The 69,969-nt window shown below is 52.8% G+C and overlaps 1 protein-coding gene across 1 annotated transcript; it reads right to left on the reverse strand.

Annotated features, from left to right (window-relative positions):
* Nucleotides 1-12,109: 12,109 nt before the first annotated feature.
* On the reverse strand, nt 12,110-53,650 carry LMNA (lamin A/C). The gene is made up of 12 exons (XM_026717641.2): nt 53,225-53,650; nt 24,653-24,809; nt 21,710-21,835; nt 20,354-20,524; nt 19,959-20,084; nt 18,957-19,177; nt 18,433-18,643; nt 16,615-16,722; nt 16,336-16,455; nt 15,502-15,594; nt 13,778-14,026; nt 12,110-12,433 (listed from the first exon to the last, which is right to left on the reverse strand). Exons 1-12 carry the CDS (start codon nt 53,575-53,577, stop codon nt 12,407-12,409), a joined length of 1,962 nt encoding a protein of 653 aa, XP_026573426.1. The 5' UTR covers nt 53,578-53,650; the 3' UTR covers nt 12,110-12,406.
* Between the last annotated feature and the right edge of the window lie 16,319 nt (nt 53,651-69,969).

Genomic DNA, 69,969 nt, shown 5'->3' on the forward strand with positions numbered 1-69,969 from the left:
AGGTCTCTGCTCTGCCAGTCAGTGCAGATCTTCTCCCGAGAAGCAGATGTGCCGATTCGGTCCCATCTCTAGGCTGGGACCGCTTCAACTTCTCCCTTTATTTGCACTGAGTTGGCCTTGCCTATTGCCCTGACTCTTATCCCTCCATCCCTCCCTCCTTCCACCTCTCTATCTCCGTTCTTTCACCTTCCACCGGTTCCTTTAAGCGCACCCGAGGGCAGGAAGACGTAGTAACGGATGGAAACCAACCAAAGAGAGAAGCAACCTTGAACCAAGAAGACATTTCCTGACAGGGAGAACTATGAAAAGCGGCGGAACCGCTTGACTCCAGGAGTTCTGGCTCTTCCAGCCCCGGAGAGGTTCAAGAAGAGGCTAGACTCATACCGTCTCCTGCTTGAGGAGGGGGTTGGTCTGGAGGACCTTCAAGGTCCCTTCCAACTCTTTCATTATTCTGCCATTCCTCATTTCCAGCCCTTAGAACGGGACCATTCTCGCATCTGAGAGCGTCGGTGTATTTCCCTGCAATTTTAAGTCCAATTTGCACTACTTCCAGTCTAGGATTTCTGATGATTCATTGGGCATATTATATCTAAAAAATCAGCAGATAAAATGCATCGCCGGGAATTCTCACCCCCCCCCCCCAGTTCGTTGTTTCCTCTTCCATTTTAATAGTTGCTTCCTACTCATCCCTGAAATCTAACGGGCAAAGCTTAAGGGGGGAAGCATTGCAAAATCTGTCACTTCTGGCCAAGTGCCCGTTTCCTGGGAAGCCCAAGAAGGAAAGGCTCGCGCCCCCCACCCCTGCAAGTCCTCCTGGGCCCCCTCGGGGTGCAGAAATCCTGGGGAGGGGGTCACGTTCTCTGCCTTGCTTGGCTGCAGCCTTTGAAGCTCTGTTTGAGGGGAAGAGGGAGGGGGGAGGGAGGGGGGGAGCAGATGTGGAGACGGGGCGTTGTGTGGGGGGAAGCAGCGGGAGGAGAGAAAACCCGGCTGCTCACACCAAGAACCCAGGCCAGGAGAGAACCAGGGCCCGGATGTCTCCGCTCCGTGTTTTACAAGGTCCCCCCACCAGCTCTTCCTTCCCAGACACGCTTTGGCCCCAGAATTTTTGCAAACCATGAAATGCACCCCCCTCCCCCCCCCCAGTTGAGGACGATGGGCTGGTCAGCACCTGGGCACAGTGGCGCGGGGGGGTTTCAACTTCTCTGTGACATGAGACGGAGGGCGGGAGGGGGAAAACGGCTGTCAGAACTTCAGAACCGGATCCTCAACACCTGGGGGAGGACCGTCCTTAACTCTGAATGGTTGCTAAGCAACTGGTCGCAAGTCCAGACCCTCCGTATTGCAAGATGAGGGCTTGGATGGCACCAAGACCTGGGAATTCAGAACCTCCACGGGGCCTGGGTTCAGATTGCCAGAGTGCCCACCGCCAGAGGGGGGAAGGGGGCAGCCCCACCAGCGGATCCACTTTCTTGGTCCGCAGAGGGGCCGGGCAATGCTCAAGGGGAAGGGCCCAGCCGTCCCGGAGGAACGACAGTCTACTGTGTGTCGAACCTAGGGAACGCCCTGCCACAAGATGGCTTTGCAACTGCGGCCGAGAAGGGGTCTGTAAGCAGAACCTTCCAGTGAAGCAGCAGTCTATCTCCGGACATCGAGAGCAGGGCATCTGGTTCTCTCCCCCTCCGCCCCCCGCCCGGCCCCCCATTGCAAGGAGGATTCTGGCTTCCACCAGCCTCGCCTCCGAGGCCCCAAGGCCGCTCCTGAAGGACTGAAGAGGCCTCTGGGAGGGAGGGAGGGACGCTCAAAACGAGAGAGTTTGAGAGCGGAGAACTAGGATGACTCCCCGGAGGAAAATCTGTGGCTTTGAGGCTTCTTGGTCAGGAAAGGAGAGGAGGGAGAGGGATATGACTGAGGTGTGTAAAATTATCTTACAATTATTAAGCTCTTCTCCCCTCCCCAAAATGCTAGAACCGGCGGGGATCTAACGGAACCGAATCCTGGAAGAATCAGGGGAGACGAAAAGGAAGTATCGAAGCAATGCAGTGCTGGACTTGGTTAGCACGAGAGGGGATGGTGGCTACTCCCAGCGAGGAGGCCGGCTTCAAAAACTGACCCGGCGGATTCATGGGGATCCATGGCTCTTGGCCTTGCGGGGTGAGTGGGGGGGCTGCCCGGAAGAGCCCCCACTGCTGGGAAAGCGGTGGGCTTCCGTGGGCAGCTGCTTATGGGAACCAGGCAGCCAGACGGAGGGTCCGGTCCCACGGGGCACCACTTGTATTCGTTCAATATGTAAATTTAACTCCAATCGTAATTAATACCTCCTCTGTATGTTTCCCTTTCATCGTTATTAAAAATCAGAGCGCAGCACAAACTCCCCGGGGCCCCGTAAGGACTGAGCAGTAGATAAATTCTACGCCTAAGTAAATAAAATGGACACTCTGGATTTCTGTCGAGCATGGCAAGAGGGCAGGGACGGCACGGTGGCTTAGAGGTGGAGCTCTGGCCTCAAGAATCAGGAGGCTGTGAGTTCGATCCTACGTAGAGCCAGATATTTCTCTCTCTGGGCACACTGGGAATATTATCTGCTGAACAAAACTCCGCATTGGCGACAGGAAGGGCATCCGGCCACTAAAACACTCTCTTAGCTTCATTCAGTGGCCCAGACTCCACCGCAATGCAAGGGACTCTGGGGTCTTTAAAAAAGGGTGGGTAGCAAGGGGGCTGTTGCTCAAATTTCTGCAAACTTGCTTTTTTTCCCCCTCTGCCAGCAAACCGTAAGGAACAAGGACTGACTTCTTGGCACAAGGCTGGTGGCAGATTCGGGTCAGGGTCAGACCAAAAACAGTAGAAAACCTCCTGAGAACCATCCATAAGACCCTCCCCCGCTTCAGGTTTACAACAGAGAATGGACATATTTGATTATTAATATTTTAACGGCAGCTAGAATTGTATTTGATCAAAAATGGAAAAATGAGAAAACTGCAATAGAGGAGGAGGTGATAAAGAAAATAATGGAATGGGTAGAAATGAGTAGATTAACATTAGCAATTAGAGAGCAAGCAAAAAAAAAGAATACTTTAAAATATGGGATTTATTTTACCAACGGTTAGATAGAAAAATAGGAAATTGAAGTGTAATAGGTTATAACTGATTGTTATGGAACGAATTATAATATGAATTATAATCAGTAAGAACCGAGATTTGCTCTAAGAATAGCGTGGATTTGAAACTAAAGTCTAATGATGATATAATCATAATATAATATGAAATGGAACGTTGATCAATGTAATATGAATGTCAACTTAAATCTAAGAGGAAAAAAAACCCATAGATATTGGGCACAAGAAATAGGTACCAACTGACACACTTGTATAATTGAAAGAAGGTTTTATCTGTTGTTGTTTTTTGCTTAGGTTTGTCTATGTTTGTTGCTGAAAAATAAAAAAAAACTTTTTATATATATAAAAAAGGACCCCCTTTCACAAACACCCCCCACCCCAAGGGATGCTTGTGCAACGCTGGTGAAGGGGCCGGCCTAGAAAGCGGGAGGTGCTGAGTTCTAGTCCTGCCTGAGGCACCCTCTCCCTCCCTCAGCCCAGCCCACCTCACAGGGCTGTTGTGATGGGGAGGTTCGCCCCCTTCAGTAAGTAACTGAAGTAATAAGGGGGGGGGGGTGTCAAGTAAATACAGGCCGTCCTTGACTTGTCCCCCACCGTTCGCTTAGTGACGGTTTGAAACGAGGAGCCTCGGCCCCGATTCTGGGCGGGGAAGATCCTCCATCCTCCCGTTGCCGAAGGGGCGAAAGGCGGACGGGCGAGGCTTTCCCGGGGAAGCCCCACCGCCCAAGCTGCCCTCCTTCTTTCTGGCTTGCCAGGCCGGGCCTCGGGGGGCGGCTTCCCCGCGCCAGAGGCTGCTCTTCGGGGGGCTTGGACGCGCCCACCTCGCCCGCCCGGCACCCGCCTGCCGTTGGGGAGCGTCGCTTCGGCCCCGGGAGCCCGCAGGAGCCGCTCCCGGCGGGGATCCCTTCAAGCGGGGCGACCCACCCACCCACCCACCCCCGGGGAGGGGGGGGGGAAGCTGCCGGTCCCCGGTGCGGCCGGCCTCGCGCCCCGCGCCCCGCGCCCTCCGCCTCCCCACCGACCTGGCGTCGCTCCGGGCTCCGGGCTCCGCTCTGGCCGGCCGCTCCTTCGCGCCCCGTCGCCGGCTGCCGTTGGCCCTTGGGCGGCCACTGTTCCTCCTCCTCCTCCTCCTCCAGGCGCCCCTTCCCGGCCGGGAGACCCTCCGGGGCAGCCCCGCCGCTCTGGCCGCGTCCGGGCGGGCGCTGGGTCGGTCCGCAGCCCGCGCGCCGCCGCCTCCGCCGCCGCCACGTGACCGCTCCGGCCAGGGCGGGGAGGGGAGGGGAGGGGAGGGAGGGGCGCCGGGCGGCCTGGCGGGCGGGCGGGGGCGCCACTTCCCCTCCAGGCCGCTCAGCTGCCCGCCGCTCAGCTCCCGGGGCCGCCGCGATGGGGCGCTGGGGCTTCTTCCCAGGGGCTCCGCCGATGCGTCCGCCTGCCCCGGCCCGGCCAGGCTTCAACCGGCGCTGGAGCCCCCTCGGAAGCCGCCTTCCCCGGCCCGGCCCTGGAGAGCTGCACCCCGCAAAGGCTGGAGCGGGAGGGTCCGGCCAGTCGCGCCCGCTGAGCCCCGGCCCGTCCAGCGCAGGAGCGGGGCTGCCCCCGACGGGACCCTCTGGCGGCCCCGGCGGCGTTGGGGAGCCCGGGGCTCTTGCAAAGGGCCGAGTCTGGCCGGGGCCCGGGGCCCTCCGAGGCGCCCCTCTCTCTCCGGAGGGCAGAGAAGCGCTTGGACAGGTGGGCCGAGGGTCGGGGTGCCAAGCGCGGGGCTCCCTTGGCATGCAACCCGCCTTTCCCAGCCTGCCCCCTCTTCGGGTAGCGGGGCTTCCCCCTCCCGGAATTGCCCCGGCAGCAGCTCCAAGATCTGGTCCCCCCAAAAAAACGGGGCTTTGCCCCCCTTCGGTTCCTCGCTCTTCCAAGCGGCTTTTTTTCCAGGCGAGCCTCCCGGATCCAGACCGGGCAGCGCCTGCCCTCTAGTGGCCACCGGCGGAAAGACCCGGGAGACCCTTTGGCCAGCCTTGCAACGGAGGGGCGACGGGCCGCCGGAGAGCCCGTTTTGCCTGCCCGAAAGTTTCGCCTTCCGGCGTTCACGGGACCTTTGGGCTTCTTTAGCAGCGGGGTTTTGTGTCCTGTACCGTTTGTGCAGACGTTACGCAATGCATTTTGTAACAGTGTATGAATCCCACGCCTTTGTGTAGAAGCAGGGTGTCCAACCGTGGCAACTTTAAGACTTGTGGACTTCAAGTCCCAGAATTCCTCAGCCGCTGAGGAATTCTGGGAGTTGAAGTCCACAAGTCTTAAAGTTGCCACGGTTGGACACCCCTGGTAGAGGGTTGTGTGTCGGGTGATGATGTGGGAAGGGCAAAACGGACTAGAGAATTGATCTAACTTTGTTTCAAGTTGGAAATCGCCACTGGACTTCTTTGCTCGGAGCTGGGGGGGAAAAAAGGAAAGTGATTTTATTTTTTCACGATTAGAATGGTTTTGTAAGTATAGAAATGACTTGAACTGTTGTCAAATCTTAAACAAAAGGCTGGGGTGTTCTGTGTAATCTACCGCACCAAAGAAAGTCAGAAGTCATTAAACTGGTTGCAAAGAGCCAAGAGCTGAACTGCTTTTACACAAGGCTCAGTGCCTCTCACGGTCCACGTGGATCCGCTGATAAATAGACGACTACCTGTAGTAATCTACCATCACCGCAGTTCATTGAGCGACCATGCAAAGTTACTGCAGCAGTGAAAAAGTGACTTATGGCCGTTTTCACACTTAGGACCACTGCAGCATCCCCATGGTTGCATGACCAAGATTCGGATGCTTGGCAAATGGTTCCTATTTATGATGGTTGCGTGTCCTGGGCTCACCTGAGCCGCTTTGGCGACGTTCCAACAAGCCAAATCAATGGGAAAGTCAGGTACACGGAACAACCATGTTGCTAAATAATGTCAATGATTCCCTTAACAACGGTGGCAAGAAAGGTTGTAAAATGGTGCAAAACTCACTTAACAAATATTTCACTGAATGACATACATTTTGGGCTCAATTGTCATCGTAAGTTGAGAACTACCTGTACTTTGGAACCTTTGACGTGTCACTGACTTGCTCATTCCTGGGGTTCTTTGATAAGGTTACTGGGGACCAGGTGAGAGAGAGAAAGGGAGAGAGAGGGAGGGAGAGAGGAAGAGAGGGAGGGAGAGAGAGGAAGAAAGAGAGGAACAGAGAGAGGGAGAGAGAAGGGAGAGGGAGAGAAGAAGAGAGAGGAGAGAGGAAGAGAGAGAGAGGAAGAAAGAGAGAGGGAGGGAGAGGAGAGAGAGAGGGGGAGAGGAAGAGAGAAGGGAGAGGGAGAGGAAGAGAGAGAGAGGAAGAAAGAGAGAGGGAGGGAGAGAGGAAGAGAGAGGAAGAGAGAGGGGGAGAGGAAGAGAGAAGGGAGAGGGGAGGAAGAGAGAGAGGAAGAAAGAGAGAGGGAGGGAGAGAGGAAGAGAGGGGGAGAGGAAGAGAGAAGGGAGAGGGAGAGGAAGAGAGAGAGAGGAAGAAAGAGAGAGAGGGAGGGAGAGAGGAGAGAGGAGAGAGAGAGGAAGAAGAAGGGAGAGGGAGAGAGGGAGAAAGAGAGGGAGAGAGGAAGAGAGAGAGAGAGAGGAAGAAAGAGAGAGGGAGAGAGAGGAAGAGAAAGAGAGGGAGAGAGGAAGAGAGAGAGGGAGGGAGAGAGGGGATGAAAATATCCCGGGTGTTGAAAACCTCCGAATGACACGTCATCCATCAGGCGTCTCCCAAGGGTCTCACAAGCTGATCAAAAAATGAGGGGCTTGCTTGTCTTCACCTGGTGTTTCATCTCTTCCCCCAAATTCCTCCAAGATAACATCCTCAATCTTGGATGCATTCACATCGCTTGTGAAGTGGCCTAGGTTGCGAGATTATTTATTTTTAAGCCACTTTATTATTTACAAATAACTCAAGGTGGGAAAGCAACGCACCTTCCTTCCCCTATTATATTCCCCACAACCACCCTGTGAGGTGGATTGGGCAGAGAGAGGGAGGGGGGAGGGAGGGAGAGAGGGAGGAGAGAGGGAGGGAGGGAGGGACCGGCCCACAGAAACATCCTCACAACTGCTTTTCTAGTTGAGATTAACTTTAATCCCATTTTTCAATTTCTTGGTGGAGTTTTTTTTTGTGGGTAAAACTGGACCAAAACAGGTGGTAGAATATCTCTGCATTTTTATATATTAACAACTTATCAACATTTTTGCTGTCTTCATTAAGCAACGATGTGTTGGTGATTTCTGTTTTCTTTTGAACACATCTAAATAATCCTTTAATTCTGAACATTTATGCTCAGCCACCCTCTGACACCGATTCAACAGCTCCAGCATATTGGTCTGGACTTCCCATTCCTGTTTTAATTTCCAGACCTTTCCTAAGATTTTAGGGGAGCCGTGCTGGCATTTAGTTTTGGGTTTAAATTATCTTTGCCTCTTCTGTAATTTTTATGAAGTTTTTAATGTTTTAATATTTCACCTGCACGCTGCCCAGAGTCCCTCAGTGAGCGAGAGAGGAGCAGATTCTACATTTGATCCAATAAAGCATCCCATCAACAGAACGGTCCGCATTTTCTTCTGGACGGAATCGTTGTGCAATTGTGCTGCTTAACGTACAAGGAACAGGAGCGCCTTTTGTCGGTGCTCTGGGTTGATTAAACTGCTTTTGAAGTCCACCACCTGGGTTCAATTACCCTTGGCTGCTAGACCAAGGTCTCCCGGCCACCTGGTTTACCTTATCGCTTCTGGGATCCAAGGTCAAAATCAAAAGGCCGCATGACAGGGGCCTCCGGTCCTCCCACTTCCTCTCAGCTGCTGCCTTTTCTACTTAAGGGACCGGCTTCAAAACTGCTCCCATCACATGATCCCAGCCGGGGCTCTCCTCCTCCCAAGGGGAGGGGAGGGGAGGGGAGGGAGCAGGGAGGGCTATCCACACAGAACAGCAGAATCGGAAGGGGCCTCGGAGGTCTTCTAGTCCAGCCCGCTGCTCAAGCAAACGACTACCGTTCCGGACCAATGGGTCTCCTTGACAACCTCCAGTGATGCAGCTCCCATCATTCTCCCACCAGGCAAGCTACTGGATGTGTTTCCGCTGTCAGGAAATGCCTCCGTTCCAGGCTGGGTCTCTCCATTTCTCTCTTCATTTCTTGTCCTGCCCTGCGGTGCTTTGGGGAGCAGGGCCTGCTTGTGAGGGGGGGGAGGACCCCGCAATGGGAAAGGCAGGGAAGGAGACCCCCCCCACCCACCGTGGGACCATCCCCATCCGAGGCTGACAGACCGAAAGGACCCTTCCTGCAGCCCAGCCCACCCCCCCAGTTGGAAGCAAGCAGGCCACCCGGGGCTCCTGCCCGCTGCCCACCTCCTCCAGGTGAGTCGCAGCATTGCGGATGGATTGGCAGGTCCTCCCGCCAATCGCCTTGACCCGGTCAGGGGCCTTGCGTGGGAGGGCTGAAAGAGCAGGCCCTGCCGGCCGTGGGGCTGGGGTGGGGGGTCCGAGGCCTGGCTCAGTTCCTGACGGACTCTCCCGTCCTCTGGAGCAGGGCGCTCCAACCGTAGCCGCTTGTAAGACTTTGGACTTCAACTCCCAGAATCCCAAAGCTGGCTGGGGAATTCTGGGAGCTGAAGTCCACAAGTCTTACAAGTGGCCAAGGTTGGAGAGGCCTGCTCTGGAGGGCAATGCCGGCCCCATTCCTCCCCCAAAGGTATCCTTCTATGGGTCGCCTCCTCCTCCATCCTCAGACAGTGTCCCAACAGGTGAGGTTAGGTGTGCGGACAGGCAGCGTGATGACTTTAAATGCCAGAGGGACCCTCCCTGGGGAGCCCCATGTGGAACCTCAAGCAAAGCAATGCCCCCTCCCCCACTGAGAACCCACCCACCCCCTTCCCGATGAAAGAAAGACAACAGCCGTTCTCTTTTTGGATAACTATATTGGTTTAAGAAAATACAGAAATACTGCACAGTCGCCATCAGAGCAGCCCTTGGCAGGCCCCTCCCCCGACAGCATCCCAAATTAACAGCACAAAGGAAAAAGGGAGGGGGGGGGGCCTTCTCTGCAGAGCCGCTCCAGGTGGTGCCCTTTCCTAGAAGGACAGAGAAAGAGTCTGGCAAGCGGAGGCCTGGGGGGCAGCCGGAGCAGAGAAGACATTCACCCCCCCACCTCAATCAGCAAGCATCTGCACCAGGCAGGAACCAGCAGTTGGCTGGCTTTAGTTGGTGCCCCCTTCCCCCCCCCCACATTAAAAGGCAGATTTGCCACCCCCTGTGAAGGGATCTGCACCCACCACCCACCACCGCCATGGGGGCTCGATCCTGCCAGGGTTCCTGAGGAAAGAGGCAGCGCTCAGAAGAGTTTTCAAAAGCCCCCCCCCGCCTCCCTCCAAGTGCAAAACAGATAAATGGCAGGGGAAAGAAAAGGGGGTGGGGGGCAGGGGAGACCCCCCCCCCAGGATCAGAAGTCAGAGAACCAGCGCCGCTTCCTACTCTGATCACCGCTGGAAGAACCGTCTACTCTGGGCCAACTGAACAGGACAGGCTGGGGGTGGTGGGTGGGGAGGGTTCAGGCTTGCCCCCCTCCCCAGACATCCACGGGCTGCCCCTCCAGAGCAGGGGGTCTCCAACCTCGCCCCCTTTTAAGACTCGCGGACTTCAACTCCCAGAATTCCTCAGCCAGCAAAGACTTGGAAGTCCGCGAGTCTTAAAGGGGGCCGAGGTTGGAGACCCCCTGCACCGCTTCCTCCTCCCCGGGAAGCCAAAGCAGCAGAGTTGGGGGGAAATCCTCCCCCCTCCCCTTGAGGAGAAGCCAAGCCCCTCCCCACAAGGGGGGTTTCCCCGTTTCCCAGCAAATCCTCCAAGCGGAAGAGGGGCTGTTCTGGGACCTGGGGGGGGCAGGGATCTGCCCCTTTGAAGTGGGATCCCATCATGGATCCTCTGGGGCGGAAGAGCTCCGGGGGTCAGGAGGCCAACTACCCATCATCCAAGGCTGAGGAGCATCAGGTTGAAGGACATCCCCTTAAGCCGGGGTTTCTCCACCCGGCCCACTTTAAGACAGGCGGACTTCCCCTCCCAGAATCCCCCCCAGCCAGCGCAGGCTCAAGGTCAGGGTCCCAAACCGCATACAAGAACTTAACCTGGACCTCCAGGGACCCAACGGGGCTGCTTGATTTTGGCTCCAAGCCCAGGAGAAGATGTGGGCCTCCCGGGGGAGCAGAGTGGGCCCCCCTGTTTTGGACAGCATAGCTGGCACCCCCCCCTCCCCCCACCTCCCCAACGGCCAAAAGGCCTCAGCTCTGCTTCAGAGGAGGAGCTGGAGGCCAAAGACCCCCATCTGCCCCCTGGACTTGGGACGCTTTGACTAGAAACCCAGCGAATCCCACCGCAGGGGACTTGAAGGCACTTTTTTTGTCTCCAGTCGTTTCCTTCACTGTTCTGCAGCCCCGGAAAGCAGTCTGAAGCCCAGACACAGGGAGCCCACTTCTACATCCCCCACCCCATGGCAAGGCACTCTAGACATGCTCAGGCACCGTGTGCCATTCGTAGGGTTGGGCAAAGGGGCCGGGCGCAGAGATCAGCATTGGCGCTGAAGCAAAGCATTGGCCAAGAAGCAACTAAGGCAGGGGACTCCAACTTTGGGCCCTTTAAGCCTGGCGGACTTCAACTCCCAGAATTCTTTGCTGGCTGGGGAATTCTGGGAGTTGAAGTCCTCCAGGCTTTAAAAGGGGCCAAGGTTGGAGACCCCTCATCTAAAGGCGGCTTCTCTTCTTACAAAGAGGACGTGGAAGGCCGCCTGCAAAAACAAAGAGGGGCTGTAAACTTACATTTCCCCCTTAAAACTGTGAAGTTTGGACAACGGAATAGTTTTTTTGGGAAGGGGGAGTGAAATCAAATTTTGTTTAAAAAGTACAAAGTCGTCCTGAATTGGAAGGGGGGGGGGGAGCTCCCTGAAACACCTGGCTTTTTTGGAAGAGAGAGCAATGCAGAGCAGATATTTTTAGAAGTTCTACATCAAGGGTCTTCCAACTTGGCAAGTTTTAAGACTTGTGGACTTCAACTCCCAGAATTCCTGAGCTAACCTGCCTGGAGGAAGAGGAGGAATTCTGGGAGTTGAAGTCCAAAGCCTTAAAGCTGTCAAGGTTGAAGATCCCTCCGATCTAAAGTAAGGGTAATTTGGATTTTAATTCAAGAATCCCTGAATTAGTGCCTCTTAAAGTGTTTTTAATGCAGGTATTAAACCACCTGATTTGGGCTGGAGTGGATTAAATTCACGGTTCTCAACCGTGGCGATTTTAAAGCCGGTGGACTTCAACTCCCAGGATGCCGCAGTCTTTCCCCCCCCCCCAATAACTGGCCTGGGGAATTCTGGGAGTTGAAGTTCATCCCTCTTAAACTTGCCAGAGTTGAGAACCCTAATAGGGGACATTCCCCAACCCCACGTATCACTGCAACCCCAAATGGGTTCGGCATGGAAGCCTTCCCTCCCTCCCATTCTTCAAAATGGAAACAAAACTCTTGGCTTTGTAGTGTCTTCAAAAGAGTTGGACTCTTTCGCTCAAGTGCATCATGGATCGCTGGGGAGCCAAGGCAGGAGTTAAGCCGAGTTAGTTAGTGGTCAACACCCCTCACAGGGAGATAGTTAAGTGCAACACGTTTAAGGAGTTTACCCTGGAGCAGCGTTTCACAACCTCTGCAACTTTAAGATGGGGGGCGGAGCTGGCTGGGGAATTCTGGGAGTTGAAGTCCACCCATCTTAAAGTTAATGAAGTTGACAAACTCTGGCCCAGACGGAAGAAAAAAACCTTTTGAGATATTTTTTTTTTCTCTTTCGTTTTTCAAAAAGAAAGCTTTGGTATTCAAGGACACACACACACACACACATGGACACACACACACGTACACACACACACACACGTACGCACGTACCATGCCTTTTTGCACGCTCCCCCCTTACCGGAAGGAAAACATTAAAATTCCAGGACTACTTTTCTCTTTTTGGCAGCCATACATCGCAACCTCTTTGGCAGGGCTCCTTTTAAACTTTCGCGGTAGAAAAAAAAAAAAAAGACCTCCCCAAACCCCCTTAAAAAACCCTGAAGCATCTTTAGCGTATTTATATAGAGAGAGATATATAGAGATATATATATATATAATAAAGTATAAATTCTTGCATAGAAAATAACTTTTTTTAAAAAAATGGTTTCCTCTTTTTTTTTTTCTGAGCGTGTTAAGGATAGAGAGCTTCATGAAGCGTTGAGTGCATGTCGGGGAACGTCGGACGGTTACATGATGCTGCAGTTGGAAGGAACCTAAGCGGGGTGGGGGGAGAGAGAGAGAGAGAGAAGACAGACTTACAGAGCTGGAAGGGACCCCCAGAGGTCATCTAGACCAACCCCCCCTGACCGAGCAGGAGATCCTCTACCATTCCACGCCAATGGCCGTCCGGGGCTTGATGGAGCACTGACTAATCGCTCTCCCGATCAGGGAATTTCTCCTTAATTCCAAATTCAGGGCCGATCTAGAATCGGGCCTCCCTCAAAATACCGGCCAGCGACTGGTGGCTGCCGGTCCAAATGCTTACGGGGCAGGGACACAGGGACCCGCCTGCCCCAGAGGAAAAACAGGGCCTCCCCTCCCAGCTAAGCCTCTCTTTGGGTGTGCTCGAATCTCACTCCGGCCCCATTTCTGCACCCCAATTGATCAGTGTGACCCAAAATGGGCACAAGTTCCCAAACGCCAGGGAGGAACAGGGGGAGGCAGCCATCGAAACGATTTTCCAAAGTGCAAAGTTTTCTGCACAAAAAGTGCCCCAGCTCAGGGGCATCTTTGACAGCCCCCCCCCACCCACTCCAGTGCAGCCACCGAGCAGGCCCTGCAAAGGGCCACTTACATTTGCGGGGGGGGGGGCAGGGATGGGGGTCCGTGGGCGATGTTCCACAGGGGGCGAGACACGATACCCAAACTGTTACCTCCCTTGTTCCAACCACCCCCAAGAGGGTTTCATACAAACACGGGGGGCTGGAAGGGCGCTCGGAGGTCTTCTAGTCCAACCCCTGTTCAAGCAGCAGGCCATATACCGTGCCAGACCGGACATGCCCCCCAGGGCACAAAGCCAACTGCAGCCGATTGCTCTCATGTGAACTTTGCAAAGCCAGAATAGCAATCGCCCTTAGACTTCTCATGGTGCTTTCCAGAGGTTTACAGAGTCAGCCTCTCGCCCTCCCGCAACAGTCTGGGTCCTCCTTTTACCCACCTCGGAAGGACGGAAGGCTGAGTCAACCTGGAGCCTGGTGGGATTTGACCTGCCAAGTTGCAGAGGCACCTGGCAGTCAGCAGAAGTAGCTTGCAGTACTGCACTCCCACCACCGCACCACCGAATGCAGCCTGTCAGGGTTTCAGTGGGGACCATCCCAGGCTTTCTTGCCCCCACCAATCCAAAATGCCCTGGCCGAGGAGCCCTGTGTGGCACAGGAAGCTCTGCCAACTCTCTGCCGGCCTGGAAGCGCCTTAAAGCCCCGACACACCGTCATAAGCGTCATGCCCTCCCCAGCAACGGGAGGAGGAGGAGGAAGGAGGGCCACTCCCAGTTGGAGGGCTCCCACCACAAAGCCGCCGCCTCCGGCCCAGGGTCCCACCTGCCCGCTGGCACTGACCTGCTGGCGTGGGGTGGAGCTGCCCAGGATGTAAGAGCGGGGCAGGAGGCTCTCCCCGAGGTTGGTGCCTCCGCTGCGGTAGCTGCGCGTGATGGTCAGGCTGGAGGAGGAGGAGCCGGTAGACATGGTGCTGGTGCCCACATTCGTGGCCCCGGAGGACTTCTCTGCCGGCTGCCCGCACGTCCCACACAACACCGTGCGGGAGCGCAGGTTGTACTCGCCCGGATCTCCGCTGCCGCTGCAGTGGCTCTGCAGAAGGAAGGAAGCAGGGAAGAAGCAACGCTTGGCACCATCCGGGCCGAGACCCCATCTGGGCTGGAGGTGCTGGATTCGTCCCTGTGGGGTCCTTGGCGCTCTGTGAACTTGGATGTTTTATTACCAAACTAGGCAACTTCGTCAGCACACTGAAGATGTTACCCAGTTGGGTTGTGAAACATCTGCCCCCAAGAGCTCCAAGGACCCCCACAGGTCAACCCTGAGCTAAAAATGCTCCTTCTATCAGATTCCTATCTTGCGACTCTTTTGACTCTGGCTTGTCTGGGACTCTGGAACCCACGATGACTTCTTTTAAAAAAATGGCCCAGGGTAGAATATACGTTACATTGATTTTATTCCAGGAATAAAAGATTACATCTGGATTGAAGCTAAACACATTTTTCTCTTTAACAGGCTTGTTCAATCCACAGGCCTGTTAAATGCAGCTGAATATTAAACTGGATTTCCAACGTGGTCTGAAGTGTCCGATACACACAAAGGCGACGCTTCTGTTATTCCGATTTCAGGTTCAGATTAAGAGATGTTTATTTTGTGTTTTTTTAAGCGGCTGTGGATGCTGGGAAGATTCCGTCCCGAGTTCCCCTAGTATCATTTCCACCCACGCTCCCTGCAAAGGGACAGCGACTGAGTCAGTGACACGGGTGGCATGTGCATTTAATGAATAAAACCAACGGTAAATAAATAAGTACTGGCTTTTACTAACATTCTCTGTCATTTTGTTAAAACAAGAAGGGGTATATAGATATTTCAGAAGAAATATCTGCAAGAAAGCCAGCAAGCTCAGAGAACACACCAAGGACCCTTCGCTTCAACTCTGAGCTACCAATATCCGCCTTTATTGGTATAAAGATTTCAATTTGTACACCTGAGAATAATTAATTTATAAACACTGAGGATTATTTCACATGCATGCTTGCTTTCATTGCTATTTTTTGGAGGGGGAAGTCTTTCTTTATCCTCCGAATGCAATCTTAATCTCAGTTGCAGACTAACGAAGACAACAAATTCTCTGCAGAGCCTGATTTTACAAAAAATCAGCTTCGGAGGAAGAATTTCTCCCGTGGGAGGTCTGTATCTAAGTAGTGGTTTTATCTACAACGAATATATACATACGCCCATACTTTAGTCAGACCTCAAACAAACCGCAATCAGCCATTGCAGCAGGGAAGCACACGGAGAGAGAAAGACACACCCCAACAGGGCATCTTATTATTATTACAGCTCTTAAAGTGATATCAACCCAAAAAACCTTCCTGTCTCGCATTCCATCATTGTAACAGCTGCTCAGCTCTTGAATCACCACCCTGACATCCTTGCCCCACAACCAAAGCCGTTTGCATTTTCGAAAACCCACCCCAAGTGCTGCTGAATTATGTTTGTTCCCCATTTGAACCCAGCCCTCAGGAGGTGGGCAGAGGCCTCCCCACCGCCCGCCCCAAATAACTCACATGGTGATGGTGGCCATGGATGCCGTCCTCATCATCCTCTTCCTCCTCATCATTGACAACAATTGTGCGCACCAACTTCCGCATGGCCACCTCCTGCAGGGAGGGAGGGGGGGGAGGGAGAAACGGGGGAGGGCTGATTCTGGTCCACCCCGGCTCAGGAGCATTTGGGAGGGAAACCGCCAGGAAAGCAAGCAGACAGGAAGAGGGGCTCGGCCTTGGCGCCCTCAACTGCGCTTCCCCGTACCAGGAGAGGAAAGCCCCTCCCCCACTGGCACCAAGAAAAGGGCCAGGATGTGTCCGCTGACAGCCCCCCCACCCCTTGTTCATCCAAGGGGTCCCATGTGCCGCCTCCCCCTTGCTGTGATTGTTTTGACGGGCTCTGAATTGTTTCAAAATTAAACGGGAATCGAAAGAGTCACAAAGGCATCATCTGGATTTCCAGAATTTATTTAGGGGGAAGGGGCATTTTTGGGGCAACAAAATTAGGGGGAGGTGGCCCCTCCTCTGATGAGGAAAAGAGGCAACTGAGGGGGTCAAAGGGGAGCTAGCCCCTCCCCAGCCATTTTACAATTATGCAGCCATAACCATCTATTTATTTTTGTAATTATAATTCCTCCTATATTTCTAATGGTTGTTCTAACTCTGTTTTGATTGCATTTTATTGCATTTGGAGGCTGTCCAGGGTCAGTCTGGACAGAGTGATTAATTGCACAATCCAGAGTTAAGTTAATTGAATTAGCTGAATAGGGTCTTGTCTCCTTTTCCAATGGCAAGTTCTACCCCTTTGCGGTGGGGTCTTCCCGCCCGCTCAGCCCTGAATCCCGCCCGCCTTACCTCTCCACTGGAGGTGAGCAGGGCCGTGCGCAGGCTGTCGCCGGAGCCCCAGGAGCTTTGGTTCTTCCAGACCATGTCCGTGGGGGGGTTGTGGGACACCCCCGCACCCGCAGCCCAGATCTTGCAGGAGAAGGAAGAGAAGAGGAGGCTGATCCCGCTTTCAGGGCACAGGCGCCAGAGGGGCGGGACGGGACGGGGCTCCTCCTGGCATCTCGCCTCCCCCATCCTGGGACCCCCAACTGCTCCTGCCCGCCAAGCCCACCCACCATTGCTGCTCACCGTGACCAGCTGGTTGGCCTTCAAGGTGAATTTAGGAGGGAACCTGTAGCTTATGGGGGCGTCTTCTCCATTCTGGCGCTTGATCTGCCAGTTTCCCAGCGACTGGTCCTGAGGCGGGCACAAAAAGAGGAGACGTGGTGCTGGCATCTACAGGGGCTTAGAGGGCCCAAGAGATGCCAGGTGGGCTGGGGGGGCGGGCAGGAAGGCGATTAAGGGGTTAGTAGAGGGAGTGAACGTTTAAGTGCACTAACATGCCTTTTGTCCCCAGCATTGCACTTTTATTCTTTTATTCTGTTCTCGTTTTTGTTTGACCAATTCAAACAGACAGACAGACAGACAGACGCAAAGATAATGGATGAGTAGATAGACAGATTAGATAGAAATCGATAGATAGGATTAAATAGGGTTAGGGGTTATATAAGGGGGATTTCACATGGGAATGCATACTGGCACTTAGTTTAAAATTGCTGGAAATTATTTTAGGATTATGTAACTATATACTGGATATATATAAAATTGTGTGTGAATTATGCTGTTCTGAACCCTTATATTGGAGGATTAAAAATGAGATATATTAAGAAGCTGTTTTAGCAACTTCACGGAGGATACCGTAAAATATATATGTTTTAAAATATACAGTTGATTATTTAATGTTAATATGTTTAAAGTTGGGGAATGAATTATTAAATCAGAGAGATTGAAGGGATATACCATGTGGATCCTAAACATATTGGTTTTTATTTTATTCTTTCTAGATTGTTGATTATATAATTGGCCTAGGAAAACTTTAGGATAACAACGATGTGTAATGTTGAATAAAATAGGCGGTAAGCTGAACATGGAAATAATAGGGGATAAAGAACTGGGAATCTTATATGTGGATGAAAAGATATTGATATTGAATGAATGAATTGAAATATGAAATGGAAACTTAAAGACGAGTGAAACGGACAATGATATGAGATGATAGTATATAAGATTGGTGGAAATGAAAGTATGATTATGTACAAGTGTTATAATCTGGAACCACATTGTCCATGTAAAGAGATTTGTAAAATTAAAAAATTAAAAACTTTTTTGAAAAAAAAGAGGTAAGATAGACAGATAGATGATAGATAACGATAGATAATGATAGATAGATAGATAGATAGATAGATAGATAGACAGACAGATAGATAGATAGATAGATGTATAGATAGATGATAGATAAATAGATAGATAGATAGATAGATAGATAGATAGATAGATAGATAGATAGATAGATAGATGACAGATCAGGAGTCTTCAAACTTGACAGCTTTAAGGCTGGTGGACTTCAACTCCCAGAATTCCTCCTCCTCCAGTCACCTTAGCTCAGGAATTCTGGGAGTTGAAGTCCACCAGCCTTAAAGCTGTCAAGTTTGAAGATCCTTTTATGTTGCTTCTCCAAACGTTCAATAAAGTTATAAATAAAAACGTTCTGCATCCCTGTTGACCAGATGCCAGAGAGACTCCATGGGGAGCCACCACAAAGCCAACGCCGGCGCTCGGAAGCAGGGAAGGCAGCCTGGATCCTGCCAGCGCCTTTGGCTACAGCCAAAATCCAGCCATCACACCCCCTCCGAGCTAGATTGGCATTGGCTGTTCTTAGCACAGCTGCCCTCCCCTCCCTCTCCCATCCCATCCTGCGTTTTGGGGGCCACCTTCAAAAGAGGCGGGGGCTGCACCCACAAAGGCACGGCGGCCGCCTCTTGCAGGCCCCCCGGGGCCCGGATCCTTTGGGGGCCCCCCACCCCCCCAGGGGCAAAGGGCTTCCTCCGCCCTCCTTGGCACACCCACCTCATTGGACTTATTCCTCAGCCGGACAAACTTGCCCTCCAGGTCCACCTCCTCCACGGCCACGCGGCCGCTGGTCCGGGCATGCTGGGAGAAGCTGGTTCGGCTCTCGCCGTCCTCCAGCTTCCTTTTCTTGGTGGAGCTTTGCCCGGAGGAAGAGACGCGGATGCGAGAGCCGCTCTTCTGGGAGGAGGGGCTGGGAGAGAGGCGCAACCTGGGGGGGAGAGACGGAAGGGATGCACCCGCGCTGTCCCCAGAGAGCCAGTGCCCCCGCCCCCGCCGTGCCCAGGAAGGGCCCAAGTCAAGCGGGGCTAAACGGGCCCCCGAAGCCTCACCCCCAAAGGAGGGGCAGCCGGGCAACACCCCCCCCCCGACCTGCCCAAGTCTGAACCGGATCGCGGTCTGTCTACTGATGCCCGAGGAGGGAGGGGACCTCTTCCCCGCAGACCCTCCGGGGCCGCCCCTGAAGGTCCCAGACTGGCCTGCCCAGCTTCGCCGGCCAAGCAGGGCCAGGCCGCCGCCCCCACCTCTCCTCCTCGCCCTCCAGGAGTTTGCGGTAGGCGTTGATCTCCATGTCCAGGGCCAACTTGATGTCCAGCAGCTCCTGGTACTCGTCCAGCTGCTGCTGCATGCGGGCCCGCATCTCGGCCATCTCCCGCTCCTTGTCCGCCAGGATGCGGCGGCTGGTATCCCGCTCCCTGGCCAGGGCGTCCTCCAGGTCCCGCAGCTTCGCCTCCTTGGCCGCCAACTGGGGTGCGGGGTGGGGTGGGGAAGGCAAGAGAGGGGCTGAGGGCCTGGATGGGGGGAGGGGCGAGAGGACCCCTCCCCCAGCTCACCCCAATCCCTTTTCACCCGATCCAAAAGGGCGGGGTCTCCTCCTACAGCAGGGCTGCCCAAAGATACATCCCGTCCTTGATCCCCCCCAAAAAAGATTGCAAGGGGGAAGTGCCCCCGCTTGCCAGCTTGCAAAGCTGCGACGTTCCTCCCTCAGGGAGGGGACAGCAGAGGGAGGGGGGGCCTGTAAGGCGGCCGACGGGATGTTGCTCCACTTACGACCGTTCTGTCTGTTGCCTGATTTTATCCAGCTTTTTGGTTAAAAAGGCAAATTGCCACGGTCGTTAAGTGAAGCGTGTAGTCATGAAGGGAAGCGGGACTTCCCCCATTGACTGCTTTGCTGGAAGCCAGCCAGGAAGGTTCCCCCAGGGTGATCGGGGACCCCAGGAAGCTGCCACCATGGTAGATCCACGCCGGTTGCCCAGCGCCCAATTTGGATCATGGGACGGCAGGGACACCTCAACCGTCGTAAGGGTGAGGACGGCTCCTCCGTCTTTTTTTATCCCAGGGCCACCCTAACATGGAACAGCCATGGCCTGGACCCCCAAATCTTCCCAGGGGGACCCACAAACAGGCACCCCAAAGCGAGTCGGAGCGCCTGGACCGGCCTTTTCCTGCTCACGGAGCCAAAGGGGCCGATTTCCCCACCTGGAGACCGTTGGCCCCTCCCCCCGCCCCTCCGCCGGGCCCCCTACCTGCTTCTGCAGCTGGCTGAGCTGGGCGGAGAGGCTGTCGATGCGGATCCGGGTCTGCTGAAGCTCCTCGTGAGCCGCCCCGGCCATGTTGCTGTTCCGCTCGGCCGACTGCTTGGCGTTCTCCAGCTGCAAAGGAGGAGAAGCCGCTCGGGAGGTTGGCGCATTGCTAAGGCGCTGGTCCTCAAGGCTGCCCCCAAGGCCAAGAGCTGGCAAGGCCCCCCTCTGCCCCAGCTCCCCCCACCTGAAGGGCCGACCTCCTCCGAAGGCTGCAATGAGGGAGAGCCGGCCGGCTTCTCTGCGCTCCAGAGCCCCCGGAAGGGAGGGGGCAGCAGAAGCGGGCCGGCTTTTGGGGATGGCGGGAGCGGGAGTCCACCCCCCCCGCCCAGGGGCGCTACCTTGGCCGCGTAGGTCTTCTCCAGCTCGTCCTTGTAGAGCTTGACCTGGGCCTCGTGCTGCCCACGGAGGTCCTGCAGCGCGTCGGCCAGCTTGTTCTCGAACTCGCGCTGGCGCCCGTTGTCGATCTCCACCAGGCGCGTCTCGTGGCGGCGCTTGGTCTCACGGAGCTCCTGCGGGGGGAGGGGGCAGCGGGTGAGCAGGGTGTCCCAGGACTGTCAAGAAGGCACGACAGCCCCCCTCCCGACTGTGACCCGTCGTGTCCCCCCCCCCAGCCCCAACCTGCAGCCCCCGCCATCCAGCGGCTCCTCTGGGGGGGCCGTTTCCAGACGTGGGGAGAAGAGGCTGCAAGAGGATGTCTTACACTGGGATTCCGGCCGTTACCCCCATTTAAATCCTGAGTCTCGAGCCAAACTTCCAAAACTTCCAAAGGATTTATTGGGAGTTAACATGCCAGCACTGCCTGGGTGGAGCTGACTCTGAGGCACGTCATTCATTGTCCCTCTTGACCCTGGTTTTCCCCCTCACCCCCTGGGTGTATTGTAATTCATATCCTCCAATGGGACACCTCCATAGCCCAGAGTCAACAATTCGATTATTGACTCCAGTTAGATTTTTGCTGGGCCGGCTGCCTGCCCCAAGTCAGGGTGGCGAGTTCAAGTTTCGCCATTTGGGCTTGGAAGATTAATTAGTAGTTATTGTTACTTGAAACATTGTGAAACGTAAAGCGGTGGGGGGGGCGGAGTTGCATGCCACTGTACAGACATTCCTCGACTTACGGCCAACAATTCAGCCCAAAATTTCTCTTGCTAAGGGAAACATTTGTGAAGTGAATTTGGCCCATTTTTGACCTTTCTTGCCATGGTCGTTAAGCGAATTCCCTTCACTATTTAACAACATGGTCGTTAAGTGAATCTGCCTTGGACTTTGCGCGTCAGAAGGGTTGCCAAAGTGGCGGCCCCGGGGATGCCGCAGCCACCGTACAGGGGAAGCACAGTCACAAACCACCTTTTTTCAGTGCCGTTGTAAATTTTGAACGGTCGCTAAATGAACCGCTGTAAATCTAGGACTGGCTGTATTGAAAGAAAAAAAAAGGTGTCGGTCTCCATCTTTTCCTTTTCTAACTTTTCCTTTTTCTCTCTATCTTTATTCTATGACGAAACTTCATAATTAAATTTATTTCAGAATTTGGGAGGGGGCTTTTACGGAGAGAGACCCCCAACTCCAAGTAAGGAGGAATTCCCGGCCCTCCGAGCCATGAAGCAGCAGAGTCCCTTCCCGAGCCGAGACGGAGCAGGATCCCTGCCCTAGACGGGGCTGGGCTGGATGGCCTCTAAGGGGCCCCTTCCGGGACTCACCTCGCTGTAGATGTTCTTCTGGAAGTCCAACTCCTCCTTCAGGGTCTGCAGCCTGTTCTCTGCATCCACCCGCCGCAGCATTTCGTCCTGCAGCTGCTTCTTGACGTCGGCCAAGGCCGTCTCCAACTGCAGGGGGACAAACGGGGGACCCCCGTCACGCCCTGGAAGGGACAGCGACTGGCCCCAGGCCCTCTGGCCGCCTGGCCGGGGGAGGGGCACGTTGCAGGAGGCGGCTCTGGCCAGGCCAGGCGCACGACGTCTGCCTCTCCCAGGCGCCTCTCTAGACCGGGGAGGGCGAACCTCTTCCACACTGCGTGCCAAAAGTGTGCGCGCATGCGCCTGTCTGCCTGACCCATGACGCCCTGAGCACGTGACTCCCCCTGCCCCCTGCGCACCGCGCGCCTCTGTGCTTCCATGCGTAACACCACCACCGCCGCCACACCCCTCTGTGCATGTGCACACAACCCCCTCCCAGCGTGGCGCGTGCCTCTGCTCATGCGTGCACGTCTACCCCCCCACGCATGCGCATCAGATAGCCGACAGCCGGCTGGTGGGCGCCGCGCACACATTCGCAGTGGGGGCTCTCTCGGGCCAGAGGTGGAAAGCAGAACCTTCTCCCTGGGCCAGCCTCTCTTCTGGCCTCTGACATGCACATGTGTGCCAGCCAGGGGGTCTCCAAAACCAGGCCGTTTTCCGGTCATTTCCAGGCCATTTCAGGGGGGGTTTTCTGGGGTGTTTTTTGGCCATCTTTGGGGCTGTTTTCAGCCTGAAAAACAGCCTCCAAATGGACAAAAACTGCCCCCCAAAATGCCATAAAAGCAGGCATGTGCAAACCGGCCAGCTGGGCTTCGGTTTTCTGGCCCTCCGGCACGCGGACATGCACACACATTCTGGTTTGGGCACTGGGTGCTGAAAAGGTTCGCCACCACTGCCGGGCCCTCCGATCGTGGCCCCTTTAAGACTGGTGGACTTCAACTCCCAGATCTGCTGGCTGAGGAATTCTGGGAGTTGAAGTCCAGCAGTCTTAAAGGGGCCACGGTCGGAGGCCCCTGCTCTAGACCCCTCGATGCCCAATGTGCCTGCCACACCCCCAGCTGCTCCATGCTCCCAGAAACATCAGGGGTGTGAGTGTGCATGTGTGTGGGTGTGTGGGTGTGAGCCCGATCCTCTTAAGCTACCTTCCCCCAAGTAAAGCCTGGAGTTCAGAAGCCAGAAACGTCAAGGGGTGTATGTGCGTGTGTGTGTGTGTGTGTGTGTGTGTGTGTGTGTGTGTGTGTGTGTGTGTGTGAGCCCGATCCTCTTAAACTACCTTCCCCCAAGTAAAGGCCTGGCGTTCAGAAGCCGTCAATCCTAATGGAAGCTCCTCCCCATCAAGGCCTGCCGTCCCCTTAGAGAAGGGGTGTCAAACTCGAGCTTAAATCTGGCCCACCTGGAAATACCAAAGGACCGGCCCGTGGTGCCTCTGCTGCCCCAAAAAGGCCCGTGCGAGGCTCCCCCACAACCCGTTTTCAGCTGGCAGAGCGCTGCAGGAGGCGTCCACCCTGTCTGACCCGCCTCCCCGCACCTGCCAGCCCGTAGAGGAGAACTACAGTGCTGATCCGGCCCTAAAGAAATCCACTTGGACACCCCTGTTCTTAGAGGCTGCAGGGAGTGAAAAAACCTCTGGACTTTAGAGGGTCTAAAGTAGAAGGAAAGCCAGCTTCATCAGGTGGTGAAGGCACCAGACTAGCAACCAGGAAGCTGGGAGTTCTAGTCCCGCCTTGGGCGTGAAAGCCGGCTGGGAACCTTTGGGCCAATCACCAGGAGACGGGGAGTTCTAGTCCCGCCTTAGGCACAAAAGCCCCTGGGAACCTTTGGGCCAATCACCAGGAGACGGGGAGTTCTAGTCCCGCCTTAGGCACAAAAGCCCCTGGGAACCTTTGGGCCAATCACCAGGAGACGGGGAGTTCTAGTCCCGCCTTAGGCACAAAAGCCCCTGGGAACCTTTGGGCCAATCACCAGGAGACTGGGAGTTCTAGTCCTGTCTTAAGCATGAAAGCTGATTGGGTGCCTGTGGTCCAATCACCAGGGAGACTGGGAATTCTAGTCTGACCTTCAGCATGAAAGTTGGCTGGGTGACTTTGGGGCTGGTCCTTCTCTCTCAGCCCAGCCCACCTTGCAGGGTTGTTGTGCTGGGAAAAATAGGAAGGAGGAGTAATTTGGTCTCTTGGCCAATTTGAGTTGTTTTATAATAACAACGAAGGCAGGATAGAAAGAAATAAAATTATAGAAGCAAACAGACAAACAGAGAATGGTCAGGGAGGCCTATCCATGGCTGGGGATGATGGGAGCAAGAGTCCCCACACCCAGTTCCTCTTAAAGGTCAGTGAACGGAGGGGTCAGTTTGCTTCCCAACTTCCATCCTGCAGAGATGAGCTTTGCCGACCCACAGAGGGTGCAGGGTGGACGTAAGTGGGAAAGGCAGGGAGAAGGGGGGACCCTGCACCTTCCTGCATCGAAAATGGGCCACGCAGAGACTCCGGGGGGGGGAGGGGAACCCAGCCAGTGGGTTCAAATACCGGTTCGGCAAACCAGGTGCAAATTTAACACCCGGTTCTGCCTCCAGTTTTGGAAGCCTAATAAGGGCCACCCGTTAACCCTGGCTCTGCCCCCTTTCTTGGCCTTGGTGGGCAGTGTGCAGGAACGGGAGCTGGCCCATGAAGGACGTGGTCAGTGAACGGAGGGGTGGTCGCCTAGCAGAAGGACCCCTCCCCTCCCGCACAAGGGGACATTGACAGGCACCGTCTACCTTACAAACGCAATCCTCCCGGTATCCTTTGGGACTGGTAGTCCAGAGATGGACCCGGGACGGAGGAGAAACAGGGCCCCTCCAAATCTCAAGGGCCCCCCAGGAGCAGAGCCGTTGGGGACTGTCGGGGACCCTCGCAGGGGTGCCCGGCCTACCTTGGCCAGCTGGCCTCTGAGGTCACGGACTTCGGCCTCCACGTTGCGCTTCTCGCCCAAGGCCGTGGTGAGCGCAGCCTCTTTGGAGTTGAGCAGAGCCTCCACATCCTTCAGGCGGGCCTGGGCGGCGAGCAGGTCTCCTTCCTTCTTGGCGTTCCTGGACCGAGAAGATGCAGCAATGGGGTCAGGAGGAAGCAGCCTTCCAAGGGGGACTTTGATCCCCAAGATCCCCAAGGGAACATGACTCAGAGGCACCAGAACATTAACCAGAATTGGAACCCAGGCCCAGAGATACAGAGAATGACTCCACTCACGCATCGCAGCAACTCTTGGCTTGCTTATTGGTACCCTATGAATATCATTAAGGGTTTCTTTTCTTATGTACACTGAGAGCATCTGCACCAAGACAAATTCCTTCCGTGTTTAATCACACGTGGCCAATAAAAGAAATTCATTCATTCACTCAATCGCTAAGTAAACCATGACAGGTTCGTGTGTGAGTAGAACTGCGTTTTCTGGGAACCTGGCGCCCCCATCTGGCGGTGCTGATCATTGCCTAAGATCTTGTGGGCGCCACCTGGAGGCAACCGATTCTAGGAATCAAGGTGAATTCAGGCTTGAAGAAGCAGAAACTTTGAATTAGTTTGGACCAAACTCTTAAAGCAATCGATGCCCCATCCAGAGAAGGGCCACCTTTCACCTGTGGGACCGGCTATTTGGGCTCCCTCCCCAGGAAGGGGAAGAAACGGATCAAAAGCAAATCTGGCTCAGTTGCTAACAACCCGACAAATGCTATTGAGATGCCTTCAGAACTGGGTACCTGTATGAGGCCAACTCTGGCACATGTAATTTACAGTTATCTGTTTTCCCCCCCCCCCCCGCCCCCCGAGTGCGTCATAAATCGTACGTTCACAGGCTGGGTGTCCTCAATCACGTTCTCCAATCGAGGATTTTCACGGGCAGAAGACCCGGGAGCTTAGCTACAAGGCCAAGGTTGAGGAACACCGGGCTCTATCCCAGTGATGGTGAACGTTGCGTGCTAAGAGGGCGTGCATGCCAGGCCCGTGATGCAATGCGTGCGCGACTCCCTTTGCCCCCCTGCACATGCGTGCCACGCGCCTCTGCACATGCAGGCATGAACCGCCCGCACACCTCTGTGCATGTGGCACGCACTCCCCCCCGGCACGGCACATGCCTCTGCGCATCTCCTCTGCGTGCATCTACCCCCCCACGCATGCACAGCAGATACCCAGCAATCAGCTGGCTGGCGAGGGGGGCACGCGCATGCGCAGTGGGGCTCTTCTGGGTGACCTCCCACTTCCGGCACGCGTGCCATAGGTTCGCCCTCACGGGTCTATCCTGCCTGGCATCGTTCAGCTACGCTCACCCTCAGGCAGAACATCAGTGTATTTATAGCGGCATTAAACAGGCCGAACGTTTGATTACATCAACTGTCTGGAGACGGGAAAAGTCACGCAGGATAGAAACGCAGCGATAAAAAAACGACCCGTCCACGCCAGGCTCCAGAACAGGGGACTCCGACCTTGGCAACTTTTAAGACTTGTGGACTTCTGGCGGTTGAGAGCCCTGCTCCAGAATGCTTAAACTCAGCCCCGGATCCTGGGTGAGGGGGTGGTGCACCCACAGAAAAAACTACGAAGCCAGATGGGAGGTTGTCGTGCGGGTCGGCTTGCAAAAAACACTGGCTGCGTTTTACGCAGCACAACGGAGGGGAATGTCCACATTGCGGTGGGCCCCGCAGGCTGCTTTCTCCTCCTCCTCCCGGGCTGGGCTACGGACCCCCAGTGGCCAGGCGTTGGGGCAAACGGCTGGCAGGGAGGGGGGGGGTCTCCCTGGGTGGGGCCCAGTGAACCCAGCAGGAAAGAGGGCGTGGGCCCCTATGTAGCCCCTCCCTCCCTCCCTCTCCATTCAACCCAAGAGGCAGGGTGCCAGCCACAGGGCCCCCATTTGTTAAAAAAACAACAACTTTCATTTGGTTTTAATTTAGGAAGGAGAGGGAACGCGTATCGAGACAAGGGAAGGAAAAACCGGCATGTTTGTCAGAGCTCGGATCCAAGTTTCCACTACTCGGCTGCCTTCCTATTCTCCGTGGACAAGACAACCAGAGGCAACCAGACACTACAAGGGCGGCGGCTCCAAAGGCACCGCCGGCTCACCCGGTAGCGGGGGGAGCGGGGGGGAGAGAATACAGGCACCCCTCGACTTACAGCCACTCGTTTAGAGACTGTTCAAAGTTGCCCCAGCACTAGAAAACGGGGCTTAACAGCCTTTTTTCTTTTTTCACATCTATGACCCTGGCAGCATCGTCCCCATGGACACGAGGTCACAATGCCAACGCTTGGCAACTGGCATGTACTTAGGATGGTTCCAGTGTCCCAGCAGTCCCGTTGCCCTCTTTTGCGACCTTCTGGCAAGCAAACCCAGGTTCACTTAACGACCGTGGGATTAACCTAACAAACTGCAACGATTCACTTTAACAACGGTGGCAAGGGACGTCATCCAATGGGGCCAAACCATGGTCTCACTTAGCAACAGACCTTTTGAGCTCAGCTGTGGTCGTACGTGGAGGACTGCCCATCGTTGGCCACGTGCAAACGGTCTCTGCGTTTTGGAAACCGCTTCGCCTCTTTCGGCTGGCACCGACCGCCCTGCAGCCTTGGACAAGGGTCTTCCTTCCCGCTTCAGCTCCACAGATTTTGACCGAAGGGGTTCGGTTTGGACTTGAATTTGGCAAAGTCTGCAGCAGGAAGGCCGGTGCCATGCAGGTCCTGGGACAGTGATGGCACCAAGGCCTTTTTGGCACCAAGTGCCCAAAGCGCACACGTGCACCTCCAAAATGCACATGCGCGCTCCGCACATGCGCCTCACCCCCATGCATGTGCGCCCCCCTGTGCATGTGCACAAGACCCACACGCATGCACCCCGCCCCTGAGCGTGCAACTCCCGTGTGTGTGCCCTGGGCCGACAGCTCACACGCCCAGAGTGAGGGCTCTGCGTGCCATAGGTTCCCCATCACGGTCCTAGGATGATGCCAGCTGCACCGAGTCCAGGGAGCCCAGAGGGACGAGCCAAGGGAAGCTTTCGGCAACACGGATGGTCCAGGACGGAATCGGGGTGATATTCAATCACTTGGAAAGTGGGGGGCTGGCGGGGCAATTTAATGCAGGGGTTTGTGGTTCTGGGAACCGATCCGTGGCCAAAAACAGCTCAGCTGAAGCCGGCAGGCGAGGACGGCCGGTGCGCCAGTCTCCTTCCAAGAGGTGAAAATGTTCAATGTTCAATGTTAAGCAGGTGGCCACATGCCAAGTTGTTGAAACAGGTGAGTGCCCGCGTGTTTCTGATTTCATATTGGCCTTGCAAGATGTAACGGAATATGAAAACTCGGCGTTACAAATTACGCTCACCAGAACCAATTACTAGAAAGACGAATCTGAAAGCAACACACAAACACACACACACACACACACACACACACACCCATTCCCCGTGGGCTGAGTTTTCTTCCACTTCTCACAAGCAAGCAATTGCAAGGAACAGCTGCTGCTGGCACGGGCACTGAAGGGCCCAAAGGCCACAGGGCATCCTTGAGGGCATCTATTTTTTCCTTTCTATGCTTCCAAATTTTTCATTGGCCTATCAAAATATAAGATACAAATAAAAATGACAATAGTGGGAAAGTAAAGGAGGAAAAAGGGAAGAGGAAAAACCGTAGGATAAAAGGTTGGCGGGGAGAGAAAGAAAAGCATTGACACCCGACTCTTTTTAACACAACAGACTAAGAGGCAGCCTCAACGTTCTCCTTTTCCTTCTCGGGGATCTGTGCAGTCGTCCTGCCCACTCTGTGAGAATCCTGGGCTCTGGGTCGCAAAAGCAAAGTGGCGCTTCTAGTCCTCATGACTCCTCCTCCTCCTCCTCCTCACACAGAGCTGCTTTGCCAGAAACAGGGATGGGGACCGAGATGCCAACAAGAGAGGTTGCCAAGGAGACCTTGGGGCTGTTTTTCAGAAACACCACCACAGCAACACATCCCAGTCACGGTTCCCCTCGGCCAGAATTGGGATTTCCTCCCCGCTCCCCGCCCCGCCCCGCCCCAGGAAGTGGAATCTCCGAGTGATTCATTTTTATTGTCACGAGGCTTTTCAAAGGAGGTGGGAAAAACGACTTTCTATTTTGGGTTTGGGAAACTTCCTTGCAAAGCTGGCACGAAACCAGACAGAAAGCCCCATTCTCACAACACCCAAACTCCTAAAGGGCTGCTTTGGGATTGCCAGAAAGGGAACAACAGAATAGCAGAGTTAGAAGGGGCCTTGGAGATCTTCTAGTCCAACACCCTACACAAATAGGAGACCCTGCACCCATCCCGTACAAATAGCTGTCCAGTCAATTCTTGAAAACCTCCAGCGATGGAGCCTCGACAACTTCTGGAGGCTGTTCCACTAGTGAATTGTTCTGTCAGGAAATGTCTCTCCTTAATTCCAGGTCCTTGGTAAGTTTCCATCCGTTGCTTCTTGCTTCTTGTCCTGCCTTCAGGGTGCTTTGGAGCAGGGGTCATCTACCTTTTGGACCTCAGGGACCAGCAAACTCCTAATTTTAAATCCCGCAGACCAGAGACCCTGGGAAAACCGCCCAAAAGTCTGCAGGAAAATTCCCCACCCCGGTTTCCTATCGATCGATCATTCTTTATTTGGGATCACAGGATTCCGTCTCCAGCTCCGTTCTCAGGGGGAGAGAGACAGAGAGAGACTTTTGGCTTCATGCAAGGAAAGCAGCAGAAGCCGCAGAAGTCTTTCTTTCTCTCCCCCAAACTCCGCCAGAAATGAGTCTTTGCCGGCACAGCCTCTTGGAGCAGGAAAGGCCTTGCAGGGTCCCAAAGACTCATTTCTGGCGGAGTTTGGGGGAGAGAAAGGAAGACTTTTTAGAAGAAAGCAGCAGAAAGAAGCAGCCCAGTGGCCAGGCCAGGCACGTGGGGCGAGTGGGGCAAGTCCCCCCCCTCCACCCTTTCCCCCCTCCCCTCACTACCTCATGTTGTGTACAATGCAAGCCTTGTGTTCCCACAGGCCATGTGGGTGGCATGATCTTGTGTTCCTGTGCAGCCTGGATTAATTGCTTTTGGGGGGGACCTTTCTCTGTGGACCACCAAAATTTTCTCACGGACCACCGGTGGTCCCCAGCCCGTTGGTTGGCGACCGCTGCTTTGGAGAATAGCTTGACCCCCCGCCCCTTCCTCTTCTTTGGGGCAGCCCCTCAAATACTGGAATGCAGCTATCGTGTCACCCCTGGCCTTTCTCTTCACTAGACCAGCAGCCCTGCCTCCTATGTTTTAGCCCCCAGCCCCTTAAATCATCTTCTCTGCAGACTTTCTAACGTTTCAGCATCTTTTGGGGGATCGTAGTCGTCAAAACTGGACAGGCAGCAGAAACCCTGTTGGGCCCTCTGGAAAAGAAAGGGAGCTCTGCTGCCCGACATCCTCTGACTCATCCGTTCCGCTCCTCAAAGCCAGGAAGAAACGTGGGGAAAACATGCCCAACAACCTTTGCAAGTCGCAGCAAAACCCCAGGCTTCCGTTTCCAGGGGGAGTTTTTCCTCATTGCCAGAACAGAATTTTGTGGGCACTGAAGAAACAAACACACACACACACACACACACACACACCAGATCCTCCCAGAGAAACGGAGACGATCCGAGAGGGCTGCTGGAAAGAAACCACTGGTGTGGCACACGGGGAGCATGCACAATCCGACGGCCCTGCCTAACTTCAGCGTCGCAAAATGCAAGCTGGTCTTTACATGACAACACACACACACGCACGCACGCACGCACTGCATCACATGATTGCACATTAAGCCAATCAGCAAGACACACACACACACACACACACACACACACACACACACCCTGTGCCCAGCTGTTATTGCATAAAGTAAGCCGGAATAAACGGGTAACGGGTAACAAACTTTTCCTGAGCTTCAAGGGTCCCCGAGGTTTGCTGGCTGGAGAATTCTGGGAGTTGAAGTCCCCAAGTCTTAAAGTCGCCAAGTTTGGAGACCTCTGGTCCGTAGGTGAGTAGGCTCAATCTGGCTGGCCTCGAGGAGCCAACTCCAGCGCTGCTTTGAACAGAAAGGAGTCTTGCTTTTCTAAAGCCCGTGAAATAGACGGGACAGGAGCCACGATGCATTTGTGGAATACGGATAGCAACACCTGGTCTCCATGAACCTTGACGGGGCCACCAGCGACCCGGCTATCTGAGCTCAGGCCTCCTGTCGCCTTTTCCGCTTCCAGCTTGATCTCCCAACTCAAGATGCAACTTTGCTACGATCGGTTTGGTTACCCTTTCAGGTTACAGGTAATCCCCAATTTACAGAATGACAATATGAGCAGTGTTGGGAGTGACCCTTAGAGGTCTTCTAGTCCAACCCCTTCCTCAAGGCAGGAACCCTCATACCATTCTGGCCCAATGGCTGTCCAGTCTCTTCATAAAAATCTCCAGCGACAGAGCGCCCACAGCTTCTGCAGGCAAGTAGTTCCACTGGCTAACTGTCCCGCCAGGAAATTTCTCCTTAGTTCTAGGTGGCTTCTCTCTTTTGATGATCTTCCTTCCACCCGTTACTTCCCACCCTGCCCTCCGCTGGAGTCGGACTCTGAGGGGGAGATTGAGCAGCTGACAGGGAGTGGGAGTGGGGCTCTGGGGGCTGTGGAGGAAACGGGGGAAGGGAAAGAGAAAGACCCAGGCCCAGCCGCTCTTCATCCTAGGCCATGCAGGGAGAAACGGAGAAGGGAGCAACGTGGCTTACGGGAGAGGAAAGGGCCCTGATCCCCTTCATGGGCTGCAGCTGCGAGAACAGGATATAAGAAGGGTGTTTGCACACAGCACCTGGCTGGAAGCAAAGCGCGCATTGTCTTTGTCGAGGTTTATCTGGGTTTTGGCGTCCTCCCAACTGTGGGTGCTTTATTATCTTATCCTGCCACCCTTAGTCCTTCCCTTAGAATGGAATGAGCTGGAAGGGACCTTGGAGGTCTACTAGTCCAGCCCCCTGCTGAAGTAGCAGAACCTATACCATTTCAGATAAGTGACTGTCCAGTCCAGTGATGGCTAACTTTTTCATCGTCATGTGCCAAAAGTGTGTATGTGTGCGTGTGCATGCCTGTACCCATAATGCAATGTGTGCGCATCTCCCCCGTGCATGCGTGGCAGATACCCACCACTGGCTGGAGGGGGGGGCGCATGCGCAGTGGATCAGCTCCAGGCGACAGCTCGTGTGCCGGCAGAAATGACTCTGCATGCCAGTTCCGGCACACGTGCCATCGGTTTGTCATCACGGGTCCAGTCTCTTCTTAAAAACCTCCAGTGATGGAGCACCCACAATTTCTGGTGGCGAGCTGTTCCCCTGGTTAACTGCAACCATTCCTCATAGGCTACCACAACGGGGACCGGCAAACGCATTGCTGAGCAGTGCAGTTGTTAAGGGAGGCATCACGGGATTGCGCATTAAGCAAGACATCCCAGGCGGGTATAAGTCGAGGACTTCCAATACAGGCCCCACACCTTCCCCGCAACCGCGTTAAAACGGCAAAATGCACGAATGCGTGTTCGTGTCTGCGGCTAAGTTTCCAGCTGACCAGATGCTGGAAACAAGATGCTCAATATTGCACGAAGGAGGGACAGAAACTCAAATGCCAGCCTGCGTCCAGCCTGACTTTCCCTCCCCATCCCCCGCATCTCCTGAGGCGCTCAGGGCCCAGGCAGAGCGGCAGCTCCGGACATTTTCTCCCATCAACAAGTGAACAAGGAACATGTTTTCGACTCGTTCCGGTTTCCTTCCTCTAGTTTTAAGACCTATGTGAGAATTAGATCCTCTCTCAGGTCGTACTGGGGCAAAAACAGTCAAAATTCGAAAGGTCCCACCTATTTCTTTAAAGGTGGAGAGCAGGAAATCCGTTTTCTTGCCCCTTTTCTCGGCTCGACCTGCCCAGGTAGGGCACAAAGCAACGAAGGCTGCTCAGTGGAGAAGCCGGCCTTCCCAGGCTGGTGGGTGCTCTCCATGGTGGGAGGTTTTCAAGGAAGGGTTGGTCTGGCAGCTATTTGCCGGAATGGCCTTCCTGCCTTGAGCAGGGGGTTGGACTAGAGGATCTCCAAGGCCCCTTCCTGCCCTAGGATTCTGTGCAATAGGGTCATAAATGGCTATGCATCACTCCATGGAGGGGCCCTTTGGGAGAGTGACAATGGGCTTGAGGGCCGGGGACAATTTGACAGGCATGTGAGGACACACACACACACCCTTTTTGCACTGGGGGCTCCTAGAAGAAAGATCCACACCGCTAGGAGGAAATCCTAAAGCTGCTCACCTGGGGAAAGCACCTGGCAGGCAGCCCACAACTGGGCTGAGGAAAGGCCTGCATCCTCCCGGGGGCTCTGCCTCCTCCACCCCCTCCACCCCACCCCCAAGAGAGTCCAGAAAGCTGAACAAAGTCCCACAACTTCTCTTGCAGGAGGGCCACCACCGTAGGGCGCGAAAGGGTGGGGTGGGGTGGAACAGAGGCAGCCGCTGCTCCAGCGGATGGGAAGCGCTGCAGGGCTGAAGCGGCCAAGAGAAGGCAGAAATCTCGGGGGAGGGGGAGTCCCTTCTGGAAGGGGGGGTGGGGTGGGGGCTGCAGTGGCAGACCCAGCCCTGCACAGAGCTGGGGGGCTCAGAAGCCACACTAAGCGGGGCACACAGGGGCTCCCTTTGGAAAGTGGGCAGGCCAAGCCTTCTGCCCCTCCAGCCCCCGGGGCCATGGCCGCTCCAGGTGGCTGGAGGGGGATCCTGCAGAGGGATCCTTTTGGGTTAAAATGCTTCATTTCAGTGTTTAATGCCCAGCGTTCTAATGTTTTAAATCTTCACATTGTTTTGATGATGACAATGTCATCCGTTCGGCGGAGTCCGGCTCTGGGCGATTCTCTGGGCCAGGACTGTCCCCGTCTTCCGATCTCGCCCTACTGCTCCCTCCAGTCCTTCTCCGCTCCGGCCAGGGTCAGCTCCGAGGGTGTCCAGCAGCCACCGTGTCCTTCGGCGGCCTGGTTTCCCCTCACCCCTAACTGTAAGGATAATTTCTTTCCCCAGTGAATTCCCCCGCACGACATGGCCGGGACGAGGGAGAAGCCGTTTTGTGATTTTCAGAATCTCCTTGCTTTCTACTGCTATGGCATTTATGCCATTGCAAGCCGCCCGGAGTTGCTTGAGAGGGAGTTAATAAAAAAATGATTTCCCTGTAATCTCGGGGAGCAAGCGGCTCCCTCGTTCCCCAAATGGGCCTTTTGACTCCTGTTCTCTCGGGGATTTAGAGCGCAGCGCAGACAGTCAAAACAGGCCCTTTTCAGACAGGGTTTCCCCAACGACGTAGGAAAGCGGAGGAAGACAAGCCGGTACTGTGACTAATTCATCCTCTTCCTTTCCCCAGTTCCACCTTCTCCAGGCATCGAACTTTCAAGGTTGTCTTCCTCCTAAACCATCCGATCCTTTCCCCACATTTCAAGGCTTGGTGGCGCAGTGGTCAGAGGGCAGGACTGCAGGCTCCTTCTGCTGACTGCTGGCTGGCTGCAATTTGGCAGTTCAAATCCCACCAGGCTCAAGGTTGACTCAGCCTTCCATCCCTCCGGACCCAGATTGTTCCTTCCTTCCTTCCTTCTTCCAAAGGTCCGTCCTTCCCAGGAGGGTAAAATGAGGACCCTGATTGTTCCTTCCTTCCTTCCTTCCTTCCTTCCTTCCTTCCTTCCTTCCTTCCTTCCTTCCTTCCTTCTTCCAAAGGTCCGTCCTTCCCAGGAGGGTAAAAATGAGGACCCCAATTGTTCCTTCCTTCCTTCCTTCCTTTCCTTCCTTCCTTCCTTCTTTCTTCCAAAGGTCTGTCCTTCCCAGGAGGGTAAAATGAGGACCCCGATTGTTCCTTCCTTCCTTCCTTCCTTCCTTCCTTCCTTCCTTCCTTCCTTCCTTCTTCTTCTTCAAAGGTCCGTCCTTCCCAGGAGGGTAAAAATGAGGACCCTGATTGTTCCTTCCTTCCTTCCTTCCTTCCTTCCTTCCTTCCTTCCTTCCTTCCTTCCTTCCTTCCTTCCTTCCTTCCAAAGGTCCGTTCTTCCCAGGAGGGTAAAAATGAGGACCCCGATTGTTCCTTCCTTCCTTCCTTCCTTCCTTCCTTCCTTCCTTCCTTCCTTCCTTCCTTCCTTCTTCCAAAGGTCTGTCCTTCCCAGGAGGGTAAAAACGAGGACCCCGATTGTTGGGGGCAAGAGGCTGACTCTCTAAACCGCTTAAGAGAGGGCTGAGAAGCACTGTGAAGCGGCATATAAGTCCATTGCTGTTCCGAGGGTCGCCCAGGACCAAACTCTCTGCCCCGTAAAAAGACCCACGCAGGAGATCCCTGGCATGGCCTCGCCTCACCTACAATCCTGGTCTGGGGTGCAGGCAGGCTGGAGAACCTCCCCCCGGCAGGACTTCGGGTCCCCGGTGTTGGGAAAGGCCCAGGGCACCTTCCCTCCAGCCGGGAGGGAGCAGCAGCTGCTGTCTGGGCCACTGGGGAGAAGCGCCGCAACCGACTCCCTTCGCAGCTGAAGCCAGCTTGGCTCCAAGACAGAAGCAGAGGACTGTTGTCTGAACACATCACTCACAACACACACAGACTTTTCATCACTGCATTTCATCTAGCTGACAATAAACAGGGGAGAATTTTTCTGACAGAAACAGCTGCTTTTTCATGGAGGAGGAGGGAGGAAGGGGGAAGAGAAGAAGGAGGAGAGGAGAAGAGGAGGAGGGAGGAAGGGGAAGAGGAGGAGAGGAGGAGAAGAAGAGGAGGAGGGAGGAAGGGGAAGAGAAGAAGGAGAAGAGGAGGAGGAGGAGGAGGAGGGAGGGAGGAAGGGGAAGAGAAGAAGGAGAAGAGGAGGAAGGGGGAAGAAAAGGAGAAGAGGAGGAGGAGGAGGAGGGAGGAAGGGGGAAGAGAAGAAGGAGAAGAGGAGGAAGGGGAAGAAAGGAGAAGAGGAGGAGGAGGAGGAGGAGGGAGGAAGGGGGAAGAGAAGAAGGAGAAGAGGAGGAGGAGGAGGAGGAGGGAGGAAGGGGGAAGAGAAGGAGGAGGAGAGGAGAGGAGGAGGAGGGGAGGAAGGGGAAGGAGAAGGAGAAGAGAAGAGGAGGAAGAGGAGGAAGGGGGAAGAGAAGGAGAAGAGAAGAGGAGGAGGAGGAAGAGGAGGAAGGGGAAGAGAAGGAGAAGAGGAGAAGAGGAGGAGGAATTTGATTAAAACATCCAGGTCTTCTGACATTTGATAGAAGGAGAAGGAGGAGCCGCTGGGGGGGGGTGAGAGCTGCAGCCCCCCCGAAGAAGGGTGGGCCCAGTGAGGGGCAAAGACGGCCAGCTGTACAGAAACAGGAAGGCAGAAAAGACCCAGAACATCAAAGGGCAACTTATCAGAAGGGGCAGCTGCATGTTTGAAAGGCAACATGGAAAAATGGTTTCACAGACTCCGTTTCCAAAGCTGGCACCTCTAAAAAAAAAACCGTGCAACGCGGCAGGCTTGAGGCACCAAAACAGAACCTCCCTATTCTGAAGCAGTCTACCTTTGCATCCCAAGGATACGGACCAGGGGAGCCTGTGGCGAGAGAGAGTCCCCGAGGATCGGCTCCGCCCAGAGTTCGGTCCAATCCAGGAAATTCTTTCCGTTTGTTTCCTTCTTTCTTTCTTTGTTGGCTGAATGGTGACATAAAAGCTACAGCACAGAGACAGGATTCCTCTTCCCCCTTTTATCTGGGGAAATAGCAACTTCACTAAGGAAAGACGGCAAATAATGTATCTTGGGGGAAGAGTGTGTCACTATTTTAGATCCGCAAAAAAATAAAATAAAAATAAAAAGCAAGCAAAAAAAACCTAGCAGAAGAATAAAAACATCTGCCTTGATGCAAAAAAAAAAAAAAAAACCCAAATTCACAGGAATTTAGCTGAAAAGAGGGAGGAGGGTTGTTGTTTTTTTAAAATTTATGTTAAGAAAAGTCATTTAAGTTAAGAAAAGGCTCCCTCACCTAAAGGTTCAGGGTAGCCCGCAGTTCGTTTGCCTAAAGCGAAGGGTGGAAGAAACGATGGCTGAAGAAACTGGACGGCCCTTTGGCCGGAACGGTACCGGGTCTCCTGCTTGAGCAGGGGGTTGGACTAGAAGACCTCCAAGGTCCCTTTCAATGCTGTTCTACTGCCAGACCCGCCTTCCTTTCCCGAAAGCGCGACTGATGAACCTTCTCCAGGCCTGAAGAAACCAACGCCAGTCCCTTGGCGAGAGAAAACCCCGAGGGAGGATTGGTTGGGCTGCCCGTTTCCTCCGCTGGAGGGTCTTCCAGAGCACGTTTCCTCTGGACCGTGTTTTTGTCCAGTGACTCAGTCCCCGGTCTTGGCCAAGGAGCTGGGCGTGGACCAACCTGGTGCCAACTCCCGAGGAGGCCCAAAACCCTCCAGGCAATGCCGATGCCTTGTTCCTCAGCAGGAGCCCAGCCCTCTCCCGGGAGAGAGGAAGGTCACGTTCCCCTTGCCTTCCCATGGAGACCCCACCCTGCTTTCTTTCCCCGCAGCGTGACTGCAAGGCCTCTTTTGGGGGGCAGAGCGTGATGGCCACCAGGCAAGCATTCAGGGCAGAAGCTCCTGCCAAAGAGGGTAGACAAAGCCGGGTTTTCTTCCTGGCTGTGGTTGACGTCAAGGGCTGCCCTGCGCCGAAGGGCGGGGGTGGGGAGGGGAGGGGAGGGAGGGGAGAAACAGATCCATTGGGTGGGTTTGGGAGGCCGGCAGCTGCTGCTCCGTCCGGTCTGAGCCTGGCTCTTCACGAGACTTCAGCTGCCTCCCCGCTAGGGCAGGGGTCTCCAACCTTAGCAGCTTTAAGCCTGGAGGACTTCAACTCCCAGAATTCCCCAGCCAGCTTCCCCCTTTTTCTCAACCTTGGCTGGGCGGGGGGGGGAGGGGGTGTTCTGGGAGTTGAAGTCCACATATCTTCCAAGTAGCCAAAGTTGAGGGAGACTGGTTTAGAGCAGGGGTCTCCAACCGTGGCCACTTGAAGCCTGGCGGACTTCAACTCCCGGTCAGCTTTGGGAATCGCGGGAGTTGAAGTCCGCCGGGTTTAAAGTGGCCACGGTTGGAGAGCCCTGCCCAAGGGGCTCCTTTCTCCCCGCCCCCCCACCCCAATTTACATCGTTCCTTCCGGAGCTTGTGACTTGCAAGGGCTTAAGGACTAAGCCAGATCCAGCAAAGGACCGGCTGCTCCCTTGCCCGGCAAATCCACTGAAAGGGGGGGTAAGCGAATTCGTGGCCAACGCTCGAAATTCCTCTCTCCTTTAAGTTACCGAAGAAAAACGGGGACGCTTCGTTCGTTTCAACTTAGAGCAGTCTTTCCCAAGCATGCCAACTTTAAGATGCCCGGACTTCATGCCGGGTGGTGGATTCTGGGAGTTGTAGTCCAGGCATCTTAAGAGTTGATTTGGAAGAATATCCTGTGAAGCATTTGTGGAGTCCCCAGCCTTGCGCCTCAAGCAGAAAGATTAAATCCTCCGTTTATTGGTTTAAAAAACTGTTTTCAGGGTAAACAGCCACACCCGAGCGCTCCACCTCATAAATTACCGTTTATTCAGCATTACAAACAAACATAATCTCTCCATTCTCCTCCCCGACTTGAAAGAGAAAGAGGTTAACTATTAGAAGGTGCAAAATACTTGAGAAGCCTCTCCCCGGGCCCTGGCACCGGCCAGCGGCTTCCTCCACGTGTCCCAGGCAGCTGCTGTCTGCTGCCAAGCCCCCTCGGCTGCTCCTTCGTCCTGCACATGCTGGGGCTGGTCCAAGGTTGCCTGCACGGGATCAGCCAGGCCGCCAGGAAGCCGCCACGGTGGGGGGGCGGGGGGGCTGCGAGATGGCGGTTTAACACCTAGAGGCCAGCACGCCTCTTTCGCCTGCTTTGCACAGCCTCTGTAAAGTGCAAGCAGATTTCACCTTCTAGCACAGAGGTTCCCCAAACCTGGCAACTTTTTAAGGCTCGTGGACTTCAACTCCCAGAGTTCTCCAACCAGGTGGCAAGAGAATTCTGGGAGTTGAAGTCCACAAGTCTTAAAGTCTCCAAGTTTGGAGACCTCTGTTCTTGGCATCTCACCAGGTTGGAAAGAACCCGGCTACCTGTGCACAGACCGGAACGCCGGTGTTCAAATGTTGGAAAGAGTGCAGAGAAGAGCAACGAAGGGAATTAAGGCTCTGCTTAATTAAGGCTAAACCATACTTGTAGGAACCGGGTAAGTGCAGTGTGAGAATGAGAACGATTAAGGGAGACAGGAGAGCAGCGTTCCAGGATTTGAGAGGCTCCCACAAAGAAGAGGGGGAGTCAAATTATTCTCCAAAGCACCTGGGAGTTGATGTCCACAAGTCTTCAAGCTGCCAAGTTTGGAGACCTCTGTTCTAGCATCAAAAGGCCGGATAAGAAACAACAGGTGGAAACTAATCGAGAAGAGAAGCAATCTAGAACTAAGGAGAAATTTCCTGACGGTGGGACTAGTTATCTAGTGGAAGTGGTGGGTGCTTTTAAGAAGAGCCCGACTGGACAGCTACTTGTCTGGAATGGTAGAGGCTCCTCCTGCGTGAGCAGAGGATTGAACTAGATGACCTCCAAAAGCCCCTTCCAACTTAGCCTGTTAAATATCAAGGCGATCTAGAATCCTGTAATTCTCTTAGTAAGTTAGAGTGACCAGGCCACTATATAGCATGGAAACAAAAGCCACTATTTGGCTATAGCTCAGATTTACAAAGCCAGTCCTATCATGGCTTGGAGGATAGAGAGTCTGACAGGTCCAGGCAAACCTTGGCTAGGGATCCACTTGGAAAAAGAGCTCTGGCCACCATGACTTGGGAGCTAAACCAGCCCAAGGAATAGCCAGGGGTTCAAGCCACAGGTAAGGAGCTGTGGGGTCCTTGGGGGGGCCATGGTTGAGAATCACTGCTCTAGTCGGGGAGGGGGAATTGCTCCTGGCTTTGGATTACCACTTCCATGGGAACGAATTTGATCCCGTTTTTAATTCTTTTTAGCCACCTTAAAATCTGTTTAGTGCACCTTCTGCACTAAAGGTGCATGCAACCGTACTTGGAAGGGTGTGAGAGCCTGTAATGAACACATGATGACGCCACCATCCCCCGGATTTCCATTTTAGACCTTATTTTGTCTATTAAGCCTCTAATTTAGAAGAGTGTTTCCTTAGCTTCGCCACAATCTGGTCGTTGATCAGATTAACGCTTCCACACCGCTCAGGGCAAAGCCAGCAAAATGGCCTCCCTCGCAGGGGGCGTCCTTCCTAACGTGTAAAATACCCTCGTTTTCAGGGGACAATCCGAGGTGGATCCTGGAGACCCACAACAGCTGTCCCTCAACCTAGGGAGGAAAGGTCCCAGAAGAACAGGCGGTCCACTTCCCCACCCCATTTAGCTAGCCCAAGGCCTGCAGGAACCATCCAGAGCGGCCCCGACTGAAGAACCAAACTGGGATAAATAAAGTCAGACGGAGTTTCATGTTTCCCTCCGTCTCAGCCTCCACCGAAGCCCAGACAGGCGGCCTGGAAAGCGCCAGACAGTGAAGCCCCCTGAATACACACAGAGGGGAGCGACCACCTGTGCTGACAGGTGGGCTGCTTCACCAGAACCTGGTGCTCTAAACCGACCCGGTTGCAGGGAAAAGACGACAACATCTTGAACCAGGATAACTTTTTTAAGAGAAGAAAGAAAGAGGGGGAACAAGAAGATAGGTTAGAGAAGCGCCTTTGGCGTGGGAGCGCCTCCTAATTTCAGATTCACATATTTAAAACCACCTTCTTCTTCAGATCATGTCATTCAGATTTTCCTCCGTGGAAGAATAATGAGGCCAACTATATGGAAGTCAAGTGCCAGGTTTCTGAACGGGGGTTATGTCAGACAAGGCCAAGCTGCCAATCATGGGGTGCTGGTAAAGTGGGCTCCCCACCCCAAAAACGTGGGCTAGTCCACCCCAGGAGAAAGGCCATTGGCTTCCGTAGGCCAGCAAGTACTCGAAGAAGACATATCCTCCCGCCGCTAATAAACGCCAGGACTACACGTTAAATTGCAATTCAGAAGATTTATTGCTCAAGGATCTAACCGAGTAAAAGGTTCAGGGCTCAACTGGTGCCGGATAAGAGTCAACGGAATTCCAGAGGGTTGAACTGAGCCATTTGTGGGAATGTAAGGACTCTAGGTTGGTGACTCGCTTAACGCCGCCCCTGGTTCTGCCTGCTCTTCTCCGACCTATGGGGAGACGTTTCAGGCCTTCAGTGAATGACTGTACCGGACGGAGAGCACTGGCATTCCATCCCTCTGATGCAAACAGAAACCAAGACGGTTGAGGAGCAGGCCAAATTGTTCAAGAAGTGGCAGCCAGCCCAATTTCCAGACGTCCCTGGCAAAGGTGGGCATCGGGGATCTCACCTCGCCTCTGCAAGGGCGCCTAAATCCCTGGCGTCGGCTCAGGCCACCCCCTTCTTTGCCCTGAGACCCCAGGCTCTTAGCAGGAGCCTGCTGAAGGGCGCCCACCCTTCCTTCCAGCCAAGGAGGACAATTTGCTCTTTTGACTCACATCCTGTTGATCAAACACCAGCGATGGAGAAGTGACCCCCAGCCCCTCCCCCGCAAGGTCTTGGTCAATAGGCTCAGGTTGACAGTTTGCCCCCACCCCCACCCCCTCCGCATCCTGAATGGAGCCCAGGAGAGACCGGAGCTGGCAGGCAGGAAGACCAACTGCTTTGCACCAAGAAAGGCAGGCTGGACTCTTCTTTGCCCCGACGGGTCGTCGGTTGAGGAGGGGGAAGAAACTTTTGCAGATCAAAATGCTGCGCTTCGTAATCAAATCCCCAAAAGTCGGATTCCCGGGGCGCAAACTATTTAGCAGGAAAAAAACAGGCTCTTTGCTTGCTCCTTTTGCCCATCAGATTCTCGACTGGGTGCATTTTGTCCAGCAACGCTTGAAAAACCTGTTTTGGACGCAGATGGTCACCGAGCATGAAGGGGATCCAGGCCACACAAACAGGCTGGATTTCTTTACCTGGCTGCGGACACACTCGCTGGGCGGGGGCACCCTGAAGCAGAAACTGAACCCAAGTCCCTGGGTCAGCACCGAGGAAGGGCGTGCTGGCGTACGTCAGAATCCGCTTCCCCGGCCTCCGCTCAGCTTCCTTGTGAGGCCAGCAGGCAGCCGCTTCCCTCCAACAGCCTCCACTTGGTCCAGGCCACTGGGGGGCTTTTTCAAGACCCCCAGCACCCTCGTTGCTCCCTCCTTCATCCCAAGTCCGTGGAGGATGCCTGACCCCTCCCTCCCCTCCATGCAGCAGCCGTCTATCCATGCAGGGACCGTCTATCTCCAGCGGGGGGGCCCCAACCCTCCCTCACCCTCTCCCCATGCAGAGTGCGCTGCTCCAACTGCTGCTGGAATGGTCAGCCTAGAGCAGTTTGGGCGTTGGCCAAGCTTAGCCACCTCAACTCCCAGAATTCCCCACTCAGCAAAGCTTCCGTGCAGCATATTCACAGGTCAGGGCTCCGACAGATCCACCCCCATTCCAATCCTAAGTCTCTAGCCGCATCTCAGAGAAAAGAAAACTGATTTATTAGGAGCGACTATGCTGGCGTTACCTGGGTGCAGCCGACACTAAGCTACATCATTCATTGTCACCCTTGACCCTGGTCTTCCCCCACCTCCTGGATGGATATTCTCCAATGGGACCCGTCCATAGCCAAGAGTCATCCATCACGCTCTACAGTAATAATCTTGGCGCCAACAGCTTCGGCTGCCTTGCACTTATCTGAAGCATTTAAGGAATGTACTTCTTTCCCACACTCCCTTTCTGCTGGCCACTAAAAAGGCCACAAAGAAGTATTTTTTAGTTGACAACCCACGCACACACACACACAAACACACGGTGTCTGTGCTTTCACACAGGCTGACCCAAGTCCAGAGAAGGCAGCTTGTTCCTCTCAGGTCCGAGCAGGCTTCTCCCGTGCTCCCCAAACAGCCCCTGGGATGGAGCTACTCGGAGGAGCAAAAATCCTGGTACAGCTTCCTGTGGCCAACAGGGTCAGGCAAGGAAGCGTCCTGAGAAAGAAGCCAGCAGGTTCACTGCCCAGGTGCAGGTGTGTCATGGGAACACAGACATTGACAAGCAAGCTCAGATGCTGACGAGCTGACAAACAGACTTGCTTAAGAGTAGAACCACCCCTCCCTATGCGGTCTTTCTCCATTTCCCATCTGGGGTCTTCCGGGCAGCGGGTCTGCCTCCAGCCCCACACCTGCCCACAGAAAGCTAAGCCAAGGGCGGGCAGAGTCCGTTTTCCCTCCTTGGGCCATGAAACGTCTGCAAGGAAACCCCCAAGCTCAGAGGGCACCAAGGACCCCACAGAATTCCTCCCCACTCCCCCTCCTCTCCATTAACCGCACTCCCTTCTAGCACTGATGTTGTTACCTAGTTGGGCCATGAAACGTCTGCAAGGAAATCCCCAAGCTCAGAGGGCACCAAGGACCCCACAGCTCAACCCTGAGCTACAAATTTCCTCCTTTCTCGGTGCCATGGGTCAACAGGAGAAACCCTGCCCAGGAGGGTGGCCGTGCCAGCTGTCCTCCTGTCGCCCTCCAGAGGTCCAGCCCTGTTGCTCCAATTGAAGGGCACCCAGATCTCGCCCCAATGGAGGGGACCCAGTCAGGAAAGGCCCTTTCGTGGCCAGCACCATGCAGACCTCCTGGATGTCGGTGGCAGCTGCTCTGCCCTGAAAAAATGCCCCCAGCTGCTACAGACAACTGTTGCGCCAGAGCCTCTTCTGCATGAAATCCCAGGCTGTGGTTTGTCTCGCTCCTGCGTTCCTTACATTTAATGGCTCCTTTTAGCCTGTTTTTTCATAGCAGCTCCAGCGTGTTTTGTAAGCCACTTGGGAAAACTTTTATCCCGAGCAGCTTATATGGTGTTTGTGCCTGTGCGTGTACACACAGACACAACCAACAAAGAGGTTTCCCGAGCCTGAAACACCCCCTGCACAGCAATGTAAGAAAAAGGAAGACCAAGAAGGAAGACCAAAGTTTTTAAAAAGAGTGGGATTTTTTTTTTTATAGAAACATTGAAGAGCCACACAAAGCTGGATCTATGTTGTGTGACTGGGGAGATAATTGCAGGGGTGAAGGCTCTGGAACTGAGGAATTGAAGACATGTGTGGGCTAAATTCAAGGCCATTCAAGGCCAGATTGCACAAAAACACACAGCCCCCACTCGACAGAAGTTTCCACTCTAAAACAAGCTGACAAGGCAGAGCCAAAAAAACCCTTTTCTCTCTCTCTCTCTCCCCCTCCTTCCCTCTCTCTCTCTCTCTTCCTCTCTCTCTTCTCTTCCTCTCTCTTTCTTCCTCTCTCTCTCTCTCTCTCCCTCTCCTCCCTCCTTCTCTCTCTCCCCCTCCTTCTCTGTCTCTCTCTCTCCCTCCTTCCCTCTCTCTCTCTCCCTCCTTCCCTCTCTCTCTTTCTGTCTATCTCTCTCTTCTCTCTCTCTGTCTATCTCTCTCTCTCGGTCTCTCCCTCCTTCTCTCTCTCTCTCTCCCTCTCCTCCCTCCCTCCTTCTCTCTCTCTCTCTTCCTCTCTCTCGGTCTCTCCCTCCTTCTCTCTCTCTCTCTCTTCTCTCTCTCTCTCTCTCCCTCTCCTCCCTCCTTCTCTCTTTCTCCCCCTCCTCTCTCTCTCTCTCTCTCTCTCTCTCCCTCCTTCCCTCTCTCTCTCTCTCTTCCTCTCTCTCTCTGTCTATCTCTCCGTCTCTCCCTCTCTCTCTCTCTCTCTCTCTCTCTCTCTCGTTGCGATGTAACCCTGGCAAAGAATTAGCTGTTGCTGTTCCCCCTTGTGGTTTGGGATCCAAGGAGAAACGGCCGGAGGAGCCAATTAAAGGAAAGAAAGAGCCCACCCAAAGCTAAGCAGGAACTTCCTGAGCAGGGACCGAGGTACCCTTCGTTCCCTGGCACTGACCCCCTCCCACAAATGTCCCAACTTCCCGCTGGACGCTTTGGGGGGCGCAGGCTACGGTGTTACACTGAGGTCTCAGCACAGTGGACACTTGGGGAGAAGCCACGCATTTCCTTTCAACACGTCACGAAGTCTGAAGCTGCCCAGAAACGCCGACTTGGTTCTAGGTCCAATTGAAAGGCTGGTGATCATCTCTGAGTTACCCAGGTTGGAGACCCCTGCTCTAAGGTAGGGTTACTCAGCCTTGGCTACTTGAAGACAGGTGGACTTCAATTCCCAGAATGTCCCAGTCAGTGTGACCAGCTGGGGAATTCTGGGAGTTGAAGTCCATGCATCTTGAAGTTATCAAGGTTGACAAACACTAGTATAGGGGTTGTCCCCAGTTTGGGCCTTTTCTTTCCCTGTAGCAACACACACACACACACACACACACACACACACACACACACACTTCAGGAAAAGACCTGGCATTTCCATAGGGTGCTTCTTTCTGGATTGTTTTTTTTTTAAGGCCCTCTGTTATTTTGCGAATTTATGCCTTTGTTTGATAGCAAGGGCCTATGCATAAAAGCGATGGCTTTATCATCAAAGCTGCAGTAGCAGGAGAAGGTGGGCTGCCAAAACAGGGGTCCCAGACCTTTGTGAGGGAGACTGTGTTCTGACTCAGGCTTCCTAAACCGTAATTACACACACACACTTATTTTAAAAGCAAGACTTCTTTTATTGCAACACTGGGAATTGTTTTCATTCCCAGCCGGAATTAATCACAAAGAGTCCCCCAAGATAAGCCCACACATCTTTTCAGTTCTGTGAAGTGCTTCCAAAAACAGACGTGTCAAATGAACTAGAAAAGAAACCAGTCCAAGTACTAAAAAGAATGAACCGATCGAACTACTACTTTGCTTCCTGCAAAGGTTTCATCATCTTGGCCTGACCTTTATCCCTATGGGAGGGGCCATCACCTCCCAGCCTTACTCCAGAGTTGCCCTTTCTGCTTCAGCTGTTCTCGCCTTCTAGCAGCTCTGCGCACATGCGCACTGGGAATGGGCTCCCCTTGTTCCTCTGCCTCGCTGCTGCCAGACTCCAGAGGCTCCGGAGGCAGCACCCCACTCCCAGGTGGCCCCATTTCTGCATCGGACGCATGACCAAGTCCTCTCCAGACTCCCAAAGCCGTCCCCCATTTTTCCCCACTGTCCAATTCCACTGCTGTCTGGCACCAGCTGCCAGCAAACCACAACCGGCTGCCTCAGTCCCACCACAGTTACGTTTGCACCTGCCAGGTACGTGCTTAAAGAGTGAAGTGGGGAGAAGATTAGAAAACCCATCATTTAGGAGTTTTGCTTAGAAAATAATGCACACCGTTTCACACATTTTTTAGCAAGTTCTGATCTGCACCATCATGAGGCTAAAAGCTCATAAAGTTTACACTGGGATTCTGCTGTTTCACAGGGAGACGAGGCTCCAGAAATGAGTCCCTAAGGTGCTTTTCTAAAAGGCAACTGAAGGTTTTTTGGATTTTTTTGGTTGAAATCATTTCGCTTTTCTTCAGCTCTGAGTTCTGCAGTTAAAAATGAAGCAGCTTCTTGGGTGGGAAGTGAAACATTTTCAAGGAACCCCCACCAAGAAAGTCCAGCTACTTTTGGAAACAGCTGGAGGACCGAAAATCTCCATCGATCCTAGAAATGTGTTGATAGAAATTGGGAGGCAAATTAAAAAAAAGTTTGCTTTCATTTGAAGAGATAGTGACTTAATGCTGTTTATATCTGCTCCGGATGAAGGCAGAAGTTTCTCTTTTTTCTTTCTTTTTTTAAATGCACTTAAATGAGCAATTTTGAGGGTGGGTAAATAGAGGAACATCGACACTGACATCTCCTAAACTTGTAGCATGGTAACAAAACATTTGGAAACCAACCCACAAGCTTGGAGAACGAACCTTCACCCTCATTCTACATCCGAGCTACAGATATTCCCCACCATTGCAAACTATTTTTTTTTCTTTAAACTTAAAACTTAAAAAAAAAACATAATCCAAAGAATAAAAAGCTCAGTAAGCGTGAAGCAAACTTCTGTGGCCACAGCGTGACCTTCAAAACTGCCAGGGCAGGAGAGCTGCCTTGTTGGTGCAGCTGCTGTCTCTTTAGGGAGGTAGACAGTGATGGCACCAGGAGGTTCTGCAGCTGCCAGCGTGCAAAGGTTTCCTTTTGTGGCGTGCGGGGGGCGGGCACTGCAGCTGGAAAAGCCAGGCGAGGGAACTAGGGTGGGGAAAACCAGTTTTCGGAGGAGTGGGACTGGAAACTGAGTTTGCTCACCCAGGATCCTCCTGGGATGCCCGTCATGGAAATTTACAGGGTCCTGCTTTGTGCCCGAGCAAACGACAAGTTGGAAAGAGTGGATCCCTTGGGAGAGAGAGCACAGCTAAAAGCAGCAAATATCCAAAAAAAAAAAAAAATTAGCAGGCAGAGAAGGGTCTTTCCCAGCATTTGGGGAGGCCTCCTTCCTGCCTCCTCCCTCCAAGTGGGCACCTTGCCCATCCCGGCTCTTCCCCTTCCCACTTGGCAGCTCCCCATGTTTGGAAAGAACCGGCAGCCCATGAATCATAGGAATAATTGCTTCGGCAGGAGTGGCCGCCATGAGTCAGAAACGGTCCTGCCTGGCGCTTCCTCTGCCGTTCAAATCCAAACTAACGGCTGGTTTCCATGGGGACAGCCAATCCGGACCACGCAGGGCGGCCCTCCGCTGCCAATTGGCCCATTCAAGGGGAGGTGGGGCCGAGGAAGGCCCTCCCCTTCAACATGGAGGAGGCCCAGAGCCTCTCTGCCAAGTTGGCAACCCAGAGCTCGGCTGGCACGCGGGCGGGCCTTGCCCCACTCTCAGGGGCCAGCCCCCGCCTTGGCACAGTGGGCAGGAAGGGAGGGCCAAGCAGCAGCTTCAGGCATCTTTCTAGGGTTCCCCCAAAGTAGAGAAGTGGGGAGCTGCAGCCGAGAGGCACTTTCTAAAGGTTGAGGGCTGGTTGAGCACGTGTGCAAAATTCAGGACCTTTGCACATTCGAATCACCCCAAAACAAAACACCCAGGTCCAATTTGACTCGTGGAATGGGATCCCTCCCGCCCTGCTAACAGCTTTGGGGAGCATCGCCTTAGTGACCCCCCCCCCAGAAACAGGGCACTGGGCTGGGAACCATTCTGGAAGGGACTCAAGGATGAAGCAGACGGTTATAGCCGCTGATGCAACCTCCGATGCTCTCTCTTTCGGGCAGCAATACGTCAACTTAGAGCGTCTATTTTGGGGGCTCAGCTCTCCTCATGCAGGAACGCAGAGTCCCCTGGCTTGGAAGCGTGTTCCCAGAACATGGAATCCTGGGGCTGGAAGGCCCCTCAGAGGTCCTCCAGTCTAGCTGTTGCTCTGCTCAACGTTTCTGGCTTCTCAGCACCCCAAACCATACCTCTCCCGTCCAGCCCCACCTTGGCCCTACGCGGCTCCTGCCAAGCATGGCCCAGCCTTCCTTCCTGCGCTCCGGGTGTGAATGCCGGGCCTGTGACCCGGCAGAGGCAATCCAGGATGCCAGCCACAAATGGCCTGCCAAGATAAAAGGGGAGCAACCCTCTCCAGCAGCTCCTCCCCAAAGTCTCGGCCTGCAGCTGTCGCTTCTAAAACTGGCCAAGGAAGAAGAAACGCAGACAGAAAACACAGACGGCAAGGGGAAAGCCTCTCTCCGTTGGGGACAGAGGGGGTTTTAAAGGCTGCAGGGGAGGGATGTTAAGAAAGAGCAAAAGGCAGGAAGATGGAGGAAAACTAATCCGACAGGCAGGCAGGTTAACAGAGTTTGGAGGGACCTTGGAGGTCATCTAGTCCACCACTACCCCGCCCAACACCATTTCTGACAGATGGCAGCCCAGTTTCTCCTCGAAAGCCTCCAGGGGTGAAGCTCCCACAACTTCCGAAGGCAACGTCTGTTCCACGGGTTGATGGTTCTGTCAGGAAATGTCTCTTTATTTCTAGGCTGAATCCATTGTTCCTTGTCTGGCCTTTGGAAAATAGCTTGACCCCTTCCTCTCTGAAAAGGCATTTGCAAGAAGCTAGCTTTTCCCCCAACTGACTTGGAATAGCAATGAAAACCTTGGGGTTTAAATTTCTCACAGCAAAGTTGTATTTATACGAGTCTTTTTAAATCTTGGCAACTGTTAAGATGTTGTGGACTTCAACTCCCAGATTTCCCCAGTCAAGCAAAGCTGGATGGGGAATTCTGGGAGCTTAAGTCGATGCATCTTACAGTTGCCAAGGTTCAGAAAGACTGATTGATACCCTATAATTTGGTTAATTATTCCAGACTATGTGGAATATGCCCGATGGATCACAAAATCAAATTGGGAAGCCCTGGAAACCACCACTAAGGACTAGAAACATGGCAGGGGCTGCAGCCTCAGCCAAACCTGCTGGCTTCTGAGGTGGGGAACAGGGCAGCCCTCTTCTTTTTCCAGCCTCCAGCCTCCAATGACTTCCAGAGAAGGGAGCGGGCGTCACACAAGGCGGGAGAAGGAAGCTGCCACTGCACCAGATAGTCATGTGTAGGTCTCTGGACCCGGTCTGGGTAACCGAGATAAAAGTCACTAGGCAGATGGTCCCCAAGAAATGCCGCAGGGAAGCCAGCGAGGATCCCTGATAGAGCTCTGGGCCAAACATCTGGCAACCCCAGCAGCGCCACAGAATACAGAATAACCCAAGTTGGAAGGGAACCGGGAGGTCTTCTAGTCCAACCCTCCCAACTCAAGCAGGAAACCCTAGCACGCCATTCCAGACAAGTGGCTGTCCAGTCTCTCTTTGAAAGCCTCCAATGATTTGAGCACCCATCACCTCTGGAGAGAAACTGTCCCCCTGATGGATTGTTTCTCACTGTCAGGAAATTCCTTGAAAGACCATGATTAGAGAGAGAGGACCACGACCGCTTAGAGAGGCACTACAAAGCGATATATAAGTCTAAGTGCTATTGCTATGGTGGCCCAAAAGGAAAGAAGAGGATTGCGGGAGTCTTTTGGATTCACCAATCGGGCCCCAAAGCCGAGTTTCTATCCATCCAAGCAGCCCAAACGAACCCAAGGGATTCCTCTCCCTCCTTCCCTCCCGGTGGTGTTTACTCGAACCTGAAGTCAATGAGTTACTACTTCCTGACTCGTAGGCGATTCTTCCACGGGAGGATATCTGTGCCATGAACAAAAGTCAGGCAACTTAACTCTGCGGCTTTTCCAAACGGGCCAATTTGGTGAAGAGGCAAGAAGCCAAGTTGCCTGCATCGGATGGAGGGGGTTTCCAGCTCACCAAACTTAGTGCCGCCTTTGAATGACATGTTAAGTCTGGAAGGGAACTCAACGAAACCCCTGCACTTTTAGCTCCGCGCAGAGCATTTCCCGAAAGCAGAAATATTTATTTATTGTTCTGGGAAATCCGTTCCTCATCAAGTCACTTTCTCTCTCGAGGCAGAGACACAAATGTAACTAGCCCAACAAGAAACAGTAGCTAACCCACTGGGTGTGCACCCGTGTGCAGAGGGAAGTGCACAACTGAGTCTGTTTACAGCACAAGCAGGCCGTCTTCTGGGACAGGATGGCTGAGGAAAGACCCCTCCCACACTGGATGTGACCTTTCCCCTAAATATATGTGCCATCGCTCATTCAGGAGGCAACCAGATAGTCCTCAACTTGCGACAACTGGGATCGGTCAAAAGTCATTGTTGTAAGCCAGAGGTCTCCAAACTTGGCAACTTTAAGACTTGTGGACTTCAACTCCCAGAATTCTCCAACCAGCTATGGATTCTTTTAATATTTGAAGTTCACAAATCTTAAAAGTTGCCAAGTTTTGGGGACTCCTGTTGTAAGCCGAGGCACCCCATGACCAGACCTGGGTTTTTTTTTTTTACCCATTTTTTATACTAGTCATTAAGCAGATCACAAGTCATTAAGGGAATCATGCAGTCAGGAAGCAAACGAAGGGTTGCGATTCCAAATCCACTTTTCCCAAGCAACCATTTTGTTGTTGTTTTCCCAGAAATCGTGGTCATGTGGCCGTGATTGTAAATGCAACAGGTCCTCGAGCACCCAAAATGTGCTCATGTGACCACAGGGGCGGGGCAAACCAACAGCTGGAATTGTTACTATAAAGCACCTTTCGGAGGCATTATACCTTTGGGGTCTCCTGCCTGAGCAAGGGGCTGGACTGGAAGACCTCCAAGGTCCCTTCTGACTCTGTTATGCCGTATTCTAACCCATCAGTTGTAAGTTGAGGATCACTTGTTTGCATAAAAATCAGGCAGTTCCCCTCCATCCGAAATGGAAAATTACAAGACACGTTTTTGGCTGACTGAGCAGGGGAGACACGCATCCATTTTAGCAGCTGGAAATGAGATTTAACTGAGCCTTGAACTCTAACCACCCAAGTAAGAGCTGTGGCCCAGAGTCAAAGCAAAGCCAGCCTTGCCAGAAGCGTACCAAAGCCCATGTGTCATCGCCCAGCCAGGAGGGAACAGGGTACTGGCACACCTACAACGTTGCAGAATGATTAATTACAGGTGCCAAACGAACACAGCCACACCCAGCCCCACAAACACCAGAGAGAGCCAAGATGGAGAAGCAGAAGGAGAGGCGAATTTATTTGCACACTTCCCATTAGTCCACCTATCACTAACAATGTCTTTGTAGGACCTTCACGCTCATTTCCCCGGAACTTTCGCAAGAAGTGTGAAAATGAGTGTGCAGAAGCCGGGAAGGTTCAGCTGAACGCACACAGCACGCAGGAGCAATCTGCACTTCATTCAACCACCGGAGCTTGTTTGTGAGTAAGCAGACAAAACTAGAACTGCCAAACCTGTTAAGAGAATCAGACTGGCAAGTGGGAAGCCCAAACCACGGGGGTTATTTAAGGTCAGGAATGTTAGAATCTAAACCGGAATCTAATTTTATCTCTTATGCACATGTCCTCGACTGGATGTTCCACGTTTTGCGAGGGCGGGGTTCTGGTCTACACAGCAGTTTGGGGTTCTTTAGCTGTTTTATCCTGGCCCCCATTGGTGCAGACCAGGAGTGGGCAGCGATTGACAACCTGTGGACTTCAACTCTCAAGAATTCCTGAGCCGGCTGTGGCATTCTGGGAGTTGAAGTCCACAGGTCATGGCTGCATCCCTGGAAAGCAACAGACCCCATCAGGAAGAACTCGGAACCCCCTTTTTCCAGCTGGATAGCTGATCCACGTGGCAGAGTGGATTGACGTGCCTCAGCTGTGTTACTTCCCCCACGTAGCATTGAAGGTATAAGTAACTGCAGGTAATTGAAGGTAAGTAACGCCGAAGGTAAGTAATTAGCAAACCAGTTGTTATACTGGGAAAATCTCACCCCGAGCTGCAGCCTCGAAGAGACCCAATGTTGGCACTTGGCACACTGAACATGAAGGTGGGGCTCCCCAAATCCCCCCTCTCATTACGCCAGGAAGACCACAACCAAGTCTGGGCAGGATTTCTCACCAACAGCAGCAGCTCTGCCATTATAGTCTGAGGGTCTTATGTTCTCCAAAAGTTAAACATCGCAACTCCCCCCCACAAAAAAAAAAAACACAAAACAAGGCATTAAAGATTTCATTTTAAAAAACTAACGACGCATATTATCCCGCCTAGCTAAGTACTAATTAATACATTACAATATTTCCCATCCTTTGCAAAAAAAAAACCCAGCCCCACCAAAGTTTTAAACCACTAAATCAATTGGCAAATTATTGCCATTTGTATAGGATATTAATGACAAAAGAGTTAAGAAGGCAAAATTAAAGTTTTAAAACCCTTTAAGGTGCAAACGTTTCTAGTCCTCAGGGTCAAGGAGCAAAACGCTAACCCTCCACTTCTCCTTCAACAGCACAAAGGTGGGGGGATCCGTTGCCTACCACACACCCACACATTCCCACAATTTTTCCGCTGCTGTCACCAACTACAGCCGAGCCTTGGGGACTTTTTCCAGCCAAGGAATCCTTAGTCAGGCATCAAATCCCAGAAGTCAAGAGAGGCGGCCGTTGCGCTGGACATTTGGGCGGTCTTGAGGGTCGTTTTTCTCACCTTCGGCCTCTCCCCAAACCGCCATTTCAGGCTCTGTCCCGGGACTCCCGGCATTGGCTGAGGGGATTCCTCCCCGCGCGCCGCCCCCCGCCCCAAAGGCAGCGACACGCAGCCCCGTCCTGGGCGCGGTGCGGTTGGGCCGAAGCGCCCGGTGGGCAGGATTTGGGGTCGGCCGGGCTTGGAGTGACACACGTTCAGCGCCACGCCCGACCGGAGACGGGAAGCCCAGGCGGGACCAGCCGGCCAGGCCCCCGCCCGGAAAGCGGAGGGAGCGGGGGGCAAGGGAGGATCGCGCCCGGCCCCTCCCCGCCCAAGCCTCCCGCCTCAAGGGCCTTCGGGTAGAGGAGCGCCGGGCGCTGTCAAGTCCAGAGCGGCTGCCCGGCCGGCCGGCTGCCATTTTACGACTGGCCAGCCGGTCCGGCGCGACGGAAGCGGGCGGGCGCGGCGCGGGGGTCTCACCTGGCCTTGAGCTCCTTGAAGTCCTCGCGGACCTTGGTGAGCTCCAGCTGGAGCCGGGCGCGCTCCTTGGCCACCGAGTCCAGCGTCTTGCGGGCGTCGTTCAGCTCGGCCTCGTAGGCCGCCTTGATGCCGACCACCTCGCGGCTGACCTCCTCCTCCGACTCGGTGATGCGCAGCCGCAGCCCCGCGTTCTCCGACTCCAGCGAGCGCACCTTGTCGATGTAGACGGCCAGCCGGTCGTTCAGCTCCTGCAGGTCCTCCTTCTCCTGCAGGCGGGTGATGCGCGCGGGCGAGAGCGGCGTCGAGGTGGCCCCGCTGCGGAGGCCGCGCTTCTGCCCGGCGGGGGTCTCCATGGCGGCGGCGGCGGCGGCGAGCGGGCGGGCGACGAGAAGCTGGCGCGGCCCTCCGACTGACGGCGACGCGTCTGAGTCACTCCCGGCCTGGCCGCCGCCTCAAATACCCCCGGGAGGAGCGCGGGGCGGGCTGGACGGCGGCGGCTCCGCCCCTCCGAAGGACGCAGCCCCGCCAGGCCCCGCCGAGCCCCCGGCCCGCTGGCGGAAGAACCCCGGGGAGGCGGAGGGGGCGCCGGGCTGGAGAAAGCTCTCCCCCTCCCCCGGATGTGCCCTCCGGCCGGGAATGCGGGCAGTTGTCGTCCCCTCGCCCCGCGGAGCGCAGCTGCGCGGCTCCTGCCGGGTGCGGGGGGGCATCGGCGGCTTCTTTGGTCGGGCTCCTCCACCCCCCCCGCCCCCCGAGGCCGAGTCCCACCGCCCCGCTTGGCTCTTTCGGGTCGAGGCAGCCCAGCCCGCCGCCCTCTCCGCTTCCCAAGGCCGGCCTTCCAGTGCGGCAGAAGCCAGGGTTGGAGTGGCCCCGTCGGAGTGGCTGACCGGGCGCGCGCGCCTGCAGGCCGGGCGTGGCGGGAGGGTCTGGCCGGTGGCCGGGAAGGCGCGCGGGGGCGCCCTGGAAGCGCTCCCTGGTTCTCGAAGGGCACCGGGGCAGAGCTTCAGGTGCAGCGGCCTGGCTGCCACGTTGACTCTCTTGGCCGGAGCCGGGGAGGCCCCCTTGCCGGGCCAAGAGAAACGCTCCTCCGGCTGGGTTTCTGGTCCCGATTTCTCCTCTTGCTTCCGGCACTTTCTGGAAGGCTGAGGCCCCTTTTGCGCGGGATCCTGGGCTGGGGGGAGGGGGCGGCTGAATAGAGGCCCTTCTGAGTCTGGGGCCCCCGGGGGATCCTAGAGGCCATCTTACCTATTACGTTCCAACCCCCTCCCACCCCCCCAACCCAGTCTTTGCCCAGCCTCCCTTTTCTCCTGCCTGGGGAGCTAATGAGTGACAGCCCTTCAGAGTGACACCTGCCAGTCACAGCCAAGAGCTTCCCCTCTTTGCTCCTAGGTGTGCAATCAAGGGGTCCTGAGGGGCAACAGGCAGGCCACCTGGGGGTCTCAGACATCGCTCAACACTCAAACCTTGAATGTTGGCATGTTTGGAGTTTTGCAGAAGGCAGGCAGGCCCTGGACATCAGCCATCCAAAGGTCACCCCAAACCGTTATTTGGTCACCCCAGCACGAACTTGGGAGCACCGCAACAGGCTGGAATGACCAGGCTGCCGTTTGGACCCCCCCCACCGCCACCTCCTGACCAAGCCAATGAGGGACTCCGGATTCACTAAATGACCGACGGATTTAAGGACCCCGGCGATTTGCTTCACGAGGGTGGCAAAAAGTGTCATAAAATTAGACATAACTCATTTAATGACCGCCCTGCTGAACAAAAGTACCAGTCCCAACTGTGGTCGTAACACAAGGACTACTTGTAAATACATACATACTTAACAAATGTTCAATAAATAAATAATCAGTTCCAAGAGTATTGATCTTCCTAACTTAAAGCCCCACCGCACTTTCCAAATTAACATCTTTCCCATCCTTTGAACCAAAACTGCACCAAAAGATTTTAGAGGAACACTTAACATGCCCTCCCCCCCCCCCCAGAAGCTTTGGGCAGTTTTGTCCCTTCTGGCAGAGCCCCCACCCGCCCCCGAGGGACAGCAGGCCCGTCCATCCGTCCGTCTGTCACGTCCCCTCATCTTTTCTTCCCAAAGGCCCACTTTCCATACATTCTCTGCTGGGAAACGAGACGCTTTAGAGAACTGGCTGGGATGCAAATTGCAATAACAACTAAAATAATTAATTTATATTATAATATGTTTTAATTTCGAACTCTTACTTTTTCTCCCTGCAGTGATTCAAATTTCATTCCTTTCCTTCCATGTCTAGTTTTTCCCACAATCCATTTGTGACTCTCCCAAAAAATAGTCTTTCCGGTTTCAAAGCTTCTCCCTCCTGCTCCTCTAATTCTCGCTATTCCCAGAACCAAGCAGGCCGATCCTGCATTTGGGGTCCCACTCATTCCTTGCCACGAGAACAAGGTGTCCTGGCAGTGGCGCCAGGTGAGAAACCGAAGGGACAGGGTGTTCTAGTTCTGCCTTGGCCAAGAGAGAGACAGTGGGCCATTCCCTCTTTCTCTGGCCAGTCCACCTCGCAGGGTTGTTTTTTCGAGGAAAATAGGAAGGAGTATTTATGTACGCTTGCTGCCTTGAGTTACTTACAAAATAATAAATGTAGGATAAAAATAAATGAACCGAATTGCTAAGGCAGAGCTACTTCTGATTCTGTCTAGCAGGCAGTGTCTTATTCTTAGCCCTCCAAATGTCACTTATTCTCTGGTAATCCTCATCCACGCGTTCTCGATCCATGTCTCCTGGTCTGTGTTCATTCAGGGGGGGTGCACAATTCTTCCACCCCCCCAAACTTATCTCTGGATCTTCTGTTACCACTGTTCATTGGAGGCCTCCATTGATGTCTACCTTGGTGCAGAATTACAGAGTAGAAAGGGACTTTGGAGGTCTTCTATCCACACATACACCCTCGAGCAGGGGAGAGAAAAGGAAAGAGGCGAATCCAGGGTGCGTTGTGGCGACTCTGAGGGCCTTCTATGCCACCTTGTGCCTGGCCTCTCTGCCTGTTGGCACTCCTGGGGGGTGGGGGCACCAGTTCAAAGCAAGTACGTGAGCCTCCCCAGAGTTCTGACCCAAACCCTTTTCCAACAAAACAAACCCAAACCAAAGGGAACAGGAACCTTTTAATGGTTCTTACGAGTCCCCGGGGAAAAGGCCGCTGCAACCTAATTAAATTGGATGAGCACACGCCTCGCCAAAGCTGTGTGAGGCTGCCAAGAATAGCAGATAAGGTTACCTAGAAATCAGTGGTGGGGTTCAAATTTTTTGACTGCCAGTTCTGTGGGTGTGGCTTGGTAGGTGTGGCAGGAGAAGGATACTGTAAAATCTCCAATCAGGTAGTTTTTGCCGTTTCTCCGAACTATTCAAAATTTCTGCTACCGGTTCTCTAGAACTGGTCAGAACCTGCTGAATACCCACCTCTGCTAGAAATATCTTACAACACAAGTCTTCAAATGCCAACTAAGATACTGCAATGTCCACAAGGCTGAGTTTCAAAACGTCTTTGCTTCCTGCAAAGAATGTCTGATTCACAGCTGGCTTTTATCTTCTTGAAGGAGGGGCCCTTACCCTGCAGCCTTACTCGCGAGTTGCCCATGGTGCTGCAGCTGCTGTTTCCTGCAAGCAGCCCTGCATGCACGCACACTTAGCACAGGCTCCTCGGGAACCTCCTCATTGCTGCTGCCAGCCCCCACAATCCCTGAAGGCAGCAGTCCACTCCCTGATGGTCCTGGCCCCTCACCTGAGTCCTCGCTCTCCTCAGCCGTCCACACCTGCTCCCGTCTAACTCCAATACCCAGAGACGCAACTCCGTTTGCAGCTCAAAGCGCATCCTTCCGGCTGAAATGGGCGGGGGTGCGTGTCTTTCCTCATCCTAGTCGGAGACTGTGAATTTCTGAGGTGACGTCCCCCCCGGAGGGGACAAGAAGAGGAGGCCTGCTGCGGATCCCATCGGCTGAGGAAGCGAATCCCAGGAGATCAAGGTTCCTGCTGGGGCCCCAACCCTGTGGAACCCTCTGCCACTGAAAGGGGGAGCTGCCCCCGCTTTGGCCCTGTGGAAGGGGTCAGATGATGAGGCTGACGGGGTAAGAAGACTTGACCCCCATCCTGTCTCTCTCTTGGCTCTTGTAGGTTTTAGTGCAGCTTTTAATATTTTAATCTGTGTAGCTTTAATGGTTTAGTATGTTAATTATTTTTTACGTGTTTAATAGACCTGTCAGCTGCCTAGAATCACCTTGTAGGAGTGGTGGGTAGCGTAGAAACGTCATCGATCCATCAGTACCCTGCAACGTAGCGATGTGGGACAGTTACGCTGGTCTACGACCCTAATGAAGCTTCGATTTGGTTTGAATTGGTTTGGTTTGACGTTAGCTGGTGGTGGGAGGGTGCTCAAGGTCTAAGACCCTTGAGAGTTTGGGCTGCAACAGGCAATCCTGGATCCCCTCCCCTTGGAGGCAGACTTAAGCAGCGCAAAGCAGAGGTGTTGGGGGGCGTGTGTGTGCTGCGTTGTGCAATCCTTGTGCCAGTGTAATCCTGGAAACAGGCCGCTGGATCCTGGCACCAGGTGTGAAGGCTGAGAGACCTCAGGATGCAAAGTCGTGCGGGGCAGGCCGGTGAAGAGAGTGCCCCTTTTTCAATAATTAACATTTAAAAATAATGTCCTCTCTGTTTTATTACAGACACGCACAGGCGCCCCTATTAAAATACTGGCCTGATGAACGCTGTGAGCCACCCAGAATAACACAGCGACAGACTCAGAAGGGGACCTTGGAGATCTTCTAGTCGAACCCTCTGCTCAGGCGGGAGATCTGCCTCTAACATTACTGGCAATTGGCGGTCCAGTCTCTTCTTCAAAGCCTCCAGTGACAGCACAGCCGCTGCTTCTGGAGGTAAGACATCCATCCCCCCTGATTTCTCACCGTCAGGAAATTCCTCCTTAATCCCAGGTAGATTCTGTCCTTGAGTAGCTTCCATCCGCTATTTCTTTCATTGTTTTGCTTTGAAATGAGACGGGCAGTCAATCTATTTAATAAATGCATAAATAAATAGTTAATAAACTGCACTTTCGAGCAGCCAGTCAGCTTGGATTCCTTCTACCCTCCTGCCCTTTTTACTTGCCGGAAAGGTTTTTTTTTCCAAAATCCTGTGGGAGGGGATGTGATGGAGAGCCCTTCTCCCTGGCAGGTGGCGGGGGGGAGGGCTCCTGGCTGTGTCTCTTGCTCCTCCCTCCTCCTCCTCCTCCTCCTCCTGCTGTGGATTGGATAGGCCAGCCTGGTTCTCAAGGAGACCAAACATCCTCACAACTTCACGGAGAAAAAAGCCAGGAGGTTTCCCAGCAGCAGAGGAGTGACTTACTCGGTGGCCCTGGCAACACATACGCACATGCAAACACAGACAGACACACATGCGCACACCCAGAGCCCGCAGCAGCAGTGAGTCACCCTGATGGTCACAAGTTCTCTCCCTCGGCTGCAGCCCCTGCAGTTTTCCAACCCCCCCTCCGCCTCCCCCGAGCCACGCAGCAGCAGCGGCAGCGGCAGCCGTGGCAGCGCTTCAAGCCAGCGTAGCTGCTGGGCGGCAGCTTCCCTCAAGCCGCGGTTCACAGGGGAAGCGGAGAAGCTGTGATGGCTCTCCGGAAAGAAAGTCTCGCCCTCCAGGGAGCCCTTGAACCTAAGACCACAGTTGGCTCCAGAATTTCTGTTGCTAATCCAGGCCGCTCGTTGTTCAGTGAGTTTTACGACCTCTTTTGCCGTGGTTGTTAAGTGAATAGCTGCAGGGCTGAGTGAGTCACACGGCCGTGATTCCTTAGTCCTCATTAGAGATGGGAAAAAAAGACCAAACCTGCTGGGCCTCTCTGGAGAAATTCTAAGACGCCACAGTTGTTTCGCCTTTCTGTTTCGCCTATTCGTTGTTTTTAATTGAACACCGAAATCTTGCAGTAACGTTGCAAAACGAGTAGACCCAAGAAGTTCGAAAGCATTTGGATTCCTGGCCCTCTTTTGCCCTGTCGCTGCTTCCCCTGAATCAGTGGGACCATCCGGGGAAAGAGAGAGAAGAGAAGAAAAGAGAAGAATGGAATGGAATGGAATGGAATGGAATGAAATGGAATGGAATGGAATGGAATAGAATAGAAAATAGAATAGAATAGAATAGAATAGAATAGAAATAATAGAATAGAATGGAATGGAATGGAATGGAATGGAATAGAATAGAATAGAATGGAATGGAATAGAATAGAATAGAATAGAATAGAATAGAATAGAATAGAATAGAATAGAATAGATATTGGAAGGAATAGAATAGAACGCAGAATAGAATAGAATAAAGAATAGAATAGAATAGAATAGAATAGAATAGAATAGAATAGAATAGAATAGATATTGGAAGGAATAGAATAGAACGCAGAATAGAATAGAATATAGAATAGAATAGAATTATTTATTGGCCAAGTGTGATTGGACACACAAGGAATTTGTCTGGGTGCAAATGCTCTCAGTGTACATAAAAGAAAAGAGACATCCGTCCAGAGTCAAGAACCATCAGGTGCAACACTTAATTAAAACACTCTACTCTGCAAAACCCACTCCCCTTTAGCACTGATGACATTACCTAGTTGAGTCATGAAAGGTCTGCAAGAAAACAAGCTCAGAGAGCACCAAGGACCCCACAGACTTCCACAACGTCTCTCTCTTTTGGCCCTGATAGTGTTATCTTTCAGAGTAATAAAACGCCCGCAAGAAAAGCCAGTTCAGAGCCCCGAGGACTCCTCATTTCAACCCTGAGCTCAAAGCTCCTCTTCTATCAGAACACACTACTGGATGTTAAAACACAACCTTTGCCATGTGTGGCCTGGCAGTCTCCCCCTCCAACTTTCTCTTGTCTGGATGATGCGATAGTGTAAAACTGTAGGCTGTGCAGTTGAATCAAAGGCTTGTTACAACTTGTGCAAGAATTTTGAGGGCCTGAAGAACTTTGAAGAAACACCAGGGAACCAAACGAAGGAGTCTGAGAGCTGGAAGATTTGAGGAGATCAGGAACATTCAAGGAATCTGGTAAAAAGGGGGAAACGCTGGGAGGGGGAAGGGAGGGGAGGGGATGGATCTGAGCTGTGGCTAGACTTGCCCAAAGCCACCGGCCAAATTTCCAGGCCGCTTAACAGAAAACAGACTTGGAATTCTTCGCTTTCCAGCAAAGGGAAGGAAGACTTTTAACCAATGGAAGAAGAAACCCTGGGACGGTTATTATTGGAATATTAAAAAGCTAAGCCAGAGAATTCAAAAAGGCATGAAAAGCAATAGCACGACTGTAGTAGAAGAACCGTAGAGTCAAGCGGCTGTTTTCCAACTTTCTTCCATTCAAGATGACCTCACTTTGGAAAAACACTTACTCTTCTCTCTGCATCCTGAGTGCATCAGACTATTGCAAATAGCTCCAGGGTGTGAGATGTGGGAACGAACCAAGAGGATGTTGTGCTGCAGGTTCTAGAATGGAGTTTGCAAAGAAGAGTCGTTTGCATTGGTTGGGAACACTCACCACAGTCTGGCCACACTCTCCAGTTGTATGTTCCTGAGTGCAACCCAGCCTACATTGGCTCAACCTGGCTAGAAAGTGCCCCATGAAAGCCTTGAATAAGCAGCTCCGAGGTGGACAACAGAAAACACATTTTCCTAAGTTATCTGTGATGACTCTGACAAATGACCAGCTCTGACTTGCAACATGGGAGGAGCAAAGGAGAAAGGGAGGGAGGGAGGGAGGAAAGAAGAAGGAAGGAAGTTTGAGAGGAAGGGCAAGGGCCATCTAATCCATGGACCAGTACTGGTCCGTGACCTGTTAGGAACTGGGCCACACAAGCAAGGGAAGTGAAGCTTCATCTGAGCGTGCACAGGATGTAGCAGTGCGTGGAACCATCAGCCCCACTGGTCCCTGGTGCACAAAAGGCGGGGGAGGACACTGAGATAGAGTTGGTGAAAACCTGCAGGGAAGGGAAGGTTTCATTAGGAACGAAAGGCAAAAGTGCATGTCAGAAATATGAATTGGTGGCATCCAGGCTCTTACGGCTGCGTATGAAGGTAGGCATCAATGGGTCCTGGTTGTATGTTGTGAAGGCTTCCAATGGGTAGTGGTAACAGAAGAACCAGAGGTGAGTTTGGGGGGAATTGTGCATCTGCATGAGCACAATCCAGGAGAAACGGGTCGAGAACAGTGGATGGGGATTACAAGAGAGTAAGGAAGAAGCAACTGTGACATTTGGAGAGAGAAGAATGAAGGAGACGCTGCTAGAAGATCAAACCAGAAGCAGCTCTGCCTTTGTGGCTTTGTTTATTTTTATCCCACCTTTATTACTTTATTTCTTTACTTTTACTCAAGGTGGAAAGCATGTATAAATTTTTAGTATTTAGTATTTATTTGATTTGTCAATCGCTTACAAGATACAGGTGTAAGAATATAGTTTTGAATACATGAGATAGATACTTATAAGAAAAATAAAAGAAGCAATAGGACAGGGACGGTAGGCACATTGGTGCACTTATGCACACCCCCTACAGACCTCTTAGGAAAGGGGTGAGGTCAATAGTAGACAGTCTAAGGTTAAAGTTTTTGGGGTTTGGGGAAGAAACCACAGAGTCAGGTAGAGTATTCCAGACATTGACCGCTCTCTTGCTGAAGTCGTATTTCCTGCAATCAAGTTTGGCATAGTTAACCTTGAGTTTGTATCTATTGTTTGCTCTTGTGTTGTTATGGTTGAACCTGAAGTATTCATTGACAGGTAGGACATTGCAAGGTATGATTTTATATACTATACTTAGATCGGACCGGAGGCAGCATAGTTCTAGGTTTTCTAGGTCTAGAATTTCGAGTCTGGTGGCATAAGGTATTCTGCAACGAATAGAGGAGTGGAGAACTCTTCTTGTGAAATATTTCTGGACTTTTTCAATTGTATTAATATCAGATGCATGATATGGGTTCCAGACTGATGAGCTGTATTCAAGTATTGGTCTAGCAAATGTTTTGTAAGCTCTAGTTAGTAGTGTAATATTACCAGAGAAGAAGCTACATAGGATTAGATTAACAACTCTTAATGCCTCTTTGGCTATGTAGTTACAGTGGGCTTTAGCACTTAGATCATTTGAGATGAGTACTCCAAGATCCTTGACAGAGTTTGGATCCTCAACAAGGTCTTGACTATTTAGCTTGTATTTTATTTTCTGATTTTTTCTGCCAATATGTAAGACAGAGCATTTATTTGTTGGGATTTGAAGCTGCCATTTGTTTGACCATTCTGATACATAGTCAAGGTCTTTTGGGAGGGTAGTTGTATTGTCTGTGGTGTTGAACAGCTTAACATCATCAGTGAAGAGAATGCAGTTGCTCTTGATATGATCACAGAGGTCATTTATGTAGAGTATGAAGAGAGTTGGTCCTAGAACACGGCCTTGGGGGACACCACTGTTGACAGGTACAGAATTTGATAGGACGATCCTAATTTTGACCATTTGTTGCCTGTTTGACAGGAATGCCTCTATCCAGTTATGCAGGTGTCCAGAGGTACCATAAGATTTTAGTTTTAGGAGTAGTTTGTCATGTACCACTGAATCAAAGGCTTTACAGAAGTCTATGTAGATTGTGTCTATTGCTTTGCCCTGATCGAGTTGTGTAGTCCATATGTTTTTGCAGTGTAAGAGTTGCAGATTACAGGATAGTTTTTTTCTGAAACCAAATTGTTTGTTAGAGAGTAGGTTGTTTGTCTCTAAGTGGAGGATAATGGATTGGTTAATAATTGATTCCATGACTTTACAGGTGACGCAGCATAAGGAGATTGGTCTGTAATTTTCAACTAGGCTGGGGTCTCCCTTTTTGAAGATGGGGATGACCGTGGCTTGTGACCATAGTTTTAGCAAGGAGCTGGTTCTGAAAGATTTTTCAAAGATTATGCTTAGAGGTTCGGCTATGGCAGTGGGTAGTTTTTCTAAGAAGTATGCACATATTCCGTCCGGTCCAATAGATAGAGATGGTTTTAAACTGCGTAGTGCTTTTTCAACATTGTCTTATGTAAAATCGATATGTATTAGATCATTGTAGTTTTCTGTGGTTCGGTTAGGAAATGCTGGGCATGATCCCTTGCTGTTTACAAATACTGAGCCAAAGAATGTGTTAAAGAGGTTGGCTTTGATGGTGTCGTTGTTGCAGTCTTTGCCATTAGGTCCTTTCAGGGGTGGGATGGACCTTGAGTCTTTTAGTTTGTTGTTTACAAAATTGTAGAAAGCGCAGGTGGAACTGGTGCGTAGAAGGTTTTCTTCTTGTTTAATGTGATAATTGGTGCATTCAGTTTTTATCTGGTGGCATAAATTCTTGTATTGGCTTTTGAAGTTGGCAACGTGACCAGATTTGTTTTTCCGCCAAAGTGAACTCTTTTGGGATTGAAGGTTCCTTATTGTTATGGGTAATCTCTTTTTTCTGGTTTTTGGAGTTGTTATTGGTACATATAGTTTGATGGCTCTTTTGATTTCTAATAAGAATATGTTGTAATGGTCTTCAACAGTATTGCATCCAGTGAATAGAAATTGCCAATCAAGGGATGAGAGATCGTTGATTATAAGATTATAGCTGCCTTTTTTGAAGTTATAATTGGGGTTTTTGTTGTTGTGATGATTTTTGTGTGGATGTATGTTGAGGCAAAAGTCAATCTGGTGGTCACTGTTGGAAAAGGGTTCTTTAATTTGTATTCCATAAATTGAATAAAATAAATATTCCTTCCTCCTCCTATTTCCCCATAACAACCTCGTGAAATAGGTTTGACAAGCGCCAGGGAAATCAGGCGATCCAGGCGGCTCAAACGGGCGTAAAGATCGACTCCTAGCTCAAGCTCTCGACAAGAATCTGGCCAACTAACGGACAAAGCAAACTGGCGGCAGGTCAGGGTCAGCGGAAGTCAAGATGGGCCAGACTTGGATCTCTTTGTGGGCACAAAGGGACTCGAGACAGATGACTCGCTTGGCCCCTCCCTCCCTTGGCCTCAGCCTGGCACCAAACTGGCTCTTAGGGCAAAGAATCAATAAGAGACAAACTCAGGAGTGACCTGCTTGGTTCTGGTGATGCTGAGAGAATTAAAGAGCACCAGGGAAGGGGGGCGGGGGGGAAGCTTTGAAACTGGGCAGATTTTATTTTTTTTAATAGAGTGACGAGTGGATGGTGGGGAAAAAAAACAGGACACGGAAGAAGGGAAGGAATGAAATAAGAATGAAAGCAGAATAATTGCATGGCTGGCTGAGGAATTCAATTCCATTGAAAGGTGGGATGTCCTGCTAACTACAGATGAGAAAGAGGCTGCAGTTCCCAAAAGCAGCAGCTGGCGGTCAGTACTGACCCTCTGGCCAGAAGGGAGCGGCTCCCAAAGAAAGAAGAGAATGGATGGGTTTCGTTTCTACTTGGAAACTGTTTCTAGACTGCACTTAAAACTAAAGGAAACGAAAGTTTGACTTTGGGAATTGCTGATTAGATAAGTCTATTGTTGCAGGAATGGCTAATGCGTTTAGTATGGAAAAGTAAAAAGTGGAGATTTTATCTTACTCTTTTTATTCTACTGCACTGAAAAGAAAAATAATGCTTTTTTTACTTTTTTTTCCCCCATCCTCCTCTTTTCCTTTTCTTTCCATCTTTTTTCTTCCCCATTTCTCTGCTGTTTTATTTTCATTTGTGGTTTACAACATTTTTAGGGAGGCAATACTAGAGGTGCCTTGAAACTTTTGGGGATCTGCCTGCCCAAAATGAAGCCCATACCCAAAATTATACAGTATTTCATAGGTTTCTCTTAATTTTCTTCACATTTTTGTAGGAAATGTAGCATACATAACATATTGTATGTATTCTTTTGTAGTAATAATCAGTTAACTCTCATGTCTATCAGACATATCAAAATTCTATTCCTTCCAATATCTATTCTATTCTATTCCTTATTCTATTCCTTATTCTATTCTATTATATTAGTATCAAAATTTGAGTATTCATGCTACTCCTATGCCTATCCATCACAAATAAGATTGTCAATTTAATGTTTAAATGTTGTATCTTGACTTGCCTGGGTTTTTTAATTATTAAAAGGCAGGAAAGTAATTAACTTCTAATTCATTATTCTTTTTGATAAATATACATATAGCTAGAACTAAGGAGAAATTTCCTGACAGTGAGAACCATTAACCAGCAGGATGGCTTGACCCTGGAAGTTGTGGGGGCTCAAACCGTGGAGATTTTTAAGAGACCGGACAGCCACTCGTCCGGAATGACATACGGTCTCCTCCTTGAGCAGCGGGGTAGACTAGATTACAGAGCTCTCCAACTGGAGGGTCTGTGAGAAAATTTTGGAGGTCCGCAGAAAAATTATTGGCATTTTTTATATTGCATTAAACCAGGCGGCCTCAAGCTACAATCCCTGGGCCGGATACGTGCAATGAACGTTTGTGTTGCAGCAGAGAGTCCTTTTGTGCGGGGAAGAGGGGGGCAGAAATTCTGACTTGGGGTCTGCTTCAGCCTCCTGGTGGGGGGCTTTGGGCGAAGGCTGGAGGGAAGGGCCGCTGGTGGCGAAGAGCCGGAGGGCAGCTGCAAGGAACTTTCTTTCACTTCATGCCAATCCTTGTGCAACGGGGGAAAAAAACCTGTGATACTTTGATTTTGGCTTTTGACGGTCCGATTAGGCTGTTGTTATAGAAATCAACAATACAGACAAAGCAAAAAGTTGAGGCTTTAGTTTGTATTTTATTGCACCAAAAAGTTGGAAGTCACCTTTCTTCCTTCCTTCCTTCCTTCCTTCCTTCCTTCCTTCCTTCCTTCCTTCCTTCCTTCCTTCCTTCCTTCCTTCCTTCCTTCCTTCCTTCTTTCTTTCTTTCTTTCTTTCTTTCTTTCTTTCTTTCTTTCTTTCTTTCTCTTCCCTTCTTATTTCACTCCTTTCTGTTTCCCTTTTTATCCCCCTATGATCCATTTGCATTTTAAATTATAAACTTCAATAAATTATAAATTCAAATTTATATAATTTAAAATTCAATAAAATAAATTACAATAAACTTCAATAACGTCTAAATTCAATCCTTTACAAAATGGCAAGATTGAAGCCGTGGGCGGTGTGTGTGTGTGTGTGTGTGTGTGTGTGTGTGTGTGTGTGTGTGATGCGCTTTGCCTTGTGTGTGAGTCACACAAACAGTTCCTGGAATGTTTGCAGAGGATCGAACTGGCGACCGCAACCATCCCTGTCGGAGAACCCTGCTCCCTCTGGGGAGGCCCATAAGAGAGGTGGGTAGGGCTTGGATGGTGAGGCTGGGGGCCACCATCTGGACTTCCCTCCTGGGAAGGCCGCAAATCAGGTGAGCCAAGGATGCTGCGAATGCCAAGGGCCTGAACTTTTGTCACTGGAATGCAAAGACCGGCTGCATCCCTGCACGACTTGCTAATTATGGCTTCCTTGGTGGTTCGAACACCGAGGACACCTGGGCAGGCGGTGAAAAACAGTCTTCAAAACTTTGGTAACCCGGTGGCTGCAAAGTCTGTTTTCCCACCTGGGAGCTGAGCGGTCGGAGTGGAATTCAGGGGGATCCGAAAAGAGCCAGAAGGAAGGATGGGGAAACAAACAGTCACACCCTCTTCGGTACACCAGCCACACCTGAATGCAAATAAAAGTAGACAAAAGGGAAATCCAACTGCAGCCATTTTAGGCAAAGCGGTTGCAGTTTATGGGGACGGGGGAGCTGTCCCCTCCCCCCCCATACACCTGTTGCTAGCCCCTGCAGAGGAAGACCTCACCTTTTTGCAAGGGGGAGGGGTGTTGGGGGCAAAGAGGTCAAAGCTATTTGCTGCAATTGCAAACTGCGGGTGCTGTGTGGGGGTGGCCCAGGGGCAGAGAGAGGCAGGCTGCCTAGGGAAGGGTGAGCCAAGACCAGGCCGGCCAGCCGGACAGCTGGACCTCCAGATTGGCGAGATTCGGTCAATGCCCCTCGGTCACCAAATAGAAGGAGCTTATCTGGCGTGTCCTTCTGGCCTGCTTGGAAGGGCTGTTGGGGTGAAGGCCTGCAGGGCTGCCCTGGAAACAGCGAAGGACCAGCCTGCGGTGCCTCTGCTAGCAAAAACAGGCTCCCAATCTCTGTTTTTTGCTGGGATGGCCTCCTGCAACCAAGGGTGCGATTCAACCGGTGTAACAACCGGTTTGGTGCGCGTGCACATGAAATGCGTGGTTTTGTGTGCGCATGCGCAGCAGTTGCAACTCACCACCTGCTGCAAGCCCTGTGTGTAAAACAGCCGACGCATGGCAAACGGCTGTGCCATGCGAATCACTTGATCTGGAAAACCCGGAAATAAAGCCCAGACTAGTGTCAGGACCCGCGGGTGGGCCCAACAGCTGATCATTGGAGCAAACCGGTTAGCTGACAGCTGATCTTTGGAGTTCCGGGCTGAACTGGTAGAATTCCACCCCTGCCTGCAACCTTCTGCCAGCGAAGTCAAACACAACCCAGATGTGGCCCTGGATGAAATGGAGTTTGACCCCCTGCTTTATATGAACCGGGGTCCGCAGGGACCGTCCATGCTGCTGCCCCACGGCAGACCACCCTGGGTTTCTTTGCAGGGCCCCTTGCATGGAGTCGTCCAGGCCGGGGGCTTTCAACCTCCGTGCTTTGGGAGATAAACCCAGAGGTTCAGATGTTCCTGGCCGCCAAGCCATCATGGGCTTAATCCCTGGTCATCTCAGCCCACGCCAGAAGGCAATATTCTTTAGAATCAGAATAGAGTTGGAAGGGACCTTGTAGGTCATCTAGTCCAAACCCCCCACCCAAGCAGGAGACCCCACACCATTTCTGATCGATGGCAGCCCAGTCTCTTCTTGAAAGCCTCCAGGGATGAAGCTCCCACAACTTCTGAAGGCAACTTCTGTTCCATGGGCTGATTGTTCTCACTGTCAGAAAGTTTCTCCTTAATTCCAGGTTGAGTCTCTCCTTGTTCAGTTTCCATCCATTATTCCTTGTCTGGCCTTCAGGGGCTTTGGAGAATAGCTTGACCCCCTCCTCCTCCTCTCTGGGGCAGCCCCTCAAATATTGGAAGGCTGCTCTCCTGTCTCCCCTGGTCCTTCTCTTCCCTAGACTAGCCAGGCCCGGTTCCTGCAACCGTTCATTGTACGTTTGAGCCTCCAGTCCCCTCATCATCCTGGTTGCTCTTCTCTGCGCTTTTTCTAGAATCTCGAGATCTTTTTTATATAGTGTGGTGACCCAAACTGGATGCAGTACTCTAGGTGTGGCCTTACTAAGGCTTTACAGAGTGATATTAGTACCTCCCTTGATCTCGATTGTGTCCCTCTGTTAATGCAACTTAGGATCACATTAGCTTTTTTGGCTGCTGCTGCACACGGCTGGCTCCTATTTAGCTGGTTGTCCACTAAGACTCCGAGATCCCTGTCCTAGTTGCTGCTATTGAGCCCGGAAAGGATGCGTTCCGGAGTGCCAGCAATCTTCAGCCTGGGCGCATGGAAAAATCTGGTAAAGCGGATCTGATTTGGGATAGGTACTTCTTCCTAACGTTTGACTCCCAGAAATGTGGTCGCTCAAGAACAGACTGGACAACCCTTTGGCCAGAGTGGTATCTCCTGCCTTGAGGGAGGGCTGGATGTCGTAGGCCTCCAAAGTCCCTTCCTGCCCTGTAATTCTATGCTCTGTCCTTGATGCTCTCTGAGCACTGAGGCGTGCATAAGCGCACCAACGTGCCCACCGTCCCTGTCCTGTTGCTTCTTTTTTTCCTTATTCATGTCCATTTCATGAATTCATAACCATGTTTATACTTATACCTGTTCTCTAATAATCGCTTGACAAAATAAATCAAATCAAATCTTCCCCTATTTGGGTCATGAAACGTCTGCATGAAAAACAAGCCAGCTCAGACAGCATCAACCCCGAGCTACCCGCCTCCTCCTTGACTGTGTTCCGTAGAAGAATCGGGGGGGGGGCAGGGTGGGTACCCCAAGGAGCCCTGGCTTGGGGGGTCCAGGGTCTGCCAAGGGGATCACCTCCCCCTGTTCAGTTGCTGTGGATCAGCACAGGGTTAAAAATAAAGAAGCATGCGCATACATGCACCCACGCGCGCGCACGAGCCCTCCCTTCCCCCACCCTGCCAGCTGAGTCGGCTCTTTGAGGTGGTTTCCTTAGGGACATCGGGGAAACCCCAAAGCCCTCTGTGGTCTGACAACCGCATCACATGCTTCCTCCCAGCGGCAGCATCAAGCAGCATCATGCGCTGGGGAAGGAGCGAAGGGGCGGCTGGTCGGCCCCGCCGGCCTCTGGCGCTCAGAGGCAGCTCGGCTAGCCCTTGTCCCAAGGGGAGACCCCACCCTTACCCCCTTTGAGATGCTGGAGGCCTGTCCGAACAGCGCCCACCTTCCCACCACTTGGGGAAACCGCCAGGACGCCGGGCCTGCCCGGGAGAGGTTAAAATGCCAAGGTGGCGGCCCCCATTGAGGTCCCACTCGGCAGGCAGGCAGACAGACACAGAGAGAGTTCGGCTCTGCCACAAAGCAGGAGAGCCCCTCTGGGCAAAGGGTCTTTATCACAGGGGTCTCCAACCTTGGCCACTTTAAGCCTGGCGGACTTCAACTCCCAGAATCCCCCAGCCAGCTGGCTAGGGGATTCTGGGAGCTGAAGTCCGCCAGGCTTAAAGTGGCCAAGGTTGGAGACCCCTGCTTTATCAGACGAACCCATTGAATTACAAGGAC

Source organism: Pseudonaja textilis, chromosome 16, assembly GCF_049901715.1.
Source record: "Pseudonaja textilis isolate UNSWEBS1 chromosome 16, rPseTex1.2, whole genome shotgun sequence".
NCBI classification, from domain to species: domain Eukaryota; kingdom Metazoa; phylum Chordata; class Lepidosauria; order Squamata; family Elapidae; genus Pseudonaja; species Pseudonaja textilis.

What these genes read in the sequence shown, in the direction of transcription:
- LMNA (XM_026717641.2), bottom strand. Translation starts at nt 53,577, where the DNA reads ATGGAGACCCCCGCCGGGCAGAAGCGCGGCCTCCGCAGCGGGGCCACC. An exon ending in TGCTCACCTCCAGTGGAGAG is followed by an intron (nt 15,595 to 16,335) that starts GTAAGGCGGGCG and finishes CCCTCCCTGCAG; the next exon opens with GAGGTGGCCATGCGGAAGTT. An exon ending in GCTCCACCCCACGCCAGCAG is followed by an intron (nt 12,434 to 13,777) that starts GTCAGTGCCAGC and finishes CACCCCGCTTAG; the next exon opens with GTTCCTTCCAACTGCAGCAT.